The sequence below is a fragment of the Miscanthus floridulus genome, chromosome 16, assembly GCF_019320115.1.
Source record: "Miscanthus floridulus cultivar M001 chromosome 16, ASM1932011v1, whole genome shotgun sequence".
NCBI lineage: Eukaryota > Viridiplantae > Streptophyta > Magnoliopsida > Poales > Poaceae > Miscanthus > Miscanthus floridulus.
In genome coordinates this window covers 13,028,115-13,099,269 of record NC_089595.1, presented here as the reverse complement: position 1 = coordinate 13,099,269, position 71,155 = coordinate 13,028,115, and the positions used below count along the sequence as shown (strand labels likewise).

The following is a 71,155-nucleotide window of genomic DNA, read 5'->3' as shown; positions in this document are numbered from 1 at the left end:
AAGCATTTGCACAGAAATATGAACAACTATGCACAGAATTGGGTTATGGTTACCGTATAAGTTCAGCAGGGGCTGATGTTTTGACCAACCGGATGGTTCGAGGGGCAACCCTTGAATTAGGTAGCAGAAAGTTCCGAGTGAACTTGATAGTTATGCCTGGGTTAGTCTTGGATGTCATTATAGGGATGAATTGGATGAAGGATTGGGGAGCAGTCATAGATACTGGAGGTCGAGTACTTACCCTTAAGGATCCCCTGGGTGAGGGTACTTTCCAAGTACCATTGCCTCGAAGAACAGACCTTATAAGTGTTACATGCGCTACGGCAGTCATTCCTATTCATCAGATTCCGGTAGTGTGTGAATTCCCGGACGTATTCCCTGGATGAGCTACCTGGTCTTCCGCCAGATAGAGAGATTGAGTTTGGAATTGAGTTAGTCCCCGGAACAGCTCCGATTTCAAGGAGGCCCTATCGGATGCCTCCCGACGAGTTAGCTGAGCTAAAGAAGCAATTAGAAGATTTGTCGAAAAAGGGGTTTATTCGGCCAAGCAAGTCTGAATGGGGATGTCCAGCTTTGTTTGTGAAGAAAAAGAAAGAGGGCACGTTGAGAATGTGCGTAGATTATAGGCCACTCAATGCTGTGACCGTCAAGAATAAATATCCCTTGCCACATATTGATGTTCTGTTTGACCAATTATCCAAGGCCAAGGTGTTCTCAAAAATAGATTTGAGATCCGGTTATCATCAGATCAAGATTAGGCCACAGGATATACCAAAAACTGCATTTTCCACCAGATACGGGTTGTATGAGTATCTTGTCATGTCTTTTGGCTTGACAAATGCTCCCGCATACTTTATGTTTTTGATGAATACAGTTTTCATGCCAGAATTGGATGAGTTTGTGGTAGTGTTCATCGATGACATTCTGGTGTACTCCGAGAATGAGAAAGATCACGAAGAACATCTGAGAACTGTCTTGACCAGACTTAGAGATCATCAATTGTATGCTAAGTTTAGCAAATGCGAATTCTGGTTGAAGGAAGTTCCTTTCCTTGGTCACATTCTGTCAGAGAATGGAGTTTCAGTCGATCCAAGTAAGGTGCAAGAAGTTATGAATTGGAAAGCACCGACCACAGTTCCTGAGATTAGAAGTTTCTTAGGACTAGCGGGTTATTACCGTCGCTTTATACCAGATTTCTCAAAGATCGCCAAACCGATGACGAGTCTCCTATAGAAGGATCACAAGTTTGTGTGGACAGAGGAGTGTGAAGCAGCTTTCCACACTTTGCGGAAACTGTTGACCACTGCTCCTGTTCTAGCACAACCGGATATAGAGAAACCATTTGATGTGTTTTGCGACGCATCAAAGACTGGATTGGGTTGTGTTCTTATGCAAGAAAGGAGAGTCATAGCTTATGCATCACGTCAATTGAGAAAGCACGAGGTCAACTATCCAACACATGATCTTGAACTTGCTGCAGTTGTGCACGCCCTAAAAATTTGGAGACATTACCTACTTGGTAATGTGTGCAATATTTTCACAGATCACAAGAGTCTTAAGTATATCTTTACCCAACCAGAGCTAAACATGAGACAACGTAGATGGTTGGAATTGATCAAAGATTACAACTTGAATGTGCAATATCATCCTGGCAAAGCCAATGTAGTGGCAGATGCTTTGAGCAGAAAGTCACATTACTTGAATGTGCAACCATTACTTGAAGATGGATTCGATCTAATGCATCCTGCTGTGTTACATAGTATTCAGATTAGTTGCTCGTTGGAGAGTAAGATAATAGAAGGTCAGAAAACTGACAAGGGGATATTCCACATCAAAGAGAAAATAAAAGAAAAGCCGTCTCAACACTTTAAAGTGGATGAACAGGGCGTGTTGTGGTTTGACAACCGTCTTGTGGTTCCCAAGGATCGAGAGCTTAGGAATAAACTCATGGATGAAGCTCACCTTTCTAAGCTATCTATCCATCCCGGAAGTAGTAAGATGTATCAAGAACTAAGATCTCGCTATTGGTGGACCAAAATGAAGAAAGAAATTACAGCATATGTTGTCAGATGTGACACATGTTGTCGAGTGAAAGCCATTCACATGAAGCCTGCCGGTATGTTGCAACCTTTATCAGTCCCTAGTTGGAAGTGGGACGATATCAGTATGGATTTTATCACGGGTTTGCCCACTACTCAAAAAGGACATGATTCGATTTGGGTAATTGTGGACCGTCTTACCAAGACCGCTCATTTCTTGCCTGTCAAAACAGATTATCGACCACCTCAATATGCCGAGAAGTATATCGCAGAAATTGTGAGGTTGCATGGTATACCCAAGACCATAATATCTGATAGAGGCTCACAGTTCACGGCTCATTTTTGGGAACATTTACACAAAGGCTTAGGAACTAGTTTGATTCGCAGTACCGCTTATCATCCTCAGACAGATGGTCAGACTGAACGAGTAAATGCTGTTTTGGAGGATATGTTGAGAGCCTGTGTATTGTCTTCTAAGGGATCATGGGAGTCATGGTTACCGTTAGCTGAGTTTTCTTATAATAATAGCTATCAAGAAAGCATCAAGATGGCCCCATTCGAAGCTTTATATGGCAGAAAATGTAGAACACCATTGAATTGGATCGAGCCTGGTGATAGAAGGTATTATGGCATTGACTTTGTAGAAGAAGCCGAGAAGAAAGTTCATATTATTCAGCAGAATATGAAAGCTGCCCAATCACGTCAGAAAAGCTATGCAGACAAAAGAAGGAGACCCCTTGTGTTTGAAGTTGGAGACTATGTTTATCTGAAAGTTACACCAATGAAGAAGAAAAGGTTTGGAATCCGAAGAAAGCTTGCCGCGAGATTCGTAGGACCATACAAAATCTTGGAACGAAGAGGTCCGATAGCCTACAGGCTAGAGTTACCTGAGACAATGAGTACAGTTTTCCCAGTTTTCCATGTATCACATCTCAAGAAATGCTTGCGTGTTCCGGAGGAAAGAATAGAACCTCGAGGTATCCAACTCAAATCAGATTTGGTGTATCGTGAACAACCAGTCCGAGTGTTAGACACTAAGGAACGTGCTACTCGGAATAGTGTGGTAAAAACATACAAGATACAGTGGGATCATCATGATGAGGGAGATGCAACTTGGGAAACAGGAGAGTATCTACAAAAAGCTTATGAAGAATTTTATAACAAATGGTTCGTAACCCAAATCTCGGGATGAGATTTTTATAAGGAGGGAGGGCTGTAACACCCTGGTGTTATTCTTGCCTAATTGCAATTGCATTTCATATTCATGAGCATCATTCATCAATTCATGAGCATATGTCACTTGAAACATGGGAAACATGACTTTGAAACAAATGTATCATTTCAAGTGTTTTCATCATTTCAGTACCTTTAGTGCTTGATTATTGTATGACCAATGTGTGATATAGCTAAATCTATTGTTAAACATCTTAGCTATGCTTAGAAAGTCATTAGGAACAATGTTCAAGTTGATCATTTTGCCCAATTAAGATTTCAAATCATGGTTTGACTTGTTTTGAGCCTAGGACTTTTTGGTTTGACTGTTTAAAAAGTACCACTTGGAATGTTTGCATGTCAGAGCAACCTAAAACAAAGTTGTAGCAAATTACATAAGGAACAAAAGTTATTTTGTGACCAAGTCATGAAAATGTGCACAACATGCTCAAAATGGTCCCACAAGTCAGAATTTGGGTTGATTTCAACACTTAGAAATTTCTAAGTGTAAGTTTCAGTTTTCAGTTTCTTGAACCCGACTTTGACATGATTTTACTCTCTGTCCTTTGCGAATTAGGTCTTGATCATTTAAGATGAATTACAGAGGGTACTTAGAGCTACAACTCTTGTGTAGATGGTATGAGCTAATACTTCACGGTTTAGTAGAAAGAACGTTGTCAAATGGCGTCGTCAGGCTCTGATCGCGGGTCTGATGATCGTCTTCGTCAGGCCGAGTGGCCGACCGCCGTCAGGCCCAGTGCGCCAAGTGGAGTCCGTACGCCGTCGCAGCCCCCGCAGGTCAGACCGTCGCTGCCACGACATCGCCACGCGCCCCGCAGCTGGCCTATTTGGTTCGCCCGCGTTCCTTCGCATCGTCAGTCCCCTCCGAGCCGAGCTCGCGCTTCCGCCATTGCTGCAGGGAGAGTCGCCGCTGCTCAGCTCGCTCGCCTCCGTGTCGTTGTCGCCTCCAGTTAGCGCTCAGCTCCGTCTTCACCTCCCCTAGCTACTCCATCTCACCGTCGAGCCGGATAACCCAAGGTAGTGGCCTAATTGAGTTCCCGCCGCCACCGCAACTCGCCGGAGTTGGAGCTCACCGTGGCTAGCACGGCACAGCTTCTCTCTTCCTTCCCTACCTCTTGTTTTGTCTTCTCCGTCGCGCGCTATTGCTCGAGTGATGGTGTCACCGCCCTCGCCGGCTCCGTCTGGCCGGAACGCGGCCGCGCATCGCCGTGCGCCATGGCTGAGCCGCCGAGCTCCGTGGCTGGAGTGCTTAGGGGTCAGTAGGGAGCAAGGTTAGGGTACCAATCGACGCGGTTCTTCACGTAGGTCACGTTGGTGCCGTCGGTTTCGCCGGGGAGATCACCGTCGGCGAGCTCGATCATCGCCGCGCCGACGTGTGCCGTCTCCCCTGTTTTGTGTCATTGACACGGGGGTCCCGCGTGTCAGCCGCCGAGCCGAAGAGAGCCAGGCTTGGGCTGCGTCGTGTCGTGGGCCGTCGGGTCCCTTCGGGCCGGCCCAGCAACACTTAAGCGAATTGTTTTCCATTTATTATTTGTTATTTGAAATCAAGAATGGTTTGAAAAATGTTTGGATGATCAAACTTGTTCCAAATTTGTTGAAACAAAATTTGCTAGGTTCCTTATCACCAGATCTACTTGGGAAAAATTATGCATGTCATTTTTGAGATACTTTTCTGTAGAACTTTATTTAATCATGAATATTGCTGATAACTTGAAAAATATGTAGAAAAATATATAGGCTTCAGAAAAATATGATTTCAAGTTTGTTAATCTTCTTGTGTCATGTACTCCTTAGGAAAAATATATTTCATGCATGTGCTGTGGAAAAATTTTGAGGTGTAGTTCAAGCTCCTTTTATAACTGATTTTTGTTATTTTTGCTAGAGAGCAAACTTTGTATAAAACATGCATGTGGTAATTTTTGTACAGTCACTATATGCTATTAAGAACTTAGGAAAAATACTAATTCTGTTGTTTGACACTTTTCATAGTACAAAGTAATTTCATGCTCATTTTTATGCTATAGCTTGTCATTTTTGTGTAGGATGGTTTACTTATCCAAATGCCATGAAATTTTTATGGTAGTCTGTTTAGGGTAGTAGTATGCTACTGCAATTTTCTCAGATTTTTAGGAGCATCAGAAACATAGGTTGCTATTCAAACCTATTATTAACTAGGGTTTAAGCCAGTGTCGCTTTAAGTGTGATTAAGAAAGTCGTAAAGCTTTGGTGTATCTTTGAAGCATTTCATAAGATAGGTTAACTTAACATATTAGTAGTAGAAGAGAATGCAGTAGATGACATGTGCTTGTAGTATAGTTCTTCGATGATGTTGACTACCTTGCATTTCAACATATCCATTGCATTCATCTCCTTCGATGCACCGTTTGCATAATCACTTACACGCATTGCATCATACAGGATCGCAAACCGAGAACCCAGTCGTCATACCCGAGGAGCCCGAGGAGCAGCTCGAGGTGCAGCAGCAGGAAGTGCCAGAAGCCGACGAGGAGGACGTTGAGGAACTTCTGGAGTGCCCCGATCACCGTCCGAGCTCCTTCGAGAGAGGCAAGCCCCGGAGCATTTTTCTCCCGGTTTGCAATTAATTAATTAAATGCTTTACTTTAATTGATGCATTACGTTCAGGAGTTGTTTGCAACCGTTGCTGCATTATACCTTGTTTACCTTTGTTATACTATATCCTTGTTACCCTGGTATCCGCAGTCGAGTCAATGCTTAGCTGGCTTAGACCGGTAGAAGTCGGGTGATTTCCTGTCACCTGCGAGCTATAGGTGGTTACCTGGATCTGCTTGGATGACTATGAAGTCATAGTATAACTAAGTGTTAAATGAAGTTGAGACCGGACGGAGACTTGCAGAGTTTTGAACTGTAGTGTTTCCGTCTGTGTCGATTAAGGACCGACCGTTGTTGGGCCTCGAGTCATGTTGAACGCATGCCTTACATTTAGCTGGCCGGATAAAGTACCTTCCAACCGCGAAGCTGGGAGATTTTTCGGGCCGAGTAGATTGCCCGCAACGCACTGTACCGGAGCAGGTGTGGTAGGACACGGGGGCGGGATGATAAGACCAAAGTGCAGTCGGTCGGCCCCCGGGTACATGTGGTTCCTGGCAAACTCGAGATTCCTGGAAAGTTGACTCGGTGATCAATATCTCACTTTAGCGGGTGAGTGAGGTTTGTGTAAGGAATAAATCACCAGCTGGTTAGGAATCGATTCGAATCGCCATCGCTCCTGGATAGTGAGCACTTGACTTGAGTTACTTCATCGTAGTAAATGCTATGGAACACTTGGACAGTTATAGTGAATATGACAGTATGGAAGTTGTTTAATGATCATTGGTTATCATTCTCTGCTTAATCACATGTTTACTCTAGCATAGGTGCAAACCTAGTTGACAGGTTAATAATAATTAACTTGGCAATAATGCTTTTAGACAGGTTCTTGAATTGCTAAAAATGCTTCTTTTTGCAAATGAGTCAGCTACCCTACTATAAAGCCCTTCATAATCCTTGATGTCATTATTTTCGGTTATGTCGGGTAAGTCTGGCTGAGTACATTCTCGTACTCAGGGTTTTATTCCCACTTGTTGCAGATGGGCAGATGTACTATGGCTACTGTATCAACTGCCTGTATCCTGCGCTGGGTGATGTTTAGGACCATGGGCATGGTCATTCCCTATGTCTCATCTAATGCTTTTGTTGGAGATGATCATCCGCTGGCACTATATTTCAACTCTGTGTGTGTGTGTGTGATTTGAACAAAAGACTTCCGCTACTTTTTATTCGAACTGGTTTGTAATAACTATGTTGAAACTCTGATGTATCTGTTATGTAAACTTTTACGTAATATGTGATGGTGACCGCTAAACTTAGTACGATCATGGCTGGGACATGAGTTGGTTTGAAATCCTTCGTGATTTCACGGACTACCGGGTTATACGGGCTTAAGTTTGCTAAAGCGTCTGCTCTGGCGGATGATTTTCTTACTTAATTTCGTATAATTGGTCGGTTCTGTCACATTAGCTACTTTGTAAATGCTTCAGATTCCTCTCCTTAAGGACTTATCTGTAAGTGATCATCCGGGACTTATAGTATAACTGTGAGGGCCACATGGCTTTGGCTTTAGTCAAGTATGAGGACATTTTCTAGCTTGTTAGTGGTTACCTTCATGGCGCAAAAGGGGCTTGCCAAGTCGGGTATTGGACAGCCTCTACTCTTATGTGTATAGCCATGAAGGAATTGTGTCATTCGAAAGGGGGTTCCTACATCTGCTTGCCAATTGAAAACCTAGCGGCCCTAACTTGTTAGACGAGCCTTTGAAAGGCTTCATAGTGTACCCTACTTGCTTACCTTGGTAGTGTTTTGGGGACTTGCAAACCCCAGGCAAATGGGAAACATGACTCACAGTGAAAGTGTACAACCTCTGTAGAGTGTAAAACTAGTATATCAGCCGTGTTCACGGTCACGAGCGGTCTTGGAACCCTTATGAAATAGATTACCACTATTAATTAATTGTTTTTGTTGTATATTATTCATGCTTACATTGATCATGTGTTTTAATTTGGGATTATGACAACTTGATGCTGCTCTTATGCTAAAATTATGACAACTAAAAGCTAAATGTTGTTAAACCTATGTCAAACCTTTTGGGCCTCATAAACCACATGTTACACTTGTTGAGTATGACATGTACTTACGCTTATTTATTTTCATTATTTGGATAAAAATTCCGGATGGGTAACAGATTGCAATGGTAATAACAACTTTTCTGAGGATTACTAGTCTTATGGTCAACCAGTTGATGTCCCTGTGCTATGGAGCTCCCGAGAGAGAGTTATCTTTATACTTCCGCTATATTTATGTGAAGACTATGTCATATTATTCGTGATGTAATAAACACTTGTGATGATACTATCTATAATTTGTCGGCTTATGTGTGTGATTGATCTCTAGGCGCACATAAGATGATGCATCCTATTTTATCCTTAAAATTGGGTGTGGCACGTTCACCAGAGATGGTTGTCACTAACCGTCACAAAATAAATAGTACAAACGGATGATATAAAGAACCGTCTCTAAAATATTAGTCCACAGCCGCACATCCAAATAACCGTCTATGATAACACAATATTGGAGACGTAGCTTACTATAAGCTGTCTCTAATATATCAGTGACGCGCCTTGTAAAAAGGAACAAAGGGAGTAGCATGTAAGCAAACCTACCATTTAAACCCTGATGGCATAGTCAAAGTTGCAAGTGAAGTTTCTCAACTTTGAGTGAGCATGCAAGGTCACCACTTGAGAATTGCTCCTTCAAAACATCTGCCAACGGTGTCTAGACACACCTTGGCCAGCACCCCCACTATCCTAGAGCTTGCCTATAAAAGGATCACTCCCTAGCACAATCACAAGGAGGTGGCCACATAGAAAAGATGGAAACATGTTAGCCCGAGTCCCTTCTTGCACCTCAGACACACCTCATGCTAGCCCGAGTCCCTTCTTGCACCTCAGACACACCTTCCACTGCCCATGTACATGTTTCCATGGCTCACGCAAATCACACATAGCACATTAGCCATGCACATGCTTCTAGAAGGCACAGCAGGTCCTCATCGCCATCTTGCTGAATGCAAAGCAATGTGACTAGTAAAGCAATCAACATCCTAAACAGTTGTAACAATATTTTCATTCCAGTGAAATATGGATAAATTGTCTAGGAAACTAACAAGATTCATGCACCACCTTGTAAGCGGTATCAGGTGCTCCATGGTTGGGAGGTTTTGCTTGGAAGAATTCATCAATTCAATCAGGGCATGTTCTTCATCAATTCAATTAGGGCCTATTCTCACCAAAAGCCACAACTGAGCTACCACGAAGGACTCACCAAAAAGTCTCAACCAAGAACCCACCAATAATTTAGCAAAAAATTGTTACCAAGAGCCTTCAACCTCCATGAAGAACTTACATTATACAATTTTGGATTTATTAGATGATGAAGCAACTTGCTGCATTGGGCAAAACTTGAGAATGCAAGCATAGAACCTGGGTAGCATGAAACTCACCTAAGTCCCCCACACAAAAAACTCACCTAAGTCTGGCGTCAATTGGGCTTTCGATAAGCTTTCAATAAAGCCAGGTGGAATGCCTTTGATCTAAAGTCTGGCATCAATGCAGCGATTTTCTTGGTAGAGGATATGGCCACGTTGTGCAACCATGGTGACTTGGCGGTGTGGCACCACTGGTGTCGGGTGGTGGAGCAGGTGGTGTGGGTGGCAAACCACATGCATGAATAGATCGATGCAAGAGTGCATGGGACAGGTGGGGCACTAACAGAGGAGGATGCGCCGAATGGTGAGGGGAGGAGACAGGGGTGGGCAATGCGCACATGCCCAAGTAAGCAGAAAGAATTGGACAGTCAACCAAGGTTACCTCATTAGAAATATGTTTGCATCTGTGAGGTTCAAAGCATCATATTAAAACTCGCATCTCTAATGAGGTTATCGAATTCACACATCTGTATTGTGATCTCATTAGAGATGGGTATCGACAATCATGCCTCTAATGAGTTTGTCATCTTGGATCACACATCTGTAATGGGGATCACATCAAAGATGCCTCTTGTTGAAATGTTTCTGTGATGGGAGTCCCCTCTCATTAGGGACGTGGATAGATGAGACGACTCTCTCTAATCAGTTCTATTCACAGGCATGTCTACATGAGTAGCATTACCAAAGATGCTTTTGGTTTACCCACATCTCTAATTTGACATCAGCGACGTGTTTTGTTCTAGTGTCTCTATTGTAGGCATCTTTTTGGGGCTATTTTGGCATAGTGATGATTGCATATATCATTGTTTATTTATTATATATTCCATCAGGATTATATTTTTCATGATAGCCATACATGGAATTTCTTGGTCATCTGTTTGATGATGAGTAGCTAATAAGCTAAACCAATCGAGAACAACCAAGAAAGGTAGGATTTATTAACTAGGATACATAATCTTAGGCTTTGTTTATTTGGTAAATCATCTAGAGAAGGCATGCACTATATCAACCAACTATCGGAGTTTGGGCAACAATATCGACAAAGATGCGGACGCGATCAAGGCGGAAGTCCTAGGTCACAATCAAGCCAACAGGCAGAATTTCAATGTGGGCGTTGGGCATGTCTTTAAGAATAATCTCTGTCGCCTCATTGATGGACATGCCTACCACCTCGGGCCATTATGTCTTGTTGTTGCCACCAGTAGCACCCATGACAATGGAACACATCTTCGATGATGGATTATAGTTTCAGTTAATCTGCATCCACAAATATATGGACATATAGAAGGAGGGGGATCGGTTTAGCAAGAGAAGTAGACATCATCATTGATCAGGAATGTATACAAACTACTTGACCTCACCAAAGTGAACTTACTTCTTGTCAATGAAAATGGCAGCTATGTGTTGCTTTGTTGTGGCTGTGTGAGACTAGTGGAGTAGTAGTGTATATTTATAGACCCATCCAACCGGCTAGAGGAGAGGGCAATGATCACATCAACAAGGTTTTCATTAACTTGCTGCTTTGGCCTTTCATATATGCCAAATGCCATATGAAGATAAGGATGTACAAAAGGACCAGTCAGCCCTGTAATAGCTAGCTTTGTTTGCTAGTTAGCAAATCTTGATAAGGATCCTATTATCATCTGGTTGCCACAAGGTTTCCATGTCACCATTTGTCATTAGTTAGCTATAGCTTTATTCCCATGTGAGCACAAAGGCAGAAGAACCATATATGGATGATTATTGCACAAATATACCAACCTCTCTCTCATCCTCCGAGAAGGAACCTGCTGGAATTTCACTATCTTCAATACCTCACGCATACACAGGGTGATACAATATTACAAACATATCATCACAAGTGTGATGTATGTGCTTATCATCTAGCTTGGATATGCACACACATCATTTTGTCCCATCCTTTAACTAGGGATGAAAACAGGGATAGATATTTCCCGATATCCGTCAGTCCCAAATGGTAACAATGAAAATGGCTCCTTCTTTAGTGAGATTATATGAGCAAATGTCTGAACCAAAATACGTCATTGCTATGGGAGCTTGTAGTATTATAGGGGAATGTTTAGTATAGATTCCTATAGTACTATTCGAGGAGTCGATAAGTGAAAGTTTCCAGTCTAGTTTTCCTTAAGTCGTCTATTGAGATCCGCAATCAGAAGATTGATACACTATCCTTTGTAGAACCAGAGCTGGTTGATCTTCATAAATAAAGTAATCTTTCCATGAGATCTGAATCTGAGTTCTTACTTGTGTTTAGATTTGGTTTTTCCTCCTTCGGTTCCCCTAGATTTTGTGTTCCTATGGTTTTGGAGATGGTTTGAAGGCTTGGATACATGCAAGGACCCTAGATGAACATATTAGCCAAGAGAATTGGACAGATTCATCATCGTGAGCACAAAAATCTACCCTTGAGAGGAAGTCTGAGCAAATCCACTTTTAATGGTTGGTTTTTAGATCTTGTTTGATTATGTGGTCTCCGGGTCATGATCTTCTGTGGAAAGCTTCTAGATACCTAAGGGAACCCCTATGCAAAGTTTAGGATTTTTCTTATACCATTTGGATAGAATTTGGATTCTTTGGCAAAAATTTTGTTGTGTTGTGCATCGATACCGTAGGGTCCAGTATTGCTTCCCATGCTCAATTTTGTTGGGCAAAAATCTCATACCGGAGGGTCCGGTATTGGACCCCGTGGAAGTCCAGTTTTCTCAGTGTTTTGTGAGTTTTTCTCTGTTTCTTCTCCTTCTTGCTTCTAGTTTTTTCCACTGTGTTTCTGGGATACTCTTGAGTACATCTAGCCACCGGTTGGCGTATGTGTACTCCTCGAAGTGTTTTTTGGTCTCGGTGAGTGCTTTGGGGTCAAAATGGGATAGCGGCCTAAATCAGAAGAAAATTGGATTAGGCTCCTATTCAACCCCCCTTCTGGCCGCTCCTATTTGGTCATGTTGTATTTTTTGCCCATTCTCTCATAAAATGTTAGATATATTTGATTTTATTTTGCTATTTCCATGGCATTGAGTCATTTGGTTTCTCATTGGCACACATTAGCAACAAAAAACATATAAACCATCTCTTATTAGACAAACTCATTCAAATTTAAAAAGAGGTTACTGTGTGTGAAGATTAATCTTAGTAGTGTCTTGGTGATGGCAATGCAAGTGACACTAGTATTAATGGTGCAGATAAAGTTAATTTGGATGAAGATTCAGCGTCATACACCTTGGATAGATATTGATCCATCATGCATCCTATGTGTATCCGCATGAGCCAACTTCATGCGAATATGAATGTGAAACAAACATACACATGTTTCTAAGCTAGCTAGGCAGCAAATTCCTACACCAGAAAGGACACCACATCCATTTACTTTGTTTGTAGATGGTGATGATTCCTCAAAATAAAGAAAAATAAGTTAATTGTGCAAGAAGTATATGCATGGAAGCTATCAGGGGCACACAGTAGCAACAAAAGGAGAGCATGACAAGGCTGTCAACAACTTTGCTCGATCACACTATACATCAATCACGAAAATAGCGTGATGAGATAGGCATGCCTTTAGGACTATAACGCATGCACCTAAAAGAGTGATGCTTATCTCAAACAGAAATGTAAATGGAGATTACACATAGGCGCATATTAACTAGATTACATTGAGCTCTATTACCAAATGGAACATTACACACACACACACCAATAGTTCATGAAAAGCATAAGGCTAGTGTGCCTAAGCTCACCATATAACAAAGAGCAACAATTCACTACTGCTTTGACAGATAAAATTGGGTGTTATGGTGCCTACCTAGGGGCGCAGACAGTCTTACTTTAAAACAAAATTTGATCCATCAAGTGAACATATTTTTATTTCCAATTTTCAAGGTTGGTTTTGAAATCAAAGTTGAATAGACGTGGGTTGTAGAGTTGCATTTGCATGTGTTGGGCATTTTCTTTGTTATGATAAGTTAGGGACATGGGTCACCATTATTACAAAAATAAATATATAACATGGACATGGACATGAACATAGTATATGCATGCATCTAAATCATTATTTATTTATTATTCCATCAAGATTATTCAGGATAGCCATACGGCTATATATCTAGATCTTCCTTTTTCTAATCTTCAAGGACAAGCAAGAAAGACTAGATTTATTAACTAGGAAATAAAAGGTGGCCTCTTTATTTGGTAGATCCAGCAAGTAGAGGTTGAAGTGTATCGGCCAAGCATTGGGGTCTTAGCAACGGCGTCGACGAAGATGCGGATGCGGTTGGGGTGGAAGTCATGAGTCATAGGCGAGTTAAGAGCCAGCACTTCCATTTCGGCGTGAGGCATGTCTTTCAGAATGCTTGGGACCACCTGTGTGATGGACAGGCCTACAAACTCGGGCCAACATGTTTTCTTCTGAGTTTCCTCAAAAAACATGTTTTCTTCTGGTCGTTGCTCATATCCATGATGGAGCCCACCGTACCTACGATGGATTACTTAGTCAATCTACATGCACAGATAAATATGAATAGAATCCGGAACAATATAGAAACCATTAAGCTGTAGATCAAGAAATCAAGCATGGACACTAGCTCATGCTCACCTATGGAATCTTACTTGTCTATGGAACTGGTGTACTATGAGTTGGGTACATATGATGCTGGTGCAGTAGCACGGTGTATTTATCAACCCACCAGAGGAGAGGAGAGTGTGTTCAGTGTTTGTTAACTTGCAGTAGTCGTCTTTCACATACGACAATTGCCCTGTCAAGATAACGATGCACACAAAAAATGAATCAGCTATGGCTGTCCTTACCACCATTGTCGTCATTAGATTTTTAAGAGCTTTACATATGACAACATATATAGCTCAAAAGTTTTGTTAATAACATATGCGCATAAGGCATAGAAAACCCATGGATAATCATGACACGCACACATAGTAACATATCATTTATCTCACCTGCTACCTTCAATAGCTCACACACGGTGTAACACTACAAACAAGCCATCCTATATAGGACGATGTTTATCTTCAATAAAACGGCAAAGCACATGTACGCACACATCATTGTGACCTGGATTGCACACACCTTAATCTATACCTAATATTAAAGAGCCAAAATTTTTGCCATCTCTAAATTTTCATCCAACCCAATCATATAGATATAGGGAAGAAAAAAGTTGTCAGAATTCTACTTCAAAACCAATTTTGAATCAAAATACAACATGAATGGTACAGAGCCCATATAGGACTATGGTCCTTGTTCAAATAGGACTAGGTACAGTGATTTTGCCACTATATAATTGAAAATAGTACTGCCCTAGAGTGCATAAACCACTGGAGTAAAAAAAGCAAGCATTTAAACATCAAGACATAGCACGCTTCTAATTTCCATAGTTTCTTCCATTCCGCTTGTTTTACTTCCCAAATTGCACTCATCCCTTTCGTGTCTCTTGTGTGATGGACTCGATCTATACTCATACAAGTGAGGAGACTTCTCCCATGCAACATCCATTAAAACTTAAACAACTCTTCTTTAAACCACCTCTAAGCCCCAATACACTTCTATACCTGCAAGGAACCCAAGTTTGTGCTAAAGGAAGCGTGTGCTCTTCACACACTACAGTCAGGATCTCTAATATTTCAACCGAAGCAGCTTGACGACCTTCAATACATATCTGAAAAAACAAGATGGCAAACAAAAATATAAGCCACCCAGAACATCGATAGAAATAATCTTCTTGAGCAAACCATAATGTAATGAGTGAAGGCTCATCTAGACATTTGGATGGTCCAATGAATCTGATTCCAATATGTATTTCGTTAGTGATCCGGCTCATGACCCATACTCAAACGAGTTAGAACAACTCGCATCTAGCGATGATACGGAGTCCGATTCCTATATGTATTGGGTTTCATTGCAACGGACATGTGTGTTTGCTAGTAGAATAAAAACATGGCACACATACCCAACAGTAAAGGAAAGTTGATATTATTGACTTTAGGTTAACTCCAAATGAAGGTTACTATAGTGTTTGTAATCCAATCACTACTATAGAACCACCTAGTACTACCAGTTGTTCCAAACCGACCATCACAATTAGAAATTGGTCCCGAGAATGACAGTCATAGCTCTCATTGTTGAGTTCTAAACCAATAGTGTCAGATGCTGCCACTTTAAGTTGAAGCTTCAACATGCAGTGAGAGCCTCTGTCACTATTGGTTTAATCAACTAGCAGTGAGAAATTGTTGGTGCTATTTATTGATATCTTTTTGCATTACTTTTAACTATTATATACTACTATTTTACAAGATTAATGCAACTTAGTGCTAATGCTTACCACATAGCACAGCATCATGTGTTTTCAGAGCTTGTTGCCAAATTCCAAGAAATCGAGCAAACTTTGGCACTTTTTGTGCACAAGCTTGGAGCAACCCTTTAGAGTCCAAGATAGGCTTTAGGGAACTATGAAGAGCAAAGCAAGACTTGGATGACATGGAGCACTAGTAGTCCTCGATGTTGCATGGCACTAGACTCACACCGCATGATGCTGAGAGCCAAAAGACCACCGTGGGCCCAAGACACAACACTTATTCCATTCAACAATGATTATGCACACATACTGGTAAATAAAAGATACGCATATGCGCATTCAAGGTCTATGCCTAGAAGGAGAGATAGGGTAAAGAAGGGTGAGATCCTTAGACCACCCCCGAACCACCTCTAGGGTTTGGCGACAGAGTCATGATGGATGCACATTGCAAGCTTGGCTATGACGCCCAATGAATGGTCATGATGGACTTGAGTACTAGTGTAATGATTGAATGGTCCAAGAGAGGTTGAATTGGGCTATAAAAAATTGAAGTGGCAACCATAGCCAATGCAACTTAATTTAAACCCCCTTGCACGATGGCATCTAAGTTTGCTACAAAAGCACACTAGTGCGTCCTTAGGGCCATGAGGCTAAACTAGTCCTTAGCAAGGTTCACACTAATCATATTTTCCTTACAAGCAACAATAAATTAAACCTGTGTTGAGCACTCTACCATGCGATCCTAGTTGTCATCCATCATAAGAACTTGAACACAACCAACTAATAAGTGAGAGCTTAAACAAAGTGTGAAGTAAGAACAAGAGAAATGGAAAGAGATAACTAATTTTTTTCTATGGTATCGAGTTGTTGCCACAACCAACTAATCCACATTGGAGAACTAGGAGTCACCAATACTTGGTTTGCTCTTCTCCACTCCAGAATGGTGGGTTTCAAACCACATACACCTTTTGGAGCCTTCTCAACAAAAACTCCATCGAGGAGGGTCACCAAGTCTTTCACCAAGATATATCTAGGTGATGGCAATCACCAAAAGCAACAAGTCTTCAGTTTTAACTCAAAAAAAACCCAACCATGAACACCAGTAGCACTCAAGGCTAACTTTCAATCTTCACTTCTCAGTTTGGATGGCATTCCAATAGCTTCACACTCCTTTATGGAGTGGAAGAGAAGCTTCAAATGGGGCAGGGATTGCACATATATAGAGGGTGAAGGGGCTGCTAGACATTGGAAAAAGCTGGTAGACACAGACACCACCAGATGATCCACTAACCACCACTGCCTTCACCAAATCATATGGTGCTATTGATCTGACCTAAAATTCTAATGACTAGAAAGTAATATACCAAAACATTCTCCCACTAGATGATATGGCGTAGTAACGAGACTTAACCAACTTATCATAAAGTCAAGCTTGGCCCAGCAGATGGTCTGTTGAGGAGTCATGAAGTATCCACTAGATCATACAGTGCACTCTAGTAGCTGACCAACTTTTGTCATCATCAAGTTGGGCCTCACCGAATGATTGGCTAGGGGTTGCACATATTGGATAGAGATGTTTGATTTCCTATAAATAGGGTAGGTTAGGTAACTACCAAAGGGTTAAGGGAAAGATAAGGAAGGCCCCATGACTGAGTGGAGATACTCGGGAAAAACATGTGAGAGATATGATAGGTTAAAGGATCAAAGGATCCACATGTGGACAAGGAAGAGTTGGATAGGGAGCTTGGTGGGGGGCTCGACTCAAACATGAAGGAAGGGAGTATCAATGACCCATTACCTTGGGCTTTCACCCCTAGCTCTTGTCATAGCTTCGTCTGCATAGTGGAGTAATATGTAGCCCACAAATCATAATGGTGGAACCACAATCTATAGGATCAATAGAATCACTAACGAAACCACTAATTTACAAAAACATATGATGGAAACAGTATAAATTATAGGTTATTCCACTCAGCTTGAAATGCAGAGCTCAAAATAATATAGCATTTGAGACGATAGTGAAAAGGGCAGTTTGTAAACTAGAATATGTAATGGCGCATGACTTTCCAATTCAAAATAGTTATTCCGGTTGTAATAGCAAAGACAAATGAGAATAAGTTCATGTGGAGATCTATATGAATAGAGTAAAGAGATGATAATACAACCCAAACATGTGAAAATCCTACTATGGTAAGCACAATTTCAAGCTATATATGTCAAGGATCAGAAGTTGATGAAATTGAAGCGGTAGTAAAGTAAAGCATAAATTGATGATAGAAACCAAGACGCGTAATTGTGCATGCCACCCCACTTATTTAGTTTATAGAAAAGTAACACACATCCATAAAGGAGATGTATCGACAGGAATGATTTTCTCTAGCATCAAACATTTTATTGTTCAGCTCTATAGCAAAGCTAGCTAGCCCACACGGGGGGGTAGATGATAGTGTCAAGAAAGATGCGAACGCGGTTGGGGCAGAAGTCGTCTATGGTCACCGGCGAGCCAACTGGCAGAAAGTCAATATCAGCGTTAGGCTTGTCCCTAAGGATGACCATCATGGCATCTTCCATCGTAAACCCAATAATGTCGGGCCACGACCACACACCACCAGTGCTCTGAACCCCCGTCGTGGAGCTCATATTCAATCAATAGCTACCAACTCAATCAATGACTCTGTTATTAACTAAAACTAAAGTAGGTAGCATGAAATGAAGGTACATCACATAAGCAAGCTATGTTATATAAGTTTCATAGATCATTAAGAGAAGAGAATTAGCAACTATACAATTGTAGATAATTGCAAACTAGTCAAAGCAAAGCTAATTTACCACAAGAAGATAGCGGTTTATGACTTGTTTCTAAAGAAACTTGATGGGTATGTATGAGTTGTGTTGTGGTTCTACCAATGCGAGCAGACAATGGTTTTTATAGAGTGGAGAAGGTTTCGATGAGGATTCAGGGTCATCCACCGTGGAAAGCCATCAATCCATCGTGTATCCTACGTGCGTCCACATGATCTAGCTTCACGTGAATAAGGATGCAAATGAACAAGCTACCAAATTCTGGTACCAGAAAAAGATGACACGTCTGTTTAATATGTTTACATTTGGTGGTAAGTCCTCAAAAGGAATAGAAACATGTTGATGGTGCAATAAGAAGCATATGCACACAAGGTAGCTGATACATGTCCCTACCATACAATAAAAAAACAAAAGAGAGTACAAAGCAATCAATGGATTTATTTGCTTATGTGTGCGCACTCAGGGCACAACAACTACAAGGAAGATCATGATAGAAAGTGTTGGGATACGATTATGAGTGGTGGAGGCCAGGGACCGCAACAGCGATGAAAACTAACGATTAACGAATTTTATGAGTGACATGCAGGAAAAGAAGATGAAGGCCTCTGCCTGATCAGCCAATTAGGGTGAAGGACCAGAGGCTACGGCGAAGGCACCTGAACGCAGTCTGAGGCGGAGGCTCCGGCACCCTGAGCAGAGGCGCCCGGATACAACCAATGGCTAAGGCTCGGGTGACACCTGCAGAGGCTATGGGAGTTAGCGCGAAGGTACGGGCGAAAGTTATCCCAGACGAAGGTTCTAAGAGCCGAGGGACTTCCAGTAGGGCGGCTGTGCCAGGCCGTGGGCCGCAAACATACTCATGGTAGCAGCCCATGAAGCAAAGGTGGTTGAAGAAGAAGGCACCCAAAATACCCCTAGATGTTTGTATTAGTATAGGAATATTCCGAGGATGCACTGTAACCGACAAAAGGTAGAATTGTAAAGATTAGCCTTAGCAAGCAGTGCCTTATAAAAGGGAAACAAAAACTCTATACAAGGTGTGGCTGATTGCATTTATGGAACCCTAATCAAGCTTGGTCCCACTCTCCATCTTTCACGTCTTCGCCCAGGGCACACGACCGGGCGAAGGTCTCGGTTACTCCTCTCTAGTCCTACCTATTGGAAATACAAGCTTTCCAACATTGGCGCCCACCGCATGTTGGCCAAGCAAGACCCACGATGGCAAGAAAGAGAGCAGCCTCTGCTAGGGTTCCCGTATAGCCCTTGATGAGAGGACGACCCAGGCATAGTGCCCGCAGCACCTACGCCAATGCCCTAGAAGATCAAGTTGAAGAAGAGCCCGCGGTCGAAGACTAGCCCCCGGCATCTGAGGAGCAACAAGCCCCAAGTCCTACTCCAGAACAAGAGCTTCAACAACTATAGGCCTAGTTGCTGAGCATGTAGCAAGAAAGAGATAGGGTCACAGGAGCCTTCGCCGCAAATCAACTAGCAACCCAAGCATCAGCTCAGGCAGCAGAGATCAGGCAGCAGCTAGCCATCCTACAGGCCAAGATACAAAGTATGCAGCCTTTGCAATCTAACTTTAACACGTCTGACTAGTTCCACTCAGCAAATCAAAACCAACCCAACCCCCCCACCATGTTCCATAGCCCAACCAACCTAAGCACACCCTACATTTCACCACAAACCCACAGAACCATCGATTCCAAATCACCACTATCCAAAGGCATCTAGAGCTCACTCTGTCCCCCCTCCTACAAACCCATCACCTTACCCAAATTCAATGGAAGATCAGACCCACGACAATTCATCATGTGCTTTGAAGCAGCAGTAGCTTCTGCTAGCAGAAATGAAGCGGTGCTAGCCAAATCTTTCATCATCGCAGCTGAAGGCGACGCGCTAGCCTGGTATTAAATGCTAAAGCCAAAATCTGTCTATTCATGGGAAGACCTTCATGACAAGATCTTAGCAAATTTCAAGGGGTTCACGAGTGAATCCTTGACTTCCATGGGCCTATTTCAATGCAAGCAGAATCAAGAAGAAGCCCTAAAGGACTACTTCTAGAAATTCATGCAAATGAAGGCAAAAGCACCCAATGTCCCAGAGGACGTCGCTATCGAAGCGGCAATCAAAGGCCTTAGCATAGGACCTTCATAGCTCATCTAGCCAGGGAAAAGCCATGGACCATCTAAGGCCTTCACAAATTTGAGAAGTATTGTAGATCTGACAATGACCTCTGTGGAAGACTAGAAGAACAAAACCAAAGCAAGCAGTTCCAGGGCAACAGCAGAAATGCCCAGAAGGGCAACAAAAGCCAAGGTCAGCCACAGCCACAGCAAGCACAAAACCAGCAAGTCTTTAACATAGAACAGCAAGGAAACAACAAGCAGGGGCAGCAACCGGTGAAGGCAGGCCCAAACAACACGCCCCAGAAACAATCCGAAGGCAAGGGAAATAGCCAAGGTAGGAACTAGAACATAAATCAAAACCAAAGGCAGCAAAGGCAGTATTGTTTCTTTCATAGAGAAAACAAAGGGCACATAACCAGGAACTGTCTAGATGCCAAGGAGACCTAAGAAAGGATTAAAAGCAGAGCAAATCTACCACCTCCACCACAACAACCCGCTAGAGAGGTAAATTTGCCACCTCCAGAGAAAGATGGAGGCCAGAGTTTCCTTAGAAATGAGAGACCTAGAGGTATCGTGCGAAGACTCATAAATCTAGCAGCTCGTGCATATTGGCGAAGGCCACGTTCAGGTTGTGTGCATCATCCACCCGATGTCGTACAGCCTCCACAAGGCCTGGAATGACCCGAGTTCGGCAGCAAGCAGACAGTGTTAGAAGTTGCAGGAGGGTATTGCACGAAGGCTCGTAACATCCCCCCGCAACCAAAGACATTGTCTGGTGCAACCCGACATCAACCATGTTCGACGGGAGCACAGCTGCTCCAGCATAGCCGAAGGCCAAAACAAGACAATCCAGACGCAAGTTGGAGCAATGTCCAAGAAATGCTTCTTCAAACTCCGTTGCTTGCTTAAATTGCTATGTGGCCTCTTGAGAAGCATCAAGAATAAAAATTAGCATCTCCGATGAATGCTCAAATTGCACCAAAACCATCGCAGCATTAGCAAGATCGAATACGACCACCTTAGTTTCTCTGCTGCGACATACTAGAACTTCCCTGTTAACTTCAAGCAAGCATAGAGCGGCAAAACAAAGCACCAAAGCCTCCGCAAGATGCCCAAGGTCAAAAACCAACAACTCAGCTCCTACGCGCAAGAACACAGACTCGTATTCAACGTCGGCCAGAGAAGAGAGAAGTGGAGGGAAAAGAGAAACTAAGGCACAGGAAATGTAACCCTTCGGCCTAGCCAAAAATTATAGTAAGAATCCTTTGTAATAAGAACTGCACAAATAAATAGTCTAAGGAAAAATTTATTACAAAGCAGATATGATTGCAACAATAGCGCATTAGAAGCACAATAGTACAAAAGCCCGAAGGCAACAATAGGGCAAAGAAAAAAAAGAGGAGGCGCTAAGGCCTTCCAAGTAACAGCTACAAAGGCCCGAAGGCTAGCAAAAAATCAGTTAAAAACTAAGGATGACACCCTCGCCAGGCTAATGACCTAGTAAACTCCGCATGATCATTATCAATATCATACTTTACAAAAGCAAACATATCATGAATAGAACGACAGGAAAAGTTTCCCGCCAATATTGTCATAGTTCACCGTTAACATAAATCCTATCTTGATACATAGTAACAGGAGGCACGTCCTGCACAGTCCCAGTGGAGGAGACCTGCGCAAGACAAGTTCACAATTTAGACCTAAATATATACAAAGGGATGGGCATTTGCAGCACATCGCCTTCGACCAAACCTAAGAAAACTAACTAAAACCTACACTACACCTTCGGGTCAGCAGGAGTAGGCGTAGGCGCCCGAGGCTTCGGGTCCTCAGCACCTGGAGATGGAGCCTTCAGAGCTGGCACCTCCATAGCTGGCAGAGATCATGCCACGGGCGGCACCACATGTAGCCTCCTTCTTCTGCAACTCCTACAAAAATAACACCAAGTTATAAAAATAGCAACAAGCGAAAGAAAACCTAAGCGAAAAACAACAAACTACGAGGGAAGAACAAGCTCAGCTCAGCGAACCTCCACCATCGAGCGGGCCTTTGCCCGGCCAAACCTCACCTAGAAAGACTTCATGAAATGGCAGACTGACCTCCTAACATCACGTGAAGTCGTTCCAAGATCGGTGGGGCCCTCAAGATCTCTCTCCTTCAAGTCTTTCGCATGCGGGCAGCCATCTTACGCTAGCATCTTCAAAAGGTTTGTCATGGAGGCCAAGGCACCAAAGTCGATGGCGCCGTTAACGAAGTTAAGGAGCTTCATGAAGTTGGTCTTCATCCAGGAGAAGATGTTGAATGCCGAAGGCTCGGAGGGTAGCGGCGGCATAGAGCCTCCGAACTGCTCAAGCGCACCCACATAAAGCTCAGACGTGGCTAGGCCAATGGACTTGGTGTCTTCAAGGCGCTTAGAAAACATTTCCACTTGCACCTTCAAGGCAGCACTTGACTCCCTTTCGGCATCAACCTCCTTGCGAAGGTTGTCGGCTGCCTCAGTGGCCTTTAGGGCGCGCTTAGCAGCCAATTGCTCGGTAGCCTTTGTGCCATCAGCCTCCTTGTTTAGCAAGTCAACCTTCTTCTAGAGCTCCTCCAGCTTAGTACGGGTAGTGCAGAGGCCACCAACCACCCCTACAAGTTGAGTCTTCTCGGCCTCAAGAGTCTCCACCTCTTTCTTCAAGGCCTCGATAGCCAGGTTGCGGTCAACCACCGCATGCCACGTTGATCGATGGCCTCCAAAAGATAGTGGCTCTGTCAAAGACGGGCGTCAACCATAAGCATAGTAGACTAACAGCCAAGAAAATAGAAAAAGAAATATACCACACATTGCTGCTCCAAGTTCATCCGCAGCAACTTGAAGTAGTCAACAGTCTTAAAGTGGTGGCAAAGGCGGCCTAACAACAAATCAAGTGTAAAAAACGTAAGACAAAAAGTAAGAACACAAAAGATATAGCAAGAACAACCTCCTATGTCAATGTAAACAGCTTCAAGGACATCCACCCACACACTTATTATGTTGTCAAAGGCACCTGGAATAGCAACCAAAATCAGCAAGATCAGAGCAAAAAATAATATAGAAACGGAACACAAGAAACAAAACTCAACCTTCGTTGCCATCCAAGCCAGGACCAGATGGATGAGGAGTTGCACCCCCAAGCGGAGACCTCGGAGGTGCCCCCAAGCCAATCCGGGCGAGGTCCACACCCAAAGGATCGTTAGGGTTTTCATTAGTCTTCCCAAGGGCCTTCGTCAAACCCCCTGGAAAAATAAAAATAAGTCCCGATAAAACAAGAAAATACAAACAGTAAAAGAAAAACAAAGCTAAAAAGCAACTTACCTAGATGCAAAGGACTCGGGGCAGTGCTTGAGCCTCCAGCATCCTCGGCATGGTGATCGGTGGCCTGAAACCTCACGTCTTGAAATGGAGCAACTAGAGAGCTTGCCTCCACCTCATCCTCGGACACCTCATCAAGACCAGCCATAGGACGACGAAGGCCAGTACGAGCGGCCTCCCCTTCTCTTGGCGGATAAGCATCACCACCACTAGCACCTTCGCCCTCGAAGCCGAAAGTCTCATCACCCAAAACATCGGGCATAGGTGCCACGGCGGAGGGTTTAGCAGCAAGGCCACCGCCCAAACCTTGGAGGGCGGTGTCCAACAAGTCATCACCACCAAGATCTAAGGAGGTAGTAGAGCGTTCATCCCCCGTTCCAGCAGTAGCGAAGCTAGAGCCTCCGCCAACATTCTCGGCAACCTCCTCCTCCTCATTGGCGGAGGCCGCCGTAGAAGCATCGACAGAGGTGGCAACAGAGGTAGCCTTAGTCTTCTGCCTATTGGTGATGACCTTGGGCGTAGTAACCCTCTTCCTTGCCTCTGCCATAGCAGTCACATTCTTAGCGGTGGCTTTCCTTGCTTTGTCCTTTATGGACTTGTGCACCTTCGTAGGAATGTCATGCTCCTCGTGCTGGATGCCGAACTACTCAAAAACTCTATTAAGTCAAGGCATCGTACCAGCGATGGCTCGACGCGCTAGATACTCCCTGTCAGACATTCCACCAAGTATCTCACGTGCCCCCGCCTCGGTGGACTTCACCAACTTCTCTGTAGCCTAGCCCTCCTTCTCAAACCCAAAGCGCGGGAACGGAACCCCAACACCTTCGCCAAATTTAGGCAGACTGACCATCTCAATGGTCATGGTTGGTCTGTTCCTACCAAGGGGCTAGCGTTAGAGCCACCTCTCCTCAAACAAATCACGACCTTGGAGTATCGGCAAGCCAGAGCGAAAGCCTTGTCACATGCTTCGCGACCCTCATCAGTCCCCGGACCTAGGGTCCCCTTGAGTCAAAGCCTCATCGAAGTCATCACCAAGGCTAGCAGATAGTGGGTATTCTTCTTCCTATCTAAGCCAGTGGATGTCATGCCTCCGGTCCTCACGTAGAACCAATACTACATCCAATCCTTCGACCACTTGTTCTTCTAGGCGAAGGAGATCTCTAACTTCTTGCCTTTTTGGTTCTTCCATGGCATAAAAAGCACAGCTTCCATACTGTGCCACCGACTGATCTTTGCCAACTCACTTAGGCTAGCGCTGGAGCTCATAGTACTCGCAAAAAGTACCAACGTTGGGCTCCGCGCCATAAGACAAGCAGGCCCAGCAGAAATTACTCGGGGCAACAATACCATTGGGGGCAACAATACCGCTTCCAAGACTTGGCGAAGGAAGCGCACTGCCAGGAAGTGAAGGATGTAGAGGAAAAATCCCTAAAAACCACAGCATCAGCGGCCTTCGGCTTAGGAATCGTCTCCTCCTCCGGAGGCTTCACCTTAGCATCACCAAAGCAGCCCAACTACTGCAATTCCTCGATCATGTCCTTCGTCATAAGCGAAGGTCCAAAATCCCACATCCTGGATGAGCCGGCCATGTCTCCTGCCTCTTCAACGGTTATCAAATCAGCAGCAAAGGCCTCAACTCTAGAAAGACCCTCCTCAAGCCCCAATGCCTCCGCACTAACAATCATACACTCCTTAAACCACGCGGACCACCCACTAAACCTAACACCAAGAAGGTGATGGTATGGCCCAAAGAAGGAAGCCTAGCGCGGAGGAGGACTACAGGCATAGCCACTTCTAAAACTTAGCGAGAGCCCAAAAGGGGAGCGAAGTCAAAAACCAACTAAGTGAAAGCTAGGCGCAAAGGGACAGTGCAGGAAGAAGCAGCAGCGAAAGCGATGGCTAAGATAGGGACAGGGGGAGCCTTCACCTACAGACCCTTATATAGCCCTTGCCGTGTCGCTTCGACTTTCAGGGCCAACGGTCACATCCGTTCAAAAACACGTCGGTTCCGCAGCCACCGTGGCGAATCAAATAACGACACATCACTAACACGACGGTCTGATCTAGGCGTCCCAAGGGGGAAAGGGGGATAAGCCTCCGCGTGCGCAAGAGCCTCCGCACCTCAGAGCCTGAGGGCTAGGTTTCAAGGGCATGGCCCGCATGGGGGAAGCCTCTGTGCCTCAGAGCCGGAGGACAATGTTTTGAGGGCAAGGCCCGCCAGCATCAGACCAAGCCCTCAAGAGGGAAACTGTTGGGACACAGTTATGAGTCGCGGACGCCAGGGACCGCAACAGCAATGAAAGCTAACGATTAACGAATTTTATGAGTGATGTGCAGGAAAAGAAGATGAAGGCCTCCACCCGATCGGCTGATAGGGCGAAGGACCAGAGGCTGCGGCGAAAGCACCCAAACGTGGTACGAGGCGGAGGCTCCAGCACCCTGAGCGGAGGCGCCCGGATGCGGACAATGGCTAAGGCTCGGGTGACACCTGCGGAGGCTACAGGAGTCGGCGCAAAGGTACGGGCGAAGGTCATCCTGGACGAAGGTTCTGAGAGCCGAGGGACTTCTTGTAGGGCGGCGGTGCCAAGCCGTGGGCCGCAAACGAACTCACGGTAGTGGCCCATTAAGCAAAGGCAGTTGAAGAAGAAGGCACCCAAAATACCCCTAACAGTTTGTATTAGTATAGAAATATTTCGAGGATGTACTATAACCGACAAGGGGTAGAATTGTAAAGAGTATCCTTAGCAAGCAGTGACCTATAAAAGGGGAACAAAAACTATGTACAAGGTATGGCTGATTGCATTTATGAAACCCTAATCAAGCTTGGTCCCACTCTCCATCTTTCACGTCTTTGCCCGGGGCACACAACTGGGCGAAGGTCTCGGTTACTCCTCTCTTGTCCTACCCACGGGAAACCCAAGCTTTCCAACAAAAAGAAATTAATTTTTCTCGCCTTCAGATTATCGCCTTGACAAAGGAGGTATAGCCATTTTAGGAATCGAGCCTATCATGATCCTTGCACGTAATTGTTTTTATGCTTAGGAATTTGATCTCCCTTGTTTATCGTTGTAACACAATGGTCGTAAACTCTGCATGCTTCTCCTTTTTATATGTCTGAGCAGTTCTCTGCTTTCTCGTTCAGACAAAGGGCATGTTTGGCACTGCTCAACTTTACTAGTAAAGCTGTTTTTTTTTAGAAAAACAGCTTCATGAGTAACTTTCTAGGTGAAGCTGAGCTGTTTTGAAAAAATTATTTGGTAAAACAGCTTCACCAACAACTTCATACATGAATGGGAGAGAGAAATGAGGGAGAGAGCTAGGATAAGCTACTTTTTTCAGCTTCATCCCAACTCATTTTTGTGAGAGGGGGAGAAAAACAACTTCATGGGTGAAGCTGTTTTGGAAATAAGTGTTTGGCAAATAAAATAGGTTGTACAAAAATAACAAGGGAAAGGGAAAAAGGAAATAGAAAGAGGAAAGTCCAACAGGTAAAGAAAAACCAATGCAAAATGATACACCAATGCGCTGCAAGATGCCTAGCCCATAAGAGGCACCATGCTTGATCTTGTGTTGGAAAGTCCCATTAACGTCTTTGTTTCTAGAGTTCCATGGCATGAGTAGGATTATAGACCATAGACCCCTCTTCAGCAACCCTAGTGCAGCAACTAAAGATATCCAGTCCATTCACGGAGAAACTTAGTGATTGTCCTGTTGTCCTAGGTGACATGTGGGTGGCCAATCCTAGATGAAGTTGAGCCCCAAACATGTGTGTCATGGACTGGGGTGCTATGTGACCTTGTGGGCTGAGACCGGGCTGCTGGACTGAAGAAGGACTCCAGCTACTAAAGCAAGGAGGACATTCAGAGAGGGTATCAACAAAGAATAGTACCTTCGTCTGCCTCTTCCCCTATAGTTTCTCTTGCTATCTTTCTTGATTCCTTGCTCTTCCCAGTCTAGATCCCCTCTGATTCTTCCCAATTTGTATCAAGTACTCTTGTACTTGTGATTTAGTAGTGGAGGTTCGTAACGATTGGTATCCAGAACCTTGGATAATTTTTCCCCAATTCGATTGCGCCCATGGCTTCATAGTGTCCGCACCATCTTTCGTCGCCGTTGATTCACTGGCGGCAAGCATCGATTCCCTCTCTCAGAAGATGGTGAACTTGATGCACATGATGGAGGTGAAGCTTGCGGGGATTAGCCACGCCCCTGTGATCGTCGTGACTTTGGTTCCATCATTATCGTCGGTTGTCATCGACTACTTCGCTGAAGTACTCTGACCCGACAATGAACACGACTCCAGCTGCAGTGACCTCGACCATGTCCACAATATTCCTCTTTGACGGTACCGATCAGATTCAACTCCGCTGCGAGCAATACGGTATCCACGACTTCGCTGGAGTACACTGGTTCGGTGCCGGCCACGACCCTTCACAGACGTGGACCACCTCCATGGTGACCACCCTTACCTCGCCTCTAGCCATCACCGCGCGCTCACCATTACCTTCTAGGTTCCGAGGCCGCCATACCTTGCGCCGATGAAGAAGATCACCAGGACGGCGATACGGGAGCCGCACGCCAGCATGAGATGACCGTCTTCGGGTTTGTGGATGCTACACTGGAGGCATGTACCGCTGCCGCAGCAAGGCAGGTTTGCGTGTGAGCTCGTGCAACACCTTTCACGACTTGCCGATCGGGTGCGCCTGTTCGTTGACTTTGCCATCCGCACCACCGCGCTCGTCTCCGTCGCGTTCATCGCCCTCGCGTTCATCGGAATGTGCTCGTCTCCGTCGACACCGTTCGCCCTCGAGTTCCTCCACTTTGTAGTTTGCGCTACGAACTGACGAAGGGGCAGCAGGACTTATGCGGCCTTGCTTACATGGAAGAAATAAGCACAACGAACTGCAAGAAGCTAGGAACCAAGAAGCATCTATGGCCCTGCCCTTACCTGATCGAGTGGAAGTGGATAGTAGAGTCAAGTGATCGATCGTATTTATTTGTCTATATATTCCAGTGAGTGCTCGAGGGAGGCCTCTTGCCGCTCTGCCCGGCCTCAGGCTGTCGACTGTCGTATCTCGTTGATTCTCGTATATATGTGATGTGTGCCGCACAGAGCCACAGCCGCCCGAAAACCGCGGGTCAGCGGCACCGACACACCGCCTGAAGTCTAATTCTATGACCGTGGTGAAGGCCTTATGCTCTGAAGCCCTTGATCGGAGCCCAGCTTCAGTTATGTACAAGGAAGCACGAGAATTGATTAACCTGTCTTTCGGGTCGGTGAACGTAGTTCATGTTCCACGGTCTTGTAATATAATATGTACGCATGAATTAGCTCGCTTGGGTCTGGTTGGGACCCGGATCAGTCGTATGTTCGGCCTGAGCCTCTCCCAAGTTTTGTATCGAATCTGTTGGTTCGCGACATTGCTGAACCTCATATTATTGAATGTGAGCGTGTTTGATAAAAAACAAACAGAAGAAAGAAAGATTGACCATAACAGATACCAACAACCGTCCAGATTGACCATGACAGATAGCAACATGTGTTTGTGTTCATAGTGTGCGAGCGTTATAGACATCTACATTGTACTGTATAATTCTCAAAAAAAAAAAAAAGATAGCAACATGTGCTACAACAGGACATGTACCATCCCAATCTCTCCCTCGAAACTTCAAACAAGCACAATAACAACGGCAGGATCAAAGATTGCAACATTGCCCAAAATATTGTCAACAAATCGCCTCACCAGCAACAAGAACACAAAAAAAATCGGGGGTGAAAATTTGAGATTAAAACATTCAGACATCAGGGACCTGAATTGCATGAGACTCAACCATTAGCACAAGAAATGAACAAAGTCACATTACATACCAAACAGTTCAGGAAAGCTGATACTAATAACTTCAGCTTAACTGTAAAAACGAAGGCTAGTGCGCCTCAGCTTTATGTTACAACAAAGGCCAGACAACAGGAAGCCACAGCAGCTATACCAAGAGATGAAACAGGGAGTTGATGGCCTCAGCTTTTTTTCCTTTTAGACAGCTAACAGCTTACTTTCTCCTCACTCTAAGAGGTAAGTTTAATTTGTACAGCAGCAGAGTAACTGACATGCTTCTCACTCCTTCCATCTTCCTCTTTACAGCAGCCTTCGGATCGATTGGACTCGCACGCATCACTCCTCCCTTGATTCCGCCGCATCACTTCTGCTACAGATTTAATGTACACTCTTCCGCGCAAACATACAGTATTTATTTTCCGGCGAGGCCAAAAGGGGCCTTCATATAAGGTTTTAGTAGACAAAAAAAGGTGAGTGCAAACCTAGCAACTGTTAGCTGTACAACTAGAGAGTTTGCCCTTCAGGCAGCGGTGCATGCTGGTTGAAGCCCAAGGCGCTTCTCTGTGAGCACAACAACACATACATCATTATTAGCCCCTAAACACAGACAGGCACACAATGTCAAGTCCTGGAGCCATAAAAGAAGATAGAACATGTATATATACCTCCAGCAGCAACAAGCTTCTCTACACGGGCTACTATGTGTTTCCCGTAAGTGTACTTCTTGAGGGTGTTCAGGTGTGTCTTTATCCTTGTTAGGATCATCTCTCTCTGCTGATCGTCACAAGTTTCTAACACCTTCTGCACCACGTAGTTTGCAAACTGGTCTTTCATCATTACCTAGCGCAACCACAATGCAACCCATATTTTATCAGTAAAGATCTCAAGACACATTAGCCAGTTATTGAGTGAACAAGCATTTGGCCAGTTGTGCTTAAAAAGTTTTAAAGAAAAAGAAAAGATCGAAAGATCACCATACCTCAAGAGGTTCGCTTTCACTGGTGGATCCAAGCATCTCACCAATCAGAACCTGACGCTCTACAGGATTTCCAAAGGCTAAGCACTTCTCGATGACATTTGAGGCAAACTTTTGCTGGCTCATTTGCACAATTTGGCCAATTAGCTTCTCAATAATAGCCGATCTCTCATGGGGTTTGCCATGTTCCAGAACATGCTGTAGAGTTCAGCAAGTCATTAGTAAGAAAATATCGAGAAACTAAACACCTAGACAAATAAATCAAAGAAGGTCCCAAAGATCTCAGAATCATGACTAAAGCATACGGGAATGGTTGTCCCATAAAACCTGCCCACACTGTTAGTGCAACAGTTGACTCTGAATCAATGCCAAATCCTAAAGCAAGATTATGTGCACTGCTTACAGCAGGGGGGAAATAACCCATTGGAATGTCTCCAGTCAAGCATTTCAAATTTTGGTAACAAAATCATTATGCTTACATTATTGCCCCTACAAAATAATATCCATACAATTATCCCCAGAAGTACATACATAATCACAATTTACAAACAAAAATAAATGTTAAAGACTACCTATCTCCAAGACATTATTTACTAGTAACCTGCGGAGAGTAATAACTAGTAGCACCATATCACCACAAAAATCCACCAAGTTCCCTACATATTAACTAGAGAAAACATAAAAGGAAACCACCTAGGGCATGTGAACAAGACTTCTGAGCAATGGAATGTCAACATTGAGTTCACAAAACTCACTCAATTTGTGTCCAACCTAAGTGTTCAAATGTTTGTAGAGAAATAGTGGCAAGTAACATGCAATGTCATAGTTTACATTAATTGACTAACAGCTAAATTACAGAAGCACTGTCAATTTAGCAATATCAAGGGTATACTAGAATAAAGGTTGCACACTTGCACCTCGAAATCATACACGAGAAGACATATTTGCTAGTCTCTTCAGGAAGAGATTGCAAGCTCTAATATGCAATTTATAAACCAGGTGTCACGGTGGTCCTGCAGAGCCAAGTCTGTAGCATGACACATGGCCACATGGGAGAGCCAGCAGTACTGCAGAGCCAAGTCTGAACTCCCCAAGGCCAAACCCAATGTATGTTACAGACTTACTGTGACAGTAGTTACTAACTATATCAATTGATCCTCAAATTAGTTCAATTGATTGATATAGCCTGTAGATGTAGGAAGTAGTAATTAAGGATTTATTTGTTGATTATTCATGCATTGTGTACTTAATTGTTGAATTTAAGACATATTATGTTATTTAGTACTTGTATACCGAATTACAAGACAAATTTTATGGTTGTTTACCAAATTGCTAAATAGATTTTACCAAATTACATGTGAAAATTATGGTGTGGCATACCCCATGGCAAAATCCTGGGTCCACCACTGCCTATGGTGTTGGGCTGGAGCAGTGTGGCTCCTAGAAGTTGCTCTTAAGGTTGGTTGCCCTGGACATGTAACTCTGTGTACAGGTTGTGTCCACAATCTTCGCATGTGGCAAGCCAAATAGTTTTTTTGCACGTGTTGGGGTGGGTTGAGAGTGAGTTGTGTGTTACAACAAAATAACCTAACGCTGATACAAAATAAGTCTACCTATATTTCATTGAAGGAGGAAAGGGGGTCCATGATCCACATTTCAGTATTGAATGATACTAGTTATCAAGCAAACAACATACTAAGATCAACATAATAGCATAGAGATGTTACTGCACAACACAGTCCACCAACACAAAACCAGGTAGGCAGGTACAGACATGTATCTCTTTCAAAACTGAACATGGCACTGACCTGAACAACATAGTTGCCATACTGGTCCTGAGCTAGCAAGCAAACAGACTGGAGAATCTCATCCATCATTATTTGCTGTGTCTTAGGATCATCACAATGCTCTAGAACCCTCTGTAGCAATTTGTGATATAATAATAATTATATAAGTTATAGTATTACAATTGGTAAGCCTCTAAATGGATGAGAATGAAGCATTTAATTAGCATACCTGAATAACTCGACAACCATATGGATGAGTGGATAGCATTACAACTTGACCATAGAATGTCGAGACAATAAACTCGATAGCATGCTGAGGAATGCACTCTATGCATTTCTGTATAACATGGTTCCCATTTTGATCACGTACACAGCGCATGACATGGCCCTCCAGCTCCGCAACCATTTTAGTCTGCAGATCCAAATCAACAACTTCTATAGCCTGCACATATATCATCAATAGCGTCAAACAAAATATCACTTGCTACAACCTTTCAGCCAATTATGTAAATTCTTGAGGTGCAAGGGTTAAATAATTGTATAAGCACATATAAAAAGTATGCAATTAAGGCTGCCAACAATTATCCAACATAAACTTCTCATATAGGAGAAAACTATGGGCCAACAGTATACCAAATCTGTAAGCCAGTGACTGATCACTCAGAAGCAATAGTATGAATTATTATGCAATAAAATTATTGGAGCCATCAACACGCTTGCAAGTTAAAAAAAACAACAACAAAGCTCTACTTATTGAAGACATGAAAACTAAAAAATATATATTTGTAATTGTTGAGGAGATATTTCAATTGACAAGCACCTTCTGTATAACCCGGCACCCATACATCTGAAGACTAAGAGCAAGGACACGTCCAATAAGCTGACCAGCCAATTCATTTATCTGGGCAGTGCTTCCATGCTCAAAAAACTGAGAAAAAACGGAGCATTGAGTTAAGAAAAGGTACAAGACAGCTGCAATCCCAAACAGATATCTGAGCAGCACTTCCATACTCCTACCTTTTGAACAACATAATTTCCAAATACATCAGTCATCAATGTGAGAGCTTGAGGCATGATTTCTGAAAAAACCATGTCCTTTTCTTCAGTACTGGCTGTCTCTAGCTTCTGTTGTATGAACCGACTCCCATATTGATCAGCACTACAGAATATTCAAAAATTAGTAGGGTAATTTGCATGTTACAACATTATCATGATTATAGAAAAACATCAAGAAAGAAGTGTACCTAAACTCAACAACATGGCCAGCTATTTCCGAGAGCTCATATGATTTACTTTTGTTGCTCTTGAACTCCTCCAGAAGCGAGGGCATCAAATTGGCATCCATCTTTCCACCCATGCCTGAATTCCATGAACCAAAGGAATTACCAAAGTTTCTCATGCCTGATGGAAAGCGCATGTTGCGCTCACCATGCCTAAGTGGACTGCCTGGCGCAATAGGTGAAGAGGGAAGAACAGGACTTGTCAATGGACTTCCAGCATATCCAAGGTTAAATCCAAGATTGCCATAGTAACCATATTGCTTTTGTGACTGGAGTAAAGGGCCAAGGTTAGCTTTCTGAGTACCAAGTAAGTCCATGTATGAATTTCCCAGATGGCCCCTGTCCATTAGAGGATCATCACAGGTAGCTGCAAGTTGAGCAAGGTACTGGATATACGCTGGATCAATAGAGGTCTGAAGAGAAGGTGATGCAGTTGGACTTCCAATTCCATTATAGTTTAGCATGTTAGACATACCAGCTAAATTTTGTCGAGAAGATACAGTCCCTCCAGGGGATCTAGAACCAATCCTAGGGGAAGCAAAACCAGATCCAAGAGACAAACTGTCAAAAGATGTGAAACTGCCAGCATTAATCTGGTTCCTCATCGTAGATGAATTGGCCAAATTGGCAGAATATCCATCAGGTAACTTAGATTGCCCGTGCTCAGGACGTCTCATGTAGTGCTGCTGATTGCCATTTGTCTGGTCACCCTGTCGATCAAAAAGGAACTTCTGGACATTATCAACATCCTGATAGAGCTGAGACTGGTCCATAGTTTGCCCACTCATTGCCCTAGATGATAAGTTCATCCCAGATAAAGCAGCCACCAGATCATCAGATTCGCTGATTGCGGATGAACTACGACGGAAAGAAGAGGAACCACCATTGATCTTCTTGTCAGTGTTACCAACTTTCACACCAATTGGAGGCAGGGATGGACTAGGGGCCCTCCTCACAAGCTCAGGATCAGGAGATGCACTCCTAGAAAGAGATGACCCTAAAATAGAAGCAAATGTATTTGATGGCAGATCATTGTTCTGAATTTCATCCAAGCTCCTTAAACTAGTGCTAGAGTGCAGGCCTCCAATAGTTCGAGGTCCACGATTTAGACCATACTGTATTCCAGAAGAACCTAGTAAGTCACTACTAGTGTGGCTGGCAGTCTGCCTATCCATATCACGCTGATACGAGTCCTCCTGCACCATTTACAACAAGTACAAGTCCGATGTTAGATCAAACAAAACAGAAGGAATGAACAGCAGTCCAGGAAAAAAAGGAATATTAAAAATGCTAGTGCTTAATGCAGGATTTCAAGAATTTTACAATACAGAAACATCAATAAATAAAGATCGGCAAAGGGAACCACAAAATTTAGAAGATTCTCTTTATGCACTTATGCAGAATATGCTCACTGATGCACAGATGTGTTTAAACGGATAGGCTACAGCAACAGGCAACAATGTCATAGAGGTGCATCCAAGCATTTTGCAAGTGAAAATATGGAACAATGTTTGTCGTGATCCATTAGACATTTCTCAAAACCAGAAAGCACGAACTGCTCCGGAAATATATTATAGTTTATTGCATCATAAATGGAACAATGTTTGACGTGATCCATTAGACATTTCTCAAAACCAGAAAGCATGAACTGCTCCGGAACTAGATTAGTTTATTCCATCATAACGTTTATTCCATCAAAAATGGAACAATATTTGTCGTGATTCATTAGACAGTTCTCAAAACCAGCAAGCATGAACTGCTCCGGAACTAGATTAGTTTATTCCATCATAACGTTTATTCCACAATAAATGGAACAATGTTTGTCGTGATTCATTAGACAGTTCTGAAAACTAGAAAGCATGAACTGCTCCGGAACTAGATTAGTTTATTTAATCGTAACGTTTATTCCATCATAAACGGAACAATGTTTGTCGTGATCCAGTAGACATTTCTCAAAACCGGAACGCACAAACTGCTCCGGACGTAGATTACTTTATTCCATTATAACGTTTATTCCATCATAACATCACTAGTAACGGTTTAACGTCACAATCAGGAAAGTCAGCTGAAAATACTACTTAGGCCTCCAAAGTCAAATAGGGTAAGAAGGCGTTTTTTTCTCCGTTACTTGCGTTACCTATCTTCATGTAAATAAATTTATCTACGTATCCGTGTCCATGAAGAAGCACGACTCCAACAAACCAACAGATCACATAACTGCAAGACAAAGACATCACACAGGTCTAAAGTGCAATCACGCATTCATACTGCGCAGAGTGCGTACAACGACCAGATACCTAAAATATGTCAAACATGGCAAATCTAGGATACTTCAGCTCTAGATATATAGATACTCCACTAGAAGTGGAGTGAACTCAAGAATTCCACTCATCAGTCAAAAACAGGAGCAACTAGTCCAAGGTCAAAGGCTTTCTCAAAAGACATATATTAGCACAGAATGAAAGAAGGGGAGAAAAGATTCGATTCGATCTTTCAACCTGAAAGACGGTGGAGAAGCTCCTCTGGCGACCAAGATCGATCCCAGGCAAGCCGACCGTCCCTTCGGCAGCCGACGCCTGCTGCTGCTGCCTCCTGCCGTCCCCGATCCCGCCGAAGCCCGCGGAGGAGCGGAGGCGGTGGTGCGAGGACCGCCAGTCCTCCTTGGAGAGGAGCGGCGGCGGGAGGCGCGGGTTGAGGTGCGCATTGGAGTAGTAATAGCTCTGATACACCGGGTCGGAGCGCAGTTCATCGTCCACCAGCAGGCCGCCGCCGCCGGCGGCGGCAGCGGCGCCCAGGGCACCCTCGACGGTGGGCGGCGCGGAGCCGCTGCGGAAGACCTCGAAGTCGCCGCGGTCGGCATCCGCGGCCCCGAACGCCGCCTCGCCGCCACGCGCCGCCATCTCGGTCACCATCGCCCGCGTGGGTAGCAGTAACAAAACAAAAAGGCAAATGAAAAAAAAGGCTAGATCTTTAAGTCCACCGCGCTAGAACCCCGCCATTACCGCGCTCCGGCGGCCGGAAGCACGGAGCTGAATCTTTCGGCGGAAGGTTATCGCCGGAATGAGACGAGGCGGCGGCTGGAACCGGGTCCGGCTGTTCAGCTCAGAGCGGGCGAATCGGGGGGCGGGCGTCCATCTGCGGGGGGTGAGCGGCGTCCGAATTCGGCGGATTTGGGATGGATTGGATTGGAGCTCCACTCCACCTCCGAGTAGGGGTGCGTGCTGGGGTAGTGGAGACTGGAGAAGAAATCAGTCAGAGGCCGGTTGCGGCTCGGTTAAGTACAACGGCCGGAGCGAGGAGCGTCGTTGGATCTGGGGGTGGACGGCCCAGATCTTCCCGAGGGCTTTGGGTCCTCTAGGGTTTTGTTGTCTCACGGCACAGTCATCCCTGCTCGAGAGAGAGAGATTGAGAGATGCCAAAGCCATTGTTGTTGTTTACCGTGTACTTGTTTAGAAATGGAAACTTGGTGATGGTAGTACTAGGTGTTTGTAGAAATGCATATTATGACATGATGCTTCCTGCTTTGGTGATTGAATGAAAGAGGAAATTTTTTTTTGGGAGCGGTCAGTTTCCGTTATCCGAACCAAAAGTGCAATCTGGCTTGCTTTTCTTTTTCTTCATTCACGTGGCATAGATTCTTCTTCCTTTTTCCTTGCAGAGGATTATTAGCAGCAGATGTGTACAGGATGCAATGCAGAGATCTAGATTGTGTGAGCATGAAAGATCAGAAATATATGTACTCTGATAAGGGATCCCACGAATCTTGAGGTACCTGGTACCCTTTGGAACACATATTTTTTTTACCTGATTTTATGTGCTTCTCTTGTAAAATTGTACTGTTTCCTAAAATCACAGGTACAGAATGAAAGTGGATTAGGTGAAAGTGAAACCGTCAAAAAAAATGTCTGTTTGACACAACTTCTTATCCAACCGTTTCCCTATTGAAACCACAGCCAGAGGCAGGAGCTTTAAATTATAGCTCCTCCTTTTTCCGAACAACAGAAACGGTTCTAGCTCCTCTATGCTTGTAGGGTTATACATTTTTCGGGTGTTTAGTGCGGCATTTAAATTATAGCTCTCCTTTTTCCATACAACAGAAATGGTTCAACTTCTGCTTCCATACGTCAAAAAACACTTCCTTCTTTTTCGAACGTTTAGTACGGTTTATTTGGCTCTTCCGCTGAAACTATCCTCGGAGTCGGAGCCGAAACCACACCAAACATGCTCTTATATAGAGCTGGTGAGTAGAGCGGTATTATACATAGTACCGTTTTTACTAGGACAGTTTGAACACAGTTATAGAAATTTGAGTTCAATTCCAAATAAAATGATATAGGAAAATAGGAAACCTGAATAGGAAAGGGGCAGTGATGATGAATACGTGCAGGGTGCAGGGTGCAGGCAGGCAGGAGGCTGCAGCGCGTGCGTGCGTGCTGTCGCGTGGCCACTGGACCCAGAGAGCCACCACCACGTGACTGACGTTAACACCCCTATCCCTACGCATGGATGGAACATGGATTAACAGCAGTAACAACCCACTAACAGTGGGTTAAAAAGTCGAAGAGGAGGAGGGGGGGGGGGGGGCGACTTTTTCTTAGCAACACCACGTGCATCTCGAGGCGTCATCCAACTGCTCCGCCACTCACGTCCTCTCATGCTTTTTCTCCTTCCTGTATAATATTGTAATAATAAATCAATAATAACAACACAAAGCAAAGAAAGATCTTCTGACTGTTCTATAAGACTTTGGATTAGTAGCACAGAAAAGAAAGAGGTGGAAAAGATATTGATATGGAAATGACTTAATCGTACGTACGTGTCAGGTTAATTTGTTCCTCCTCGAAATAAAATTTTACCATTGTTGGAAAAAATTTCGCATGCTTATGACCAACAATCGTAGGAGTATAAGTACTCTTCAGCAGCTAATAGCTGCTAGCTAAAGAGGAAAATTATATATAGAGATCAACAAGGGAGTCAGGTCAATGGCATAGCCTGCCGAGATGAGCCGGCCAAAGGCTAGCTGGGGCAGTAAAATAAGGAGTCAGGCCAAGCCAGGCTCCTTTCAAGACAAAAAAAAAAATCTCGAGCATTTAAAAGCCAAAAAGATGGCCAGCTCCTCGGCCTGCGCCTCTATACACGTCTGCTTACATGTTTTACACCGCGCGATCTGTTGGTTGACGGCCACCGTGCCTCTTGTTTTGTTGGTAGGTGGGTGCCTGATTCTCTAACTGTTCTCTCCTCTTACCTTTGAGCTTCTCAGTTTGGCTTCTGTCCGAATCCACTTCTGCCTTCGTTTCTATGACCTTGCCTTCCGATTCGGCCATCAATAATTGCGTCCTCGGCTTCTCCCCAATCGGTCTGCTGTCATTTTCTCTTCCCTTCCCTCGGCATGTTGCTCCGCTGCTCGCCCGCTCTCCTCTCCTTCCGCCTCCTTCGCCGTCGGCGCTTCTTTGTACGCTGCCGTTGCTACCCCTCCTCGGCGGCCTCGCGCCGCCGCAGGCTCGCGCCGCCGCAGGGCCTAGGGTGCGGGCCTGGCTCCGCCTCCTTGGGGCTGCCCAGCATTCTACTAGGAGCCGTCGTCGGGGACTGCGGACGGCCGTCGCGGTTCCGCCGTCCAGGGAAGCGGTTGTTCCCGCAGAGAGCCTCGCTGTCGTACTGTTGCCTCTCTTCTGTCTTATCCACCCTTCTGCGCTACATGCGGTCCGGTTCGCTCTTCGGTGTGCCAATGTCTGATTTGGTTGCTTCGTTGCCCCTGTAGGTTCCCCTCGTCGTTGCTACTGCGTTCATTGTCGACACATGCCTCTGAGTTGTGGCCAGGGGTCGCTGCTCCGCTGTTCAGCCACGCGTCTGTGCCACCGGAGAATCTCGCCGTCTTCCAGTTGGTGCGCGTCGTCCAGTTGGTGCGCGCTGATTTTATTCACCTGCTTCTGTCTCATTGTGTGTTATAGATGCGTTTCGGTTCTCTGTTTCCTATGCCCTTGCCTGATTCGACCGCTCCGTTCCCCCTGCAGGTTCCCGTCGGCGCCGTTGTTGTCCCTGTTGGTTGCCTGTTCTTTCCAGGTCTGTTCTTCAGCCCGCCTGCCTTGTGCGTCTCCTTTTCTTATGTTCATCTAAGATATTATACATCCTCACTGATGCAGTGTTTTGGGTTTCTTATCTTGCATGAACGTCATGTTCGTGTAGGCTTGCGTGAGTTTGGAATTTTAAAAAAAGGGGGTTCTGTGTGTTTTGGACAAAACATCAAAAACAAGGAAAAAATGTTCTGTTTCCGCATGTCCTACTTAGCTGTTTTACAGGCTGTGGCGCAGCATTGCTGCCTTTCTTATGTCTCCGTTATACGGCAGACAGTAGAGGATGGGACTAATTTGTATGGTGTTGAGCTGCAGCTGCCCCAGCACGCTGCTCAAGGCCCATCTGGCACCACACTTTTCTTCTGGGCTCCCCCGGGTTTACCAGCTCTTCTGCTTATGAGACTGCATCTTTGCAAGCCCTGGTACACTTACAGGCCACGTTTGGTTTCATTATAGCTGATTACAGTATTCACGGTTTATTGTTGTACAGGAATTTAGCTCGCCATCTTTTCCCAATTGCAAATAGAGGTATCCACCTAGCTAGGCTGGTTATTGCTACTTCCAGTGATGCTGGCGCACCCTGTCCGCTGCTCCTGGCAGTTGCGCAGCAGCTAATTGATCAAGTAGGTTCCGTTCCAGACGGAATGGTGTTTTAGCGTCTGATGGTGCTCTCCAATTTTTTTTACCTGTTTTCCTAACCTTTGTTTCGTGGTTCATGCTTCCCGCTTGTCTTCACAGCATGTTACACCTTTTTCTTTCCTGTGTGTTGACTAGGTTTCCCACGGTTCCTCTCAGTTTGCTTCAATGTTTCATAGTCGTCAGTTTAGTTCCCACAGCAGTGTGCCTTTCTCATTTGTGCCTAATTTACTGACCCTCGATAAGTTCATGATTCCTCATTCCTGGCTAATTGACTCATCCACACCGACTGCATGCTTTGTTTTAGTTTCTTTGCGTATGTGTTTGTTCTGTTCTTACGTGCTTCGACCACCCTTTGTCTATAACAACCTGCCTGGGTCTATCAACAGGCAACAGCTCATATACCACAGTCACAGAAACTATGCGATCCACTGGACGAACTAACCCTTACCATAGACTACTACCACAAAAACGTGCAAAAGCTGCATGGATACTACGAAACCAACAAGGTACGCTTCTAACATCCAGCTAGGTGTCTCATCTACTACCGCTACCTCACATATTCAGAAACAATGGATGCCTATGCTTTCAGCAAAAATACATCTCAACCAGACTGCAGACAGAAACGTCGAGCCTAGCAGGCAACCGCTGGGATTGGATGAATGCAACAGAAGAATGATGTACATCAGCATCATCATGCATCGCCTATCACCAGACCTTCACCAGCACCACCACACATCGGCGGCGCTACTATCACCGAAAACAACTATTTGTGTACGCCGGCTTAGAGATCAGCTACCGTGTATAGCTTTTCCACTAGAAAATACTTATCCTTGTAATATATTTTAATAGACCTATATAACCTCTGAACGTGCTACCGCGCGAGCGCGCGGAATCGCGCGCCAATCGACTAGTAGGAATAGATATTTGGGTGTATCACTTAATCAATGAGACAATGAGGGTTGGGTCCTGCAACAATTATCATGAATTTAATAAAAAAATATTTGGGTAAACTTTATCAGTACAGTAGAAAAGAAACAGGGGTTTTTCTTTTCTTTTTCTTTTTTGTTAGGATTGATGAAGATTAGGCCAATCTTATAAACATGAATGCTTTCCAAACAAATAATGTGACCTGGTGCGGTTTTATTAGGACAATACTGCCTCCGTCTCAGGACAGAAGGCGCAACTCCCTTTGGCACCAAGACCAATAAGTAAATTAACTTCTACACATTAAAGGTGTTTTGGTTCTCCATCCAATTTATTGTGATGCCGCATGCGTGCATGCAGAAACGGTATAGCCAATTAGCTTCCAGCATTCATGCATGCATGCTGCACAAATGCATTCCCAAGGGAGCCCAGGAGTCAGATTTGGTCCTGCATTAGTTGTTGCATGCGGGAGCTAAAGTGCAGGCGCCTTGTATCATGGGACTAAGAAAAAAAAACAGTTACGCCTTATGGACGGAGGGAGTATAAGTGAATAAGCAATCCTCCATGATGAACTTGGACTCCAAGAGAGAGAGAGAGAGAGAGAGAGAGAGAGAGAGAGAGAGAGAGATGTTAGTTAGCAGGTGCCAGGTTGATTAATAACATTGTATAAAAAAGTGGTTTCAACTTTGATTAAACCACATTGTAAGTTTAGAGACCTACAGTAATATTTAAGTTATTTTTTCGTGGAATCTAAGTGGCACCATGAACACACAAGCTTAGTTACCGCCGGTGAATGTTCTCTCATTTTTCTTAACGATGAAAAATGTGTACAATATATATAACAACACTTTAGGAAAGCTTGGACAAAGTGGGCCTGGAAGTATTGATCCATCGTGACGGGCAAGGCCTAACCTTGTAGATATAAAGCCCACCCATCCGTTATTCAGGAATCCGGCCCAATAGACCCCAGTAGCCACTATATGGGCCAAATTCGACATCCATCGAGCTTGCAGCCCAACTGACATCCTTACAACAAAGCAACGAAAAGGATGCATGCTCGTGAGCAGCAATAGTTTGTACCACACCCCTGTTGGCTGGCATGTGTGAAAGTAAAACATGATAGAGCAGATGTACGTGTTCCGTCCGTGCATACGTGCAATCATTGTTATTGTTAGAAGATTAATTATAAGGATTAGGATGATGTACGTCTCCCGACACGTACATTTCAATCACTCATCCATCCATCCTGGCCGTACATTATTGGAATCCTGTCTATCTCTACATTGCATCCTGGCCGTACATTATTGGAATTTAAGCGGGGAGGAAACGAGAGTCTAGAGGGTGAACCTTCACCGACCACTTCCTAGGGAGAGAGGTGGTAATTGAGTGGGAATAGTGATTTTAGAGTTTTAGTTGTTCCGAGATGAATTCATTCTCATTATATATGATTACTTGTATTATATAATAATTACTCACGCTAGGGGATGTGAATTCTATATTAAACCCACTCTCTCATTTCCATACACGAACCAAACAAGAGATCAACACTAAAAAAAATCAAATTCCTATCTTAATTCCTTTCGTCAACTCTCACAGCTAATCCCCATACCCTTTCCACATAGTTGCTAATAAACACAAGTATCTTGTGCACATGACAGATGCAGGGCAAGAAATTAAAAGCACGCATAACAGGCTTAGGCCCTGTTTGGTTGAGCTGTGGCTGTGGAAAAAAACTGCTGTGGGCTGTGAGCTGTGGAAAAGCTGCTGTGGGCTGTGAGCTATAGAAAAGCTGAAAGCTGTTTGGTTAAACAAGTATAAAATATACCTTTTATCTTTATCTCTCTTGAAACAACTATGGAAGAGCTTTTTATTCCACCAATTTCGAAAAGCAGAAAGCCAAAAGCCAAAAGCAGGGTCAAACCAGCTTTCAAAAATGAACTACGGAAAAGCAGCTGCTTCTGAAAAAGCACCCTCCAAAAACAGCCCCTTTGGTTGGGCCTTTGGCTTTTAGGGCCAAAAGCCCAACCAAACAGGGCCTTAGTGGTTAAGCACATGCATATTCTTTCCATGTATGTATATTTAGACACCATAATAAAAAAAACATAGCGTACAAAGGTGTATAATTATATTATTTAATTTCCTCCAATCAAGGAACTAGCTGGCCAGCGTCACTATATATATGTGAAAGTGCCTGACGACCGACCTAGAGCCCCAAAACATCCTTGTCTCGCTTGCAATGCTACTATGTCACAAGTTAACTAATGCACTCCTGTGTATATAGCAGTCAAAACTGAGCTAAACTAAACTAAGCTATGGGCCTGTTCGACTGGTATTAAAGCCGGCTGAGGCTGTTTTATTGTGAAAGAAAAATACTATAGATTTTAGCTGATAAGCCGACTGATAAGTTCAAGCGAACAGGCCCATAGCAAGTTTTTTTTTTCAATAATAAAGTACGACTACTAAACATGTCAATATCTTGTTGCGTGGTCAATTAGATGACTTATAGCTCTAAGATAATCTAATAATGATGCCATGCCTTCCAACCTGTCTTAGAGTTGAACTCCCAACCATGTCTTTTCTAACTCATATGAGACTTGGAGGCTTATTTGATGATCAGGTGTTCTAATTGGTTTTGAGATCAAGCTCCTTCCACAACAGCTCCCTAATGTTTTGCATCTCAAAAATCATTTAAATCTGCCACGTCATCATTTAGGTGGATCAGAAGTAGGATTAGGGCCTATCTATATGGAACTAGGAATTTTATAGGAATTACACAAGAATTTTATAAGAATCAGTTCAATTCCATTGGAAAAAAGAAAACACAACAACAAGAAAAAATTACTGCGTTCCAAACAGGGTGTTCCGTCGGCTCATCCTTCCGGGCAGTGACAAGGTACTTAGCCTCTCCACGCCACCAACACTTTCTGTAGAGTTGAACTAACAAAAACCATTATAGATAAAGCAAGACTTGTCAGCTATAAAATCCAAATATGCTACTGTACCAGCAGTTTTCGAATCTAAGGAACATGAAATTGCGCTAACTGTATGTATATTTATCGGAAATGACGTGGTCAAGGCATCCAACAGTCGGACGTTCCTGTTCACGGGCCTTCTCAAGCGCGCAGACCGTCTTCTTCACCGGAGCAGTGACAACTCGCGCTAGATCCGCCGTGGCCTTCTCTACTGGAGCGGCCTTCTACATCGGACCTGCCGCGGCCTTCTACACCGGAGCAGCGAGCTCCGCACACCAGATCCGCCGCGGCCTTTTCCACCCGAGCGGCCTTCTACATCGGACCTACGTGGCCTTCTCCACCGGAGCAGCGAGCTTCGCACAACCGACGAGCTCTACACCGGTGAAGTCTGCACGCCTATGAGCCTCCATTCTCCCAAGCAACGAGGAGATGTTGCGCTGAAAGCACATGTTGCAAAAGTATGCATCAAGTGTTTAAGATGTTTTAGAGGTATGCTGCAACTGTTTCATATAGATGTTGCAAAAGCAGATCGAGATATTACACATGTTGTAATGGCTATACATGTATGTTGCAAGAGTTTGTTTAAAATGTTTTATCTGTTTTAGACGTATGTTGCAAATATTTTATCTGAATATTGTAAAAATAGATATCGATTAGGAGAACCGGTGGCATACGTCTAAAACACTTGCAAGTATGCACCGGCATACCCTGCAGAACCGGCAGTAAGTAGTACATATATACTATATATATAATATAGTGTATGTGCTGAATTTGTATGTAAAAAGGGAAAAAACATACCTGGACGCCATCATGTGATGATGGGAGGCCCATGTAATGCGGCCTACTCGGCAAGTGAACCCATACGGCATGTGCGCTCCAAGTATCCGACTCTGTACACGACATGTCAATTTCCTAATCTGAGTACGGAGCCACGGAGGAACACGCTGCCTGCACCTGACGCCCTGACCGGTGAGTTGAGTTGGTGACGCCCTGCTGCTGTGGCCCCTGGTGCCTGCCGGCTGTCAGCTGCCGCCCTCCGCCCTGCTTTGAATTGTAGGATCATCATCTATTTCTCGCATGTATCGTCTGCAGTATTTACGGTCGCGCTAATCAGGGTTTATCATCTTGATTCGCTATTTTACGTAGGTAAAAAATTTAATCTCTGGTCTGGGTCTTTTTATAGAAATTTATTGTTTAGTCTTTTGAATGAATGTCCAGTCATTTTCATTGAGTGAGATATTTTCTTTAAAGTTGATGAAGAATGAAGATGATATAGTCAAGACATTCATGTCCATTCGAAAGCGTCGAATAAAGCAGTGAGAAAATTAGCATTGTAAGTTTCTGGTATTCTTTTTGTGCCTGTATTTGGACTATTTATTTACTGAATCACATTGCAAAATTGACAATTGTTACCGAATTGCTAAAATAAATTTACCGAATTGTATATGAAAATTTTAGGACGGCGTATCCTAAGCTAGAATCCTAGATTCGCCACTGGTCCAAACCTCCTTTCTACATTATTTCATTATTATTCAGGGAAAAGACTACTAAATGTAGGCTATAACATACAAGCTTCATCTTCTGCAGACAGTCTGAAAACAGCGTGCTTCGGTACAGCTTTAGCTTACCCATCCTTCGAATTTAAGAAATTTTCTAAGTATTGTGATTTGAGAACAGAAATCTAAATTAAATAATGTACTACTAGTTATATATTGATGCCTCAAGTTTTAACGTTTTCGAACATGTAAAGAAGTCAAGACACTGTCGAGGTACAGCAGTAGGATTCATCAGGCAACCGACTTGCATTGGTGGTAGCTATCATCCAACCATCCAGCTGCTTGGTCGTAAACGATCGTAAATTTTCAGCCAGAACATTATTTATCTCTCACATCAAATTAGCTAGCAGTAATAATCCACGATCGTATACGAACATTTCAGCCCCAGTCGAACAGGCTGTAGGTCCATCATGGTCCATGGTCCATGGGCCATGGATGCATAATATATAAGCATGGTATATCATATCCACACGCACGGTTGGCAGCAGCAAGCCATCAGCTAGTTCAATGATTTTTTTAAAAAAAATCCTCATTTGGTCCACACACAGATAATAAAGAACCAACACACTTATATTATTATTCCCTCCAGTCAAGGAACCGGCCGGCCGGGCATACATTGCAATATTGCACGAATTGATGCATAGCAGTGTCTTAGTTTGGTTAAACTACAGCTTGCTAGGCTGCAAATCCAAAATATATGTAAGTCGTTAGAAACACCCAGGTGCCACACCTTGCCATGTGGTAATACCGCATCTCCTGGGGGGCAAAACAGAAAACACTACATGGAAGAAATAAAAGTTGTTAGACAGAAGGTTTTTATTTATATCTATACCTCATGCATATATGGCAGGCAAATAAAAAAAATTCCATAAGCAAGCAAAGTGGGAGTGACGAGGCACGCGTGCAAATCCGATCCGAACGACTCGGCATGCCCCTGGCCTCCTGTTCGCGTACACAGTAGGGGTGATTGGTTTGTCCTCCTGGACTCTAGTCGTTGCTATCTCATCAGATATTTAGACATATGTATAAAGTATTAAATATAGATTAATTATAAAATTAATTGCACAACTTACGACTAATTTACGAGACGAATCTTTTAAGCCTAATTAATTCACGATCTGACAATGTAGTGCTACAGTAAACATATGTTAATGACGAATTAATTAGGCTTAATAAATTCGTATCGTGGAGTACTGACGAATTCTGTAATTTATTTTTTTATTAGTATCAAAACACCCACTAAGTACGTGCACGTCACCGTCGTCATGGCAGATGCCACCAGGCCATGCACGTTGAGGCCTTGGGTTGACTGACTCCGGCCGCTTCCGTTCCGTGCCTGTTAGTTCAGTGCGTTCTTAGCACCTTTTGTTTGTTTCCAACAGAACTTACAAATCCTGTGTTGACCATGTATCGCACATTATCAGTTTGAAAAGGATGTATTACACATTATGAAAAATTAACTATCATCGTCGTTCGTCCAAAGTCAAGCAAGCAACAGCCATCGATAAAATTAATTACTACGGTTTTCTTCAATATAATTAATTTATAATAGCACTTTGGTATATTGCGAACTTCCACTTTTTCCCAACTCTGGGTTACGAGGAATATTTCAAATATGTATTAGTTTAGCTCTACCTGAAATCCTTGGGCTATTCAAATATGTTTGCATCACAAATTCAAATAGATGACCATGACCTACTCTGAATCATAAATTGATATCTTTTCCTCGATGCAGCTTGCCCACACCAGGAATGATAATAATATGAACTATTTTTTTTATTTATCCTTTTCCTAGATTGACAAAGATACTCTGTTATACACACCTGTCCACATGATCATCATGTTCCGGTTCAACAATGCTGTCCACAAGCTTATTAAATGTATATTCCACAGTATAGGCCTCCATCTGTACAACTTTTTTTTGGTATAAATAAACTAGAAAGAAGTCTTCTATGTTCTTTACTACTCTTATCTTGGAATTTCTTCCCTTGGCTGCCTATCGGTTTTATTAACTATGTTCTTTAGCACTTGGTTTGTATAATAACTTGAATAGGGTCATGAATTTTGATTGCTCAATTCAAGCTTATAATTTCTACATCGCGATATACTTGTGATATAATTTGACTACATTTTGTTATCAGTCGCAATCCAGCTCACTTAGTTGCTGATAATATGCACCGTCGTATTTTTTTAAGCATCAATCATCCATTTCCGTTATGTACTTACTACTTAAAAATGTACTTGATTTGTATAAAAACTTGAATAGAATCATGAATTATGATTGTTCAATTCAAGCTTGGAATTTCTACGTCACGAAAGGGTATCGATATTCTTGTGATGTAATTTGACTAAATTTTGTTATCACCAGCAATCCAGCTCACTTAGTTGCTGATAATATGCACTAATTGTGCTTTATTTACATTAGCCCATATTACAAACCAATTGTTGAGGCTCTAGCGCACGCATGGATCCTATATTAGCAATTGAATTTTAGTTCCGCTGCATGCTGTAATTAAATCCTGTGAAAAAGGATTGATGACTAGAATTCAGGACGATATTCCTACCATCTTGGTCTGTATGGTTGTTATAGTTTTTTTTCGAAAACTAAAGTTTGTGCCGCTTCAACAATTCCCTTTGGATGGTTCCCTGGTGATGTTCTATTTAGACAATTGTTTATTCAAAATTGTGGCACATGATGCGGATTTTTGTGCATGACCAAGAGATGCCTTCATATTATTAATGGTTTCACTGATGTGATACCAACCATGCATTTTTTCCGAATAAACTGCAAGATTATTGCCGCATATATTATTAGAGCAAAAAAAAAAAAAGTTAACCCTGTTTTTATGGCAAAACCAGTCCCAAAACTGAACAACCTCATCTCGATAAGCCGGCAAGATCCACCACTACTAGAGGACCACTCCAACTATTAACAAAACGAAGCCCAAAAACAGTGACTAACAAAAGTCCCACCGCAAGCAACTTCACTTACATATATAGGGTAAAAGAATCAGGCCTCTTATACTCAGACTATTGATTCCGTTTTAATTTATATTCAGTAGATAGCAGCCTAGGTTTCAAAGATAATATGGGTTACGAGAAATGCCATGCATCTTCCGTCCAATTGCTGCACGACGGGTCAATTTTTTTTTTTGGTTCCTCAATGCACAGATCTCATTCTCTTTTCAGCAAGATTTAAAATTAGTTTTGGAGCTTGCCACCACCAATTTTATTGGATTTCTGAAATAAGGTTCGAACATCTGAACTATATTATGTCATTACCATCCTCCTAAGAGCATTACTGAAGAACTCCATACTGAAGCTACTTGAATTGCATGCTAAAATTATTTACCTGTAGTTTTTGACCAATTTTGCAGATAACACACCCTGCAAGAGTTGGTGATTCATCATCAGGGATGAAATGCCTGCGATGCTGAGCTGGTTGCTTTGTGCCAACCAGGTAAATACCGAAATTATTAATTACTGTCATATGTTCCCATTTCAGGCACATATCCAATAGTAATAGGTTTCCATTAGTTTAAATGTCTTATGCATAGATATAAACACCACCCAGGCTCTAAGTTCCCAATTACCATATCCGTACTCATGATGCAAATGAAGGTTTTCATTGTCTACAGCTCAAAGTTACAAAGAAGACCTTCACTACTAGCATGGTCAATAATATTGCCTCCATGGTATTTTATCACGGTTAGTTCTGCTACAAATCCAATTCCGGAATTTTTGGACGAGTGGGGCGTAGAAACTTTGAGGCAAAGGATTCCATACTTTCTTTCTTTTTCTTCTTCCTGAAGTCTTCAATTCCTAACATACTAGGTCCATGGATCAGTTCGATTTCGTGCCAGTATTGCACATTTGAACATTTACGTCATTTTCGTTTGGCTTATAAGCCGTATTTTTTCAGTCAACGAATAATATTTTTCTCTTATAATAAATCAGCCAACGGTACTTTTAGCCATGGCTTATCAGCCAGGCAAACAGATAATTACACTTCAGTCATAGTTTGCCTACGCGCGCCCTGGTGGGTCTAGGAAGAGAGGAGAATCCAAAGGTGGACCGAGCTGGGTCTGGATTATTTACATCATTATGATGTGAGTGGTATAAAAAATACTATATTAGCGGCTAATATATCAGTGACACAGTATAAGATATCATCCGTAATAATACTAAATATATAAATGCCCCCTTTCGTCTCGGCTATGTCGCGTGACGGAAATGCCCCTCCGAACCCCATGTCTCTCCTGACGAAGCAGCTCAGGTGGCTGCCAGCTAGTGGGCAGGGTCCCGCCAAAAAATCTCGAAGGAATCGTGAAATACTGAGATCAGTTAAATTTTATAGAAAGATAGGGCTATTTTTATAGAGGAAAAAATACTCACGTCGTAAAGAAGACCTGATCGCTGAAGAAGTACGTACAGTCTGCGGACTAGTCTGGTCGCTACTCGCTGGTCAGCAAGCAGGAGGAAGAAGAAAAAGAAGTGGCGAGAGGCGCGTGCAAACCCGATCCGAACGAGTCGGCATCCCTGGCCTCCTGTACTCCTCCCACACGTATGTGGACTTGTGGTTGTTGATGGAAAGAGCTAACTCCTACCTTTTATACTTAGTCTACTTCACTCCCCCAACTATGAAACCGTCTATTTTACTCCCTGAAATTTTCAAAACCGTCTATTTTACCCCCTACTTTACTCCTCCAATTATGAAACCGTCTGTTTTACCCTCTGGGCGGTTTTCAGCGGCGCTTTGCTACAGTAACAGCGGATTTGCTACAGTGCACCGCTTTGAATTTTCTTTTTTTTTAATATATTTTCGGTGAATTTTTGAAAAAGCATAGAAAAATCATAAAATAAAAAATCTAATTTTATTGGACTCCACATGAGTAGATCTACACAGTGAATATATAATACGGTATGCTTTAGTATAATTTTTTTTGTAGCTTTAGATTAATTGGAAAATCCAATTTTATCTGTAATTAATTAGAATTTATCTATAACTAAGTTATACATAGTCCAATGAGTACGAAATTTTTACTATAGTTCAAGCATACAATAATTAGCGTACCATAAAAAATTCACCACAATTGGACCACAATGCTGTTACTGTAGCAAACCCGCCGCTGAAAACCGTCCGTGGGGTAAAATAGATGTTTTGGAAAGTTCAGGGGGTAAAACATACGATTTTATAGTTTGAGAGTGAAGTAGACCAAGTATTAAAGGTGGGGTTAAGTAGACTTTTTCCGGTCGTTGATGATTATACTGAAACACACGAACGAAACCAAAAGAAAGCCAAAACACCAGAGGAGAGGAGGGAGGGAAGCTTCGCGACGCGCAGCCGCCGCCGTGGAATTCAGCATGCTCGTCGCCGTTTCGCCTTTTCCGTTTTTTCCTCCCAGCACAACAAGCTCATGTCATCACTCAAACCAAACTCAACGCGCTTTCATTCATTCAGTTTAAATACTCCAGTACTCATTCCAATTTTTTTTTATAAAAAAACACTAAATTTATTTCATATTTGTTGCATCAACCAATCCGAGTGTCCAATGAAAACCCCAACGCGGCATCGGTCGTGTTCGTGTCGTCTGAGCAGGCAACTTCCACGACAACACCACCTGCGTGCCTTTTTCCTTTTCTTTTCCTCCCCCACGGGTGGGCCCACCCGCCCCCCACTCCACCTCGTGTCCACCCACGCCTCCGCCGGTTAAAAACCTTTGCTTTCTCCCCCACCTCCAGTCCACCCAGCATTTCTCTTCTCCACCCACCCGAAGGCAGCAGAGAGGGGAATCAGTCCTCGGTCCTCGGTCCTCGGCCTCGCTTCCTCCCACACCACCAACCAGCCCTTCCTCCTCCCTCCCTCTCTCTCCCCCTCCGCCGCCGCTGCTGCCTGGAGCAGAAAGCAGCTGCCTTTCCTAGTCGCCGCCGTGCCGGCCGGCCGGCCCGGATCGGCTGCCGTTCGCAACCATCAGCGTCGGCAAGCTAGGTAACACTCCTCCTACCTTGGATTGGAGTATTGGACTTTCCCCTTCTCGCGCCGCCCAGATCTGAGCCCTCCCGCCCTCCGATGGCGACGCCGTCCTCCCCCTCCCCCTCCCGCTCCCCGACCTCCTCCTACTGGTGCTACCAGTGCGACCGCTTCGTGCGCGCCGCTGCCTCCGCCTCCCCCTCCCCTGCCTGCCCCTCCTGCGGCGGGGGCTTCCTCGAGGAGATGGGCGCGCCGCCACCGCGCGCAGCCTACCTCCGCCGCCCCAGCGCGCACCACCACCACCACGTCGCCGCCGCATCCGCCGACCTCCGCGCCCGCCGCGGCGGCGCTGGCTCCGGCGCCACCGGCTCCCGCGCCTCGCCCTTCAACCCCGTCATCGTGCTCCGCCGCTCCCCTCCCACCGCCACCGACGCCGCCGACGGCTCCTCCTCCCCCACCGCGAACCCAACCAACACCGGCAGCAGCTTCGAGCTGTTCTACGACGACGGCGCGGGATCGGGCCTGCGCCCGCTGCCCGACAGCATGTCGGACTTCCTCATGGGGTCGGGCTTCGAGCGCCTGCTGGACCAGCTGGCGCAGATCGAGGCGGGCGGGCTAGCGGCGGCGCGTGCCCGCGACGCCCCGCCGGCGTCCAAGGCCGCCGTCGAGTCCATGCCCGTCGTCTCCGTCGGCGCCGTCCACGTCGCCGCCGACGCGCACTGCGCCGTCTGCAAGGAGCCCTTCGAGCTGGGCGCCGAGGCCAGGGAGATGCCCTGCGCGCACATCTACCACGCCGACTGTATCCTCCCCTGGCTCGCGCTCCGTAACTCCTGCCCCGTCTGCCGCCACGAGATGCCCACCGACGCCCCGCGCGCCGCAGGCGCCACGGCCGCCGCTGGCGCCACCAACGCCGGGGAGGAGGAGACTACGGTCGGGCTCACCATCTGGAGGCTGCCCGGCGGCGGGTTCGCAGTCGGGAGGTTCGCCGGCGGGCGGAGGCCCGAGGAGAGGGAGCTGCCGGTCGTGTACACGGAGATGGACGGCGGGTTCAACAGCGGCGGCGCGCCCCGTCGGATCTCGTGGGGGTCCAGGCAGGCCGCGTCCACGGACAGGGGCACCGTCCGCAGCTTCCTCCGCAACGTCTTCGCCTGCTTTGGAGGACGCGGCCACGCCTCCTCTTCGGCGTCAAGGTCGCACGCCATGCCTGAGCTCAACGACGACGACGCGTCTGACCATAGTGCAGCGTTCAGCCATGGGTCTAGGAGCCGGAGCACCAGCTGGAGGCTCGACGACGGCCATGCCGACGCCATGGTGCAGAGATGATGATTGCTGCCTGTCTGTAGTACAGTACGCGGCAAAAAGCTTGCTGCTTTGTTTCATTCATGTTGTATTTACTTACCATACTACTACTACTGCTACTTAGACGAAGGAGAAGAAGGAATTGGAGGATTTGAGTTTGTAGAACAGGGCAAATTGGTGTTGTTGCAAGTACATAGGAAGGAGAGCAGCATCTCTACCTCTCTCTCTTTGTTAGAGACCAAACCATGCGTTTGCAATTTGCATTGCAGGTGGGGAATTGTTCTTCAGTTCACTGCGAAACGGTGATTCTGAAATGAGCATTTGGTTCGTTGGTTATTAGGATGTGATCGATCAACCGTTCTTTCATTATTGGTAGCAAATGGCTGGTGTGATTCTGTTCTGTTCAGTTCAATGTGGCAGGCACCATTCTTTGCGTTTCTAACAACTCAATGGATACCACATCGCTGGCAATTGCTGGATTCAACAAAAATCTTTCTTCGCTGGCTATTGCTGGATTCAACAAAAAATTCTTTCTTCTGCAACCATATTCCATATGGTCTTCCTCTCTCTCTGTTCTTATCTGTTGCAGTCTTGCACCAGCTGGATGGATACACCTCATATGTTGACCATTTCCTGGCTACCTTCGGTGTTGTTTATCACTATGATCAGCGATCAGCGATCAATTAGCTTCTTGCACAGTTATATAATGCATGCTGTTTTTCTTTGGGTCACAAGTCAACGCCTCTTCATTCAGTCCAGCCCATGCCCATCAATCCAAAAAGAAACAAGATGCTCCATTATCTAACCCTGAGTCGTGTTCGCGTCCTCCCTATGAATAGACTGCCTGCCGGCAATCTTGAGTTTTGGAGGCATGTCGCGTCATATTCAGAACTTGGGATATTTTGCTTCTTTTTGATCCTACATAGTACTACATATATACTTTTATGAAGCAAGATATTTGGGTATTTTGCTTCTTTTGTAGCTGTATCCTACTACCATAGTCTATGATCTATGATGCAGGAGGATATTTCAGCAAGTGTAAGCGGTGGTGCTGGACGAGTACTTGGCTACTTGCTAGGCAACAGCATCACTGTCCCGTGTTTGTCCTGTCCTGATGCAAGCCAAGCAAGCAAAGCAAAGGAAAGCACAGAAAGTGGCATCTCCATGAATTTACTTGCCCTCTTTTCAGTTTTACGTTACCCTCTGATGACCGGCGTGGCGCCTTTATATGGGGATGGGGACGAAAACTCGAAAAGGACCTGCACACTGCACTGCAGGTAATGAAGCTCACAATTAGTAGTAGATTCTCCTGATGGTTGACTCCGCCATGTGCTCCGTTTGCAGTACGTTAGTTTCCCGTCTCCTTTCACTCTCGTTCCGACTGCTTGTCTGCGAGCTGGATTTGCTGCAGCTGCTACCTTTGCTTGCAGTTGCATTGCAGACTTTGCAGTGCTCTCTGCTCTGCTACTGCACCACAAGTTGGAATTGGGCATGGCCATGTCATCTGAGTACCACAATGACCATTTGGCTGGCATCACCAGTCAAAGCAAAGCATGCTCCTCCCCTTCACTTCTCACTTCACTTGCACGGTCGATGGTCCATGCTAGCACGTCCATGGATCCTCTTCTCATTCAGCTGCTCGTCTGAGAGCAGAAACCCGGCCCTGAAGGTGTTCTGCCGTGACATTTCTTCATTCATTCATTCATTCATTTGTTCATTCATTCATGTAGGAGTACTGCTGTTGATGAAAACATGTTTGTACTACCAGGCAGGCAGGCCCAGCGAGCGATGATGGTGGTGATGAAGCCGTGCGCAGATGCTGCCGCGTTCCCGTTGTCTCTTCTTCAGGTAGCTGAGCCACAACGGCAACCGTACCGGAAATTGCGAGCTGAGGAGGACTGGAGTAGTCTCAAAACATTCAGTTCAGAGGGACAGACAGACAGAGAGGGTCTTGGTGCGACGTGCGAGCAATTAGAGCAGGTACGGTGGCTAATCACCTGTTGCGCTTGTCTCCAACTGCGCAGTAGGCGGATCGACAGGCGTTGCCACGAAATCTCTGATGCCATCATGCTGTCTCTGTGTTGCTAAGCTATCGACAGTTCACCAATTTATATACTATATGCCCCCTCCGAATGAGACTCTTCCTTCTTCAGGAATCAAACAATCCGAAATTTAACTAGATTTATAGAAAAAAAGTCTCAACATTTGTATATCTAAATAGAGAGTTTATCATGAAAACATATTCCATGATCAATCCAGAGATACTCATTACGTATATATTTGATCAGATTTAGGAATTGTTTAACTTTTCCTCAGGAATCTAGAGCGAGATTTTCATTTCGTTTTGGGACGGAGGGAGTGAGCACGTGTTCAGTGTGTTCTTGTTCACCCAGTCGTTTCAGTTTTGCTCTGTCTGAAACCAGATGCAAACTTCCTAGTTCCTAGTAGACTTTTTTGGTGAGTTTGTTTGAGAAGCAAAAGGTAGTGTCCACTCTACCAGAGTTCACGGGGTTGATACGGATAGGACAGGACAGGCTTGTTTGCACTGCAATCTGCGCATGCTGATTGAGTTCTGTGACTACTACAAGCAAGCAAAGCAAAGCAAGCACACATGTGGGGTGTGGGTGTCCCGTGTCCGTGCCCGGTTTCGCCGTTGCTTCAAGAAACTGTTCAGGGTTCAGGGAGGAGGAGCGAGGTCTTCCATCGATGCATGCACGATTCTTGTTAATGGCAGTCTTCAAGAAACTGTGGCGTGCTTAGCATCCACGGCGACGGCTAAACACGCCGTGCTCTCTATATCTTGGATTCGGTAACAATAATATTATAATAATGGTGCATTATATTAGTGGAGGAATCTACTCAACTCAATTCAATTCGATTAAGACTCGAGGTGGTCCAACTGCTCCTTCACGCGTGTCTCGTGGCCGCAACGTGCAAGCCACCAACGGAAATAAGCATATTTATAAAGTCGTTATTAGCTTGGTTTATACTAGTACTACATATTTATATAGTACTACATACACTCTTTCTACATTATTACTGGGAGCGTATCAAATTATTTATGAATTACTCTCTCCATTCTAAATTGTACGATATTTTGGTCTTTTTTAAACTATACATGTACGTAGACATAGCAGAAAAGCTAAAACATCTTATAATTTAGGACACAGAAAGTAATTTATAATAATATCGATTCACTTATTTCACAACACTTGTTGTTTTGGCCCTGGACACGGGAGCTAAGGATGATGTATTCTCTCCGTTCCAAATTGTAACACTTGTTGTTTAAGCGGAAAGCAAAATTAATTGGACAAAGTGGATCGGGGTTTGGGTCAACCAAATCTGGCCCACACTTGCATTGCATGCCCAAGAGCATGCAAGTGATGAACCTTGCTTTTGTCTCTTCTTGCGTGTGCAAGCCTTATGACTTTGGTTTGTATTGCGACTATCAGTTGTGTATCATTTTCGGATGGTAGAGGCTAGAACCTTGTTCCATTATCTAAGAAAAATGATGACAAGTTGCTATATGGTCTGATCACAGAGAGAACAGCAATAACACATGAATGATGATCATGGCCCAATCCAGCGATGGGGCAGACGAGGCTCGAGCCTCCCTAATGCCTTCGGCACAATGGAGCCTCTCTCCTCTATTCTCGTGGAAGAAGAAGGAAGAAGAGGAGTAAGTACGAAAGGAAGCAGGGAGAAGAAAGAGGAGGAAGAAACAAACCCCTCCTTGCATTCTACGCTGCATTCGTCGCTGAATGATGAATTAAACGTTGGGATAATACTTAATTCGAGTAGCGAGGAGAAGAGAGTGACAGATATGGATCCTGCAAGAGAGACGAGACATGGACAGTTCGGATACAAGTTCAAGCTCATGCTGACTCGGACTGGCTGACTCAGAGGGTAAGACATCGGTGGTGGCTCAGGAGAAGCAGATTGTCCCTAACGGTCACATGTAGCCCAGCATGGGCCCACCTGACAGGCGGCCGGCAGCGACGTGCTACGTGCCTTCCCCTCCCTCGCTTATCCGCGATCCACTTTGTGAGGTCGCACTTTATCCTCGTCGCCACCACCTCCAAGGCTCCAACCTTAATCATCCTTCACTAGTAGCCAGCCACCTCCATTCACCAGCTAGCAACAATGGCTGCCGTCGTCAACGCGCCAGCAACTGCTCGTTGCTCGGCCGCCGGGCCGCAGCTGCTGCCACCACGCGGCGCTGCGTCGTTGTTTCTGCCGTCGATGATGAGGAAGAGGGCGACGGGAGCGGCCGGCCGGCTTGTCGCGGTCTCGGCGGTGGGCGACGTCGCGGCGGAGGGCAACACGTACCTCATCGCCGGCGCGGTGGCCGTCGCGCTCGTGGGCACGGCCTTCCCCATACTCTTCTCGCGCAAGGACACGTAAGCAACCGCAACCGCCATCGATCTACGACTACGAGAGCTTCAATTCCATGCACACGCATGCATCAATCCAGTATGTATATATAATCCATTGCCATGAGCAATTAATGATGATATGCCCATCGTACCGGCCGGCTGGGTAGGTGCCCGGAGTGCGACGGCGCCGGGTTCATCCGCAAGGCGGGCGCGACGCTGAGGGCGAACGCGGCGAGGAAGGACCAGGCCCAGATCGTCTGCCCCAACTGCAACGGCCTCGGCAAGCTAGGACAGATCGACAAGTAGCTAATTCCATCCACACACCCATCAGTCATGCATGCTAAGCTCACTCAATTCACATTGTCTGCATCATAAACATATGCATAGAGCTCGACTGGAGTCTATATGTATCTATATGTGCATGCATGGACAAATAAACTACTGCTCTTCTGTGCATGCTCATTTGAGTGAGCATGTACAATCAAAGGTATGTAAATTAAATCTGTTTTCTGACAGGTTCTGAATGTATACGCTGAATGAGTGTGTTCATTTGGTCTGTAATGTAATTCCTGTTGCTTTTCAGTAACGTTGCTGTGTAACATTGTTCTCGGTGTTGTATGTGCTAGTAATTGTTTATATATATGTGCATTGTGTTTCAACCAATTTTAGCATTATTAGTAAGAGAGGGTCCAGCCGCAATCGAGGCTGCTTACCAGTTTTCATTTGCACTTTGGATCTTAGGCCCTACTTGTTTGAGCTTTTGGCTATTTTTTAGACTACTAGCTTTTGGACTTTTCAAAAGTCAATCAGGTTTCCATAAGCCAAAAAGCCCAAAAACTCACTAAGTGAGCTTCTGGCTTTCCTGGAGTTTTTTTTTTTTGGCTCTTGAAAGGTATAAAAGCTGAGGTCCAAAAGCTATCAGAATGCCCAAACAAATGGGGCCTTAGTTCCTATGTGATCAATTCTTATGATCACTTTCTCCATAAAAAGTGGTGGTGAATAAGAACTCTTTGTACTCCATATACATCTATCTGTTGAAGTGGTAACCTATATATATATATATATATATATATATATATATATATATATATATATATATATATATATATATATATATATATAGAACTACTATCCTGTAGCTGGCTACAGAATAACTTATTCTGTAGCCACTTTGAGTTATGATAATTATTATGTTAATTTACGAGATTATAGTAACTCCTTACTAAGTGGTTTAATATAACGTTATGGTAAATATCCCCATGTGTTATAGTAACCCAACTATCGTAAATATGTATTGACATTATAGTAAATTAGTATATAAAATTATAGTAAATGAAAGTGGCTACAGAATAACTTATTTTGTAGCCGGCTACTGAATAGCCTCTCCCTATATATATATATATATATATATATATATATATATATATATATATATATATATATATATATATATATATATATATACTTACTGAGTTATTTGGTACCCAGCATCTTACAGGCGCGCACGCGCATCCTACGTCGGGACCGAGCGTACCCATGCACCTGGGCCACTGCAGCCCAGCCCGGGACTAGAAACCAAGGTCCGAGGAACACATCCGAACGAAAACACGACCGTCGACCGTGCGCACCTTCTTCCGAAAAAATTGGATTTGGTCCATCCGTACGCAGCCCTAGTGCAGACCGTGTCCATGATGTGTGGGCCACGAGAGCAGCTTAAACGTAATTGTGGTAATCGAACACCCCATGGGACCACGTATCATCCACACATCTGCACGCTGCTTCCGTGCGGTTGGTCCGCACCAATTTTTTCCCTTCTTCCCTATCAGCGTACACCACCTTGCGGTTGCTACTCCGAGCAGGAAGTCAAATTCCCGGTTAAACGACCGAGAACACCACAGTGCGCTCGCCTTGCGGTCGCAGCAGCCCTCACCATGCGCTCGCCGTGCGGTTGCGGCTGCCCTAGCCGTGCGCTCGCCGTGCGGTTGCGGTCACCCTCGCCGTTCGCTCGTGGCAGCCCTCGCTGTGCGCGCGTAACTCTGCGTCGCGCAGTAGCGGTCGCCGTCAACCGCCCGAGAACCTGACCGTGCGCTCGTTCTTCGATCAGGGACGACGCAGGCTACTCAGACCAAGGAACCGGCATCGGTGGATTGCCCTGTCCTGAAGATTGGAGGGAACCGACTGTGGAGGACAGGTAATTATGGATGAAATATGTCGGATTGAATGAACCGGCTCATTCAATAGGAATGCATCCTGTACAATTTCTGGTCCATAATAACTTACATGATCATAAATTTGTTTTGGGGATTAGATTGTGGTATGAAAAATGAATTACCTGTTCAGTGAATGGGACAGGCTCTTATCGATTCTTTTCCTGTTGATTGCGTCCCCAATTTATGGATGCACTCTTATAGATTGTTGAACCAGTTCATTCAATGGGACTGATTGTTGACTAATTTGTGGAGATTAGTTTCTGCTCTGTGTATACGCGTGCCATGTCTGAAATGACAACTGATCCCAATCAACCCAATTGAAGCTGGAGGTAGTATAGGAGCAAAGAAAGCAACATAGGAAAGAGAGATGGAAAATTAGATTTAGAGAAACAATCCGATTATTATGAAAGAAATTTATGAATCTGCATGCATCAATAGGCAAAAAAATAATGAATTGCATAAGGAAAGAAAAATATAAGAGATTGAGACAAGGAAAGGAGAGGTGTAGGCTTCGAGAGTTTTTGTTTCCAAAATGTTTGACATTGAGTAATGATGATTAATATGTAGAATTGTCTTGAAGGGCCCTAAACATTTGTTGATCTGTGAATAAGGATGGCAACGAGAAGGCTGCAATTTGATGAAGTAGGAAAGAATAGATGTGTTGCAGAGATGAACAAAGAGGGTGTCGCTGTTGAAGAGGTGACAGGATGCAATATAGGGATGCAACAGGTTGACACTCCATGCTGCAACTTTGTCGATAGTTTACTGGTTGGTGAAAATCAAGGAATCTAGGGGAATGGTTCAAATGAAAGAAGCACCGAAGGAAACCGCACACCACAAGCATGCTGCCAAACCGAGGGTTAGTGCTTGGTTATTCCATTTCTAGGTTTGTACAGCTTCATACATTTTAAGCTTTATTCTCATTCAGGTCAAGAAGGACGTAGCATAACTTTGTTCTCACCGCCTGCAACTGTTGACCCATTAGTGATTGTGACAGACGAAGAGCATAAATACAGCCATGTAAGTGTAATATTGGCCTTGCCGGTAATTTGAGTTGAGTAGATCTTAAAAACAGGCTATTTGTTTCAGTAGTGTAAATGGTAAGCATATAATTCTGAAATGGTTATGAGAATTATTTTTTAAATAGAAAGAAAACTTGGACCAAGCTTTGATTCCTAGAGTGGGTATGTGCTTCAAAACAGAGGATGAAGCACATAAATTCTACTGTACATATGCTGAGAAGGCAGGTTTCCAACCAAAGAAGGCTAACAAAACATATTATACTAGGTACTTAAGGTGCAATAATTATGGAATAGGTAAATACTACAAGGGGAACGAGACAAAACGCATCAGGGGCAAGACAACAAAGAAGACATCACGCCTGGCATTCATCAAGCTAAAGTTTAGACGTGACAAAGAAAATAGTGAAGAATTTGCAGAGATTACAGATGTCAGACTGAACCATAACCACATGTTGCTCCCAAAACCTACAGAAACAAAACAGATGAGGGCGCACAAGTACAAGAATCCTTTGCTTCTAGAATATGTTGATGACTTACAATCAAATGATGTTCCTAACCATAGCATTAGAAACATATTAAGAGATATGCATGGAGGTGAAGAGAATATAGCGATGACAGATCGAGATTTGGAAAACCGGTGAGTGGCAAAACATAATATATTTTTCAATTCTTGTCGATATGTGATGAGCTTATGTACAACTAACCTGCAGAAAGATGGCTAATATGAGGGCGGAGCATGCAAATGACGTCAACAAGCTGCTGGAATTCTTCAAAGACTATGAGGCAGAAAACCCCCAATTCCGCTGGGAGGCAAAGGTTGACTTGAATGGATGTATACACATCATATTTTGGAGTCATGCCCGCATGCAAGGGGAATATGTAGATTTTGGAGATGCAATGTCATTTGATACAACCTATAAAACAAATGTTTATGATAAACCACTGGCTATGTTTGTTGGCTCTGACCATCACCTACATAACACTGTTTTTGGATGTGCACTACTCGGAGATGAAACGACGGAAACATTCGAGTGGGTTTTTAGAGCATTTAAAAAATGCATGGGAAAAAACCGAACAAGATGTATTCTGACAGGTTTCCAATTTTTTGTATTTTGCATAAGGTTATTTATATGATAAATTTAGTTGCTTGGAATAACCAAGTGTAATGTGGTTTCGTGATATACTGTCAATTTTCATGATTTAAATGAAAGCATGTGAAACAAAACTTGCAGACCAAGATTCAGCAATGGAAGCAGCAATCAAGAAGGAGTTTCCAGGGATAACTCACAAAATATGCAGGCGGCATGTAGTCAACAAGCTATCAGCCAACCTGAATGAATTGTATAGCATGTATGAGAAAGAAGACTTCAAGAAAAAATTTAATTCTGTGCTAAACCATCCACTAACACCAGGAGAGTTCAAGGAGGCATGGAAGGAACTAATAACAGAATTTAATCTAGAAAAAATAGTGCACTTCAGAGCCTTTATGATCAACGCAACAGGTATATCCCCGCGTATTTCAAAGGTGAATATTGTGGAAGAATGGCTTCTACACAACGCAGCAAAAGCACTAATTTTATTATGAAGAAATGTTTTATGGGAAAGAAAACAATATTGCACCGGTTTGCAAAGCAAGTGCTGAATTTTGTGCATACAAGGAAGATGAAGGAATCTGCAGAGACTTACCAGGGAACGGTAAACAAATTTTGAACCCATAATATAAGAATGCATTATTGGTTTTAGTGAAATCTATAATGTAGGTGTGTTGTTTTGTGATGTAGAGCAAGACGCTTATGAAGAGCAAATGGGAATTTGAGATACAAATGGGAAGAATTTACACTAGAAATGTGTTTAAAGACTTTGAGAAGAAAGTAGTAGACTGCACTGCATATAAGATTGAGGACAATACTGAAGCAGGAAGAAATTGCTACCTAGTATGTCACACAAACAAGACTGCAAAGATAACATGGGGGCAACACAAATTCAAAGTAAGGGCGGACAAAGAGAACGGTGATTTCAGTTGCGAGTGTAGAGAATGGGAACACACAGGTATCATAAATATTTGAACATTAGTTTTTGATCTCTTAATCTCGTACTGGTGTACTCTGCTAAGTCATAAGGATGTTGAAATCGTACCATGTAGGCCTATTTTGCGTGCATTTGCTGCGGACCTTCATTCACATTCAAGTTGATAAAATACCTATGAAGTACATTTTTAAGCGATACACTAAGTTTGCAAGAAATGAATTGGCATTTAGCAGGGAAGACAAGCTTTTGACAGGAGCCGATGGCAACACAACAAGCTATAGAACAAAGCTGCTATTGACCAAGAGCACAAAAGTTGTGCAAGCAGGTACCATGTCGAATGCTGCGTTCCAAAGAGCAATTGAAGTAATGGATAGCCTGTTCAACGAAATAAAAGACGTCCCGCATGATATTGGGCCAAATTCAAATGCGACAGGAAGGAATACAACTGGACATGTATTTGAATGGTGAATTGAGAGTGTATGGTAATGGTTCCAAGTTATAAAGTTTTTTACGAAAATTGTGGTAATGTTGGTGAAACACAGGAAACATTTAGGCAAGATGATAGGGAGAGGGGGGGTCAGCATGATGTGTGGGGGCACGGAGAGGGTACACAGGTAATTGATTTTTATTTGGGCCATCCAACAAGGTGGCATTGTGACAATAACGATGGTGATAAATGAATATTATTTTCTTCGATAACAGGGGAGCAGGCAAACAAATAATGCACTTGGCACAGTAATTGACACATGTCATGATCATGTTGATAGAGTAGCAGCAGAGGTAAATTCAAATTGGATGAAACTTGGAATTGGAGTGCATATAATAATTGTATGTGTCAAATTTTAACTGACAATGAGTAAATGATTATTGAACTGCAGGGAGTTGGAAAAGGAAGATGGGATGGGAGAGAGAATAGGGAGTCCAGTGTCCAGAACACTATAGGAGCACACAATGTGAGATAATCTGGGCAGTCACTAAAGAATTAATAATATATTATGGTTGAGCAAATTTTTATGATAAAAACATGGACAGGTCGGTGTAACACAGGAGATGGGGATTTCAATCGATCGACCACCTCAAGCAAAGACAAAGGGACGTCGCAAGACATCATCAGAAAAGAATGAAGTCACTCGTGGAGCACAAGGCGAGAAGAAGGGAAACAGAAGACGCAGCGTTTGTCACCTCTATTCAACACATAACTCAGTGACATGCCCAACGTTGGAAAAGAATAAAGACCGCCTTGAAGCGAAAAAGAATAAAAAGAGGGGCAGACGTGCAGGAGCAAATAACAAGAAAAACAAGTCTGATCATGGAAATGATAGAAACATGCAGGAGGAAAAGCCGATGGAAAGGAGGAGGCTGTTGGAAGACCGTTCTTACATAGAAATTCATAGGAATTCAGATGATGATGATGAAAATGTTGATGAGGCTGACCTAGTTTGAAAGTTAGTCACAATATGAACAGTAATTACATGCATACAATTGTGTATTGTTCAAGTAAACAACACGCATACAGGATGGGTGCTGTCGACATTGACATGTCAATGAAAATGACTGTGCACTAAGTACAAGACAAAAGGTATCCCTTTTCAGATGAATCAGAAAACCAGTGACTTGTGGCAGTAAAATGTTATCTAACAGCATACAGGATGGTGCCAAAAACACAAGCATGTATACAAAACTAATGTTATTGAATTAACAGATAGGTGCACTTACATGAATAATTCAGCCTCTATGTAAAGGAGGATCATTTTGTACCAACTCAGTCTACCAAAAAGAAAGAAATCAGGAAACTAGTAACAGATGCCACCTCAGGAATATTAAAACTAAGGAAATGATAAGATGTTGTATAAATGTAATTTAGTTGTTAATTTAAAAAGAAGGGTGGAATGAATTTTGGAAGAACGTTAGACAGACTCACATCTGTATGGCTGGTCACAATAGACGACGATTGTTGATGGCCTGATTGGTCCATTGTTGACAGAAAAAGTGGGGAATAATCGAACCCATAGGCTGAAAGTACATAGGATGAAAAATGGCAGACATAAAATTGAGGGAAAACTATGAAACAAAAAGAAAAGCATGGTAACCGTGTGGAGAAGGTGTTGGGCTGCCGTCTTCCGAGGTGGTGCTTCGTACTGGAGCCATAATCGGAGTGTGAACTGGACTGTTAGGATGAACAGTAGGATCATTTGTGACAATGAAGGAACCTGTGTGGACGAAAAGGAAATAAAATATATAATTTCAGTTTGCTGTAAGAACTAAATTGTAAACATGAAAAGGATGCCGTGGACATACCTGAGGTGGGAAAAGAGTTAGGAGCATGTGAGAAAACTGAAGTATCAGTCAAGAGAAATCATAAAGTGATGCAATTAGCACAATGGAACAATAGTCGAAAATATGAGGAAAAACAAACTATGAGGGGTGCACCAGAAACATCTTTTGAAGAGGTGCACATCGGTGCAGTTGATGGACGAGGTAAGTCCTCAGAAATGTGAGGGGGTGAAACTACACAATGAACAGGGGAGCCAAATGGGCCTGTTGGTGAAGTGGGGTTAAATGAACTAGGACCTACAAATGTAGAAGACATGAAACATAACGAAAATGACATAACAAAACAAATAGAAATAGCAAAGAATGGAGATAAAAAAACATGCAATCGGGGAAGTAGACAATACCTGGAGTGTTGCGAATGGGTGATTGTTCATCAATCTGGCTCCGAAGTAAAGTACCAGCAGAAACAAAGCTACCATGAGAATAAATCTCATGACCTGGGCATAAATGGAAAAAATGTGTGACTATATTTGATACGTAGCAATAAGACACAGGGTGAGATAACGAATTTATCAACTAAAGCAAGAGTTTGCCTGGCATTGAAGGCGGGGTACAATGGGCTGATTCATGGGTACCATCATCGTTGCATGTATGCATTGTCCTAGAAGTGTCACCTGGAATGTTGGTGTCCCGGGTTTGTGATGCCACGAGTTCATGAATGAATGGACGACATTGATCAGCTAACCGAAACTGGGCTCTCATAATGTTTGCAATAGAATTCTCAATGGACCTTTTGTTCTGAGAGAGTGTGTGATCAAACTCAGAAAAGAAACCCCATACTCTCTCTCTATGCGAGCTAGTCAGATCATCTAGCGGCTCAAATAACAAATCCAGGAGGCGTGGGATGTCTAAATTGGGTATTCCTGCCGCAGGAACATTTATGTTATGACAGGGAGCACCACGGACATCTGCAGCAGCATAGCAGGTGGTACTCCATGGCTTGAACTGTTACAGATAGCATTGAAGTGAAGAAAACAAGCTTCTTAATAATATAGTTATAAAAAAGAAAAGGAATATAACAGATAAGATAGCTGACTCACAGGTTGGACACCAAAAGTATGTGCACCCTGAGTGGTTATAGTTGTATCAGCAACAGTTAAACGACCTATTAGAGCATTATCATAAAAGGTGAGGCGTGGAGTCGAAGTCCGGTCCACCAATGAGACAGGGTGGTCAATGTTGTCGAGATAGTATACCTGTTGACAAAAAAGAAGGGGTGAAAAAAATTGGCACAGCCATACATTGTTAGGTGGTAGGAAAGCTGCAAAAAATAAATAAAAAGATGGATGGATGAAAAGAAATTTACTAGCAGGAAAATGGCACAGCCATATATGTTTTGAGTGAGTTGATTTTTGTCACGATCGTGCCAGCTACGAACAGCTATCTAGAGATCATTGAATACAACCTGGGACTAGTCAACAACTCCGAACAATTGGTGATCCATTGTCCTCTTGATGTCAACTGAACCAATGGTGTTACTACTGCTGGGAAGTAGAAGCCTGTTGCAAAGTATCATAAAGAAGCATCTCTTCATGAGGGGGTTCACATTTCCCTTTAAGATCTCTTGTTGTAGGTTTGATATATGTATGTCACAATCTTCAGTGAGACTTTGGTTAAGATCAGAGATAAGCTGCTGGCGAAATATGATACCTTCCTTCCATGAGTATTGCTTGAAGTTTTCACCACGTATAGGCAAACCAAGAACCATGCTAATTATTTGTGGGGTGACCGGAAGGACCTTGCCTGCACCAATCCTAATTAGCATACGATCAGGGTCAGTGTGGTCTAATAGCCAGGTTAGCAGATTCTTGTTCTCTATGGCATCGATCTTCATTCTCAGCAAATGACCAAACCCATCAGCTTTGATAGCAGCATATTGCTGTGGGTTCAACAAGTTAGTGGTGAAAATAACATCTCTGGGATTGCACCGAACATTTACAATGGAAGAACGGCTGGTAGCTCTCTTTTTCCTTTGTCTTGCCTGGGACAAATAACAAGAATTTTAGAAATAGTAAGGACAAGAATGGATAAAAAAGAAGAGACACTCGGAATTCTGAGAAGCACTGTAGAAATGATAAACTGATGCATGGGTAGTCGAGAAGAAGACATATTTCTAAAAAAACTAATAATTGGGGAAAGGGATGTAGGAATGATAAACTAATGCAGGGGTAGTGTAGTTGAATTTTTTTTTTGCAGGGGTAGTAGAAAGCAAAACAGATATAGAAAAGTAGAGATTTGACAACAAAGACATGATAGTAGATTTGTGGTATATTGAAGGAAAAAACAAACTAGTGATACATACGAAGAGGAGCTTTAGAATGATAACTCTTATGAAAAGAAAGTGCAGAAGTAAATAAATGGTATACACCTCTGTACATGCACCGGTCGACAATCCTGCTCGTGTTTGCCTAGTTTTCCTCGGACCAACATCCTTAGATTTGTCGATGTGTGAGGATGAACGGGTGTTGGGAATGGGCATGAAGTCGTCGTCATCACTGTCGTGACCAGCTGCAGAAGGCAACACATGCTCTAGTCGAATATGATGCTCAAACCTAAAAAAAGGCCACGAACAGATAAACTTTAACAATAGACTAAGAATTAACATTAATCGGTGATTCTCGGAAATAAATAGAATTATAATAAATTGAAACACGTATGAACCTCTTCTGCGAGCTCTCAAAAACCACCCTCTAGTACGCTGGAGCAGCATGAGTCCTACAAACAAATAGAAAAAAATGATCCATGAACTTTTGGGAAAAAAATAAAACTAGGGGTATGGTTAAATAGGAGATAGAAGGAGATTTTTGTGTAGCATGTTAGTACATAATATATAAATTGGAAGAGTACACTGATATGCCTCAAATGATTATGATTGGTGGGAAATTTGGTACACAAGATTGTAAGAAAACAATACCTTCTCTGAGAGTGGTCACGAGAAGTAGGTGCTACCGCAGGGTTCTTAGAAGGGGAATGCCTTGCATCTGAATACCAAAAGGACCAGACAAGGAAAATAATGAACAACCAAGGTAGATGATTTTAAAGAATAGAAAAATCTTGTGAGCTTTCAGAACAAGATGAAAAGTGTTAATTAACAAAAGGACAAGCCGAAGTGGAATGAAAAGAATAATGGAAATTTAAGATAGCAAAATTTAAAATCCATGAATATTAAATTATTCTCTAATTATGTGTACATACATCAGATCATATAAATATAAATAAAAAATTCATAAACAAGATTAGATAAACTGTAAATGAATATATCTAATTTTATCTAGTCATTTGTAAAATACTAATTCCATACTGCAACAGATTAAAATTATAGTACAGCCATTCCCCTTTGCACCTCTATTTGGTGGAGCCGATGCAGAGGTTGTACCAGGAGAGGAGGGTAACCTCTTGTCTTGTCGCAAAGGGACCTCATACCTAAATGGGCAATGATCACATTAGCATCATCGTACAGAGAAAAGCAGGTACAACACATGAAAAAGGCCACTAAAATAAAAAAAAGCATGTACTGACTGATGTTGAGTGCTCTCAAATACAAGCCTTTTTGGGTTGTTAGGCATCTTATCAACTAGCTCCAACCGGAATCTGAAGACATTGAGTCCGAATCTAATTAGAATACTGCACTCGTATAGTCTACAACTTAAAATTACAAACTCAATCCACATAACAATGTAGTTACAAGTGCTGACTCAATGTGAATGTCTTAAATAAGATAAGTAAAATATAATGGGAAAATGAAAAAAGAACCTTTTAGTTGACGAACCAGGACCTTTTCCGGCATGGGCATCCTCTGCAAATGCAGAATACATAGAATTAATTTATGAAACTATAATCACGCCATAAGTAAAAACATACGTGTATGATCTAAAAAAACACAATGCAAAGCTGAATCAATGTGTATGGTTGTAAGAAACCAATTAGATCATCGCATAATGAATTAATGAAGTTCAATAGGATGTTCAAGAATTATATCTGCATAATGCTTACCAAAACTAAAATAAAAGGGAAAATAAAAAATGAAATGGAAAAACATTAATCATTCTTTAACAAACAGTAACCATATCAGGGAATCTAAATAGTCAAGCAAATTTGACACTACCTTAATGGGGCATCAAAGCTAGATGCATGAATAAGGAGGGTAAAGAAAACCTGAGGGACCGGGCGGCTCCATCCAAAATGATGCAAGCTCGGCAATCAATGTGTGTGTTCGGCGGCACAGCGCTGTGGGGCGGCGTGGCGGGAGGCACGACGGATAGATGGCCAGCGGCGCAGCAGCGGTGGTACAGAGAGGGAGGGACGGGCGGTGCCGGCAGAGGGAGGGAAGGAGACCGAGTGGGCGGGAGAGGGAGCTGAAACTTAATATAGAAAAATCATATTGGGAGAAAAATTAAATATCTTAGTTAAAAGGCATGCTATTAACATGTACTAGAAACCAAGAAACAAAGATACCTTGCGTGTATAGAAACCTATTCAAACCACAAATCACATTTCAAGCCACGGATCCGGTGCCGATGTCCAGCAAACATACCGCCGCCGCCCTCGCAGATGCGCCGAGGGCAAAGGAGACCCATGGCCGCGATGGGGCTTGCTACCGCTAGAGGAAGCCGGAAGAAGCCACAAATTTGAGCTCCTACTCTCTCTCCTCCCTTGTCTCAGCAGGAATTCTGGGGCTTCTTCCTAAGATCTGAGCAGGTCAGAGGCGTTTGGTAGGTGGAGCCGACCAATAATCTATACCAAACGGGGTCTTTGTCTAGTACAGTAGTGCAAACAACCGAAACCCAGGAGAAAGGCATTGCAGTTTCCATTTCTTTCCGCCGGATCTGTTACCGTTAGGGGTTGATCGATCTTCGACTACACGACCCATCCTCGCTTTACTCCAAATTTTTTATCTTTTAATTTATGGAAAAGAATCTAAGACAGTTTAGTTTTGTTTATGATTAAATTCTGATGAGTGAAAACAGTAGTAACAAATAAACCATATGCGCTGCAATGCATATGTTTCATTTCATGTATGCATCATATCATCGATGGATCAATTCGCGAGAATAATTAATGAACTGAGCCTTGCCTATCGCAAACTTAGACAAATAACAAGAGACAAGCAACTGAGGTACATGAACAATGATTCACTTTCACAGTCAAAGACGACAGCTGCTGGTATGGATGAAAACGGTCGGAAAATCTCTCAACCGTTTTCTACTTCTACATTTGAATACGAAAACGAAAACGAAAGCGGTAAAGCCGGACACGAAGACGAACACGAACTTACGGAATATCAAAAATTTTGAAAACGAACTAATTCGAGCGAAATTATGTATAACACGGTCGGTATACGAAAAATCAATACAAAATATTGACCCGTAGGACCAAGTGCATAACAATTAACAAGTACATAATAATTAACAAGTCCTACAACTTTCTTAAAAAATATCTCTATTCGACACGATGTAAGGAAGATATGATTTTTTAAGGCAATAAGCGCGATTAATATATCGCTGACTTTGTTTAAATTTTTGAACATCTTCAAGATATCAAATGAAAAAACTAAGAACTAAAAAGTTGTAGATCTCGTCGAGAGCTACAATTTTCATATAAAAATCATCTTCATCCGAGATTGTATGAAAAAGATATGATTTTTCTAAGGTTAGACTTGTAGTGAGCTAAATTTGGTTTAAACCGAATTTCGAAACCAAATTTCGAATTCGGGATATTTCGAATTAAAAGTAGAAAAGTAAAAAACGGTCGAAAAAATGTCTAAACCATTTTCGTTCCGATTTCGAATTTGATTTTCCGAATTTCGAACCGAATTCGAATTTGTCCGAAAATACGAATTCGATCGGATTAAATGTAGAAAACGATACAGTTCGGTACGGGATATTTTCGTACCGTTTTCATCCTTAGCTGCTGGTGGATCATATTCATAACGATATGACGTCGGGCGGAGCAAAGCAAGCT

At 43.6% G+C, this 71,155-nt stretch overlaps 5 protein-coding genes and 1 long non-coding RNA gene across 9 annotated transcripts; 3 read left to right on the top strand and 3 right to left on the bottom strand.

The window, feature by feature from the left end:
• Positions 1 to 29,695: 29,695 nt before the first annotated feature.
• Positions 29,696 to 37,029, bottom strand: LOC136511808 (pumilio homolog 1-like). The gene is made up of 9 exons (XM_066505834.1): positions 36,291 to 37,029; positions 33,757 to 34,988; positions 33,530 to 33,671; positions 33,333 to 33,440; positions 32,742 to 32,954; positions 32,534 to 32,644; positions 30,729 to 30,923; positions 30,415 to 30,589; positions 29,696 to 30,310 (listed from the first exon to the last, which is right to left on the bottom strand). The coding sequence occupies exons 1-9, from the start codon at positions 36,702 to 36,704 to the stop codon at positions 30,270 to 30,272; spliced, it is 2,631 nt and encodes an 876-aa protein (XP_066361931.1). The 5' UTR covers positions 36,705 to 37,029; the 3' UTR covers positions 29,696 to 30,269.
• Positions 37,030 to 39,140: 2,111 nt separating this feature from the next.
• Positions 39,141 to 41,477, top strand: LOC136513316 (uncharacterized). 4 transcript variants are annotated; one of them, XM_066507304.1, is made up of 7 exons: positions 39,141 to 39,417; positions 39,551 to 39,692; positions 39,804 to 39,852; positions 39,976 to 40,285; positions 40,354 to 40,486; positions 40,889 to 41,008; positions 41,092 to 41,477. In XM_066507304.1, the coding sequence occupies exons 1-7, from the start codon at positions 39,182 to 39,184 to the stop codon at positions 41,176 to 41,178; spliced, it is 1,077 nt and encodes a 358-aa protein (XP_066363401.1). In that variant the 5' UTR covers positions 39,141 to 39,181; the 3' UTR covers positions 41,179 to 41,477. The 4 variants fall into 4 exon arrangements, with proteins under 4 accessions (XP_066363401.1, XP_066363399.1, XP_066363403.1 ...); XM_066507302.1 differs by having other exon boundaries at positions 39,141 to 39,444; XM_066507306.1 differs by lacking the exon at positions 40,354 to 40,486 and having other exon boundaries at positions 39,141 to 39,444; positions 40,179 to 40,285.
• Positions 41,478 to 51,700: 10,223 nt separating this feature from the next.
• On the top strand, positions 51,701 to 53,579 carry LOC136513095 (E3 ubiquitin-protein ligase RDUF2-like). Its single transcript, XM_066507093.1, has one exon. It carries the CDS (start codon positions 52,025 to 52,027, stop codon positions 53,246 to 53,248), a length of 1,224 nt encoding a protein of 407 aa, XP_066363190.1. The 5' UTR covers positions 51,701 to 52,024; the 3' UTR covers positions 53,249 to 53,579.
• Positions 53,580 to 56,825: 3,246 nt separating this feature from the next.
• Positions 56,826 to 58,203, top strand: LOC136513869 (uncharacterized). Its single transcript, XM_066507847.1, has 2 exons — positions 56,826 to 57,624; positions 57,768 to 58,203. The coding sequence occupies exons 1-2, from the start codon at positions 57,368 to 57,370 to the stop codon at positions 57,904 to 57,906; spliced, it is 396 nt and encodes a 131-aa protein (XP_066363944.1). The 5' UTR covers positions 56,826 to 57,367; the 3' UTR covers positions 57,907 to 58,203.
• A 6,578-nt stretch (positions 58,204 to 64,781) lies between these two features.
• LOC136511554 (uncharacterized) lies at positions 64,782 to 65,726 on the bottom strand. Its single transcript, XR_010772757.1, has 4 exons — positions 65,539 to 65,726; positions 65,291 to 65,431; positions 64,951 to 65,070; positions 64,782 to 64,873 (listed from the first exon to the last, which is right to left on the bottom strand). It is a non-coding gene; the product is annotated as an uncharacterized lncRNA (long non-coding RNA).
• Positions 65,727 to 66,574: 848 nt separating this feature from the next.
• LOC136510299 (uncharacterized) lies at positions 66,575 to 69,771 on the bottom strand. The gene is made up of 7 exons (XM_066504800.1): positions 69,729 to 69,771; positions 69,188 to 69,192; positions 68,964 to 68,990; positions 67,856 to 67,884; positions 67,563 to 67,746; positions 66,845 to 67,175; positions 66,575 to 66,693 (listed from the first exon to the last, which is right to left on the bottom strand). The coding sequence occupies exons 1-7, from the start codon at positions 69,769 to 69,771 to the stop codon at positions 66,575 to 66,577; spliced, it is 738 nt and encodes a 245-aa protein (XP_066360897.1).
• Positions 69,772 to 71,155: the final 1,384 nt, after the last annotated feature.

Coding starts and splice junctions, on each gene's coding strand:
- LOC136511808 (XM_066505834.1), bottom strand. CDS start 36,704: ATGGTGACCGAGATGGCGGCGCGTGGCGGCGAGGCGGCGTTCGGGGCC. Junction 33,441..33,529: donor GAAATTATGTTGTTCAAAAG/GTAGGAGTATGG, acceptor GTTTTTTCTCAG/TTTTTTGAGCATGGAAGCAC. Junction 30,924..32,533: donor ATGGCAACTATGTTGTTCAG/GTCAGTGCCATG, acceptor TGAACTCTACAG/CATGTTCTGGAACATGGCAA.
- LOC136513316 (XM_066507302.1), top strand. CDS start 39,182: ATGTTGCTCCGCTGCTCGCCCGCTCTCCTCTCCTTCCGCCTCCTTCGC. Junction 39,445..39,550: donor CCGCAGAGAGCCTCGCTGTC/GTACTGTTGCCT, acceptor TTGCCCCTGTAG/GTTCCCCTCGTCGTTGCTAC. Junction 41,009..41,091: donor GATACTACGAAACCAACAAG/GTACGCTTCTAA, acceptor CTATGCTTTCAG/CAAAAATACATCTCAACCAG.
- LOC136513095 (XM_066507093.1), top strand. CDS start 52,025: ATGGCGACGCCGTCCTCCCCCTCCCCCTCCCGCTCCCCGACCTCCTCC.
- LOC136513869 (XM_066507847.1), top strand. CDS start 57,368: ATGGCTGCCGTCGTCAACGCGCCAGCAACTGCTCGTTGCTCGGCCGCC. Junction 57,625..57,767: donor CTCTTCTCGCGCAAGGACAC/GTAAGCAACCGC, acceptor CCGGCTGGGTAG/GTGCCCGGAGTGCGACGGCG.
- LOC136510299 (XM_066504800.1), bottom strand. CDS start 69,771: ATGGGTCTCCTTTGCCCTCGGCGCATCTGCGAGGGCGGCGGCG. Junction 67,885..68,963: donor CCATGCCGGAAAAGGTCCTG/GTTCGTCAACTA, acceptor CCAGCGTACTAG/AGGGTGGTTTTTGAGAGCTC. Junction 67,747..67,855: donor TTTGAGAGCTCGCAGAAGAG/GTTCATACGTGT, acceptor GCCTTTTTTTAG/GTTTGAGCATCATATTCGAC.